The 72,089-nt window shown below is 35.9% G+C and overlaps 2 protein-coding genes across 5 annotated transcripts in view; one reads left to right on the top strand and one right to left on the bottom strand.

Moving 5' to 3' along the window:
• The window catches only part of LOC145294012 (DNA-directed RNA polymerases I, II, and III subunit RPABC4-like), a 47,651-nt gene extending 14,049 nt beyond the window's left edge, over positions 1 to 33,602 (top strand). The window contains exons 1-5 of one of the 4 annotated variants that reach the window (XM_080140971.1): positions 11,533 to 11,623; positions 14,939 to 14,957; positions 26,066 to 26,173; positions 27,291 to 27,383; positions 33,411 to 33,602. In XM_080140971.1, the coding sequence (XP_079997097.1) occupies positions 26,104 to 26,173; positions 27,291 to 27,383; positions 33,411 to 33,433 (186 nt within the window). In that variant the 5' untranslated portion in view covers positions 11,533 to 11,623; positions 14,939 to 14,957; positions 26,066 to 26,103 and the 3' untranslated portion in view covers positions 33,434 to 33,602. Of the gene's footprint in view, positions 1 to 11,468; positions 11,624 to 14,938; positions 14,958 to 22,601; positions 22,727 to 26,065; positions 26,174 to 27,290; positions 27,384 to 33,410 lie in introns of those variants that run through there. The other 3 variants (XM_080140970.1, XM_080140973.1, XM_080140972.1) reach the window with 3 other exon arrangements.
• Positions 33,603 to 48,555: 14,953 nt separating this feature from the next.
• Positions 48,556 to 64,131, bottom strand: LOC145294010 (uncharacterized). Its single transcript, XM_080140966.1, has 5 exons — positions 63,966 to 64,131; positions 60,292 to 60,355; positions 55,676 to 55,957; positions 52,129 to 52,246; positions 48,556 to 48,610 (listed from the first exon to the last, which is right to left on the bottom strand). The coding sequence occupies exons 1-4, from the start codon at positions 63,998 to 64,000 to the stop codon at positions 52,130 to 52,132; spliced, it is 498 nt and encodes a 165-aa protein (XP_079997092.1). The 5' UTR covers positions 64,001 to 64,131; the 3' UTR covers positions 48,556 to 48,610; position 52,129.
• Positions 64,132 to 72,089: the final 7,958 nt, after the last annotated feature.

Here is a 72,089-nt window from a genome sequence, read left to right as displayed (position 1 = left end):
TTCTTCATGTAGTATTTGGTAAACACAGTTTCAGGGTCTCTTCTGCTGTGTTGCCAAACCAGTTAATTTATTGTAAATTATAAATCGATAACAATAAGCTACCCCTTTTCTTTCTTTGTTCGTTTGGCTTACTCTTCTTTTTTTCTTTCCTCTTCACTTCTTTTATTATCAGATTTTACATCGAGAAGCAATTTGGATGAATACAAAAACGCAAGTGACTTTAATTGCTATCCTTTCTCTTTCTCCGCTTCATTAGGATGCACTTTCTCCGTCATTCCCAAAAGCAAAAAGTTTTCACAGCAACATGTGAACTGAAAATATTTACATATTTTTTAAATATGATTATTTATAAAAACATTTCCACAGAAATAATTAGATTTTGAATGTAATACTCGACTAACTACAACTACTATCAACAATTTTTCCTACTCTCTATCTGTGCCTAATTCTAAACACAGATTCCATGAACAAAGCTTCTTTCTTATAACTACCCACCAAGCTGATTACAATATAGTAGCCTCCAAGTCAAACGTAAACAAGTTCTTGCTGAGCCGTCTCCTTAAATAATTCAAATTCTGCCCAATCTACACCATTAACGATTACACACTACCACCTCACACTCATCAACCCTTACCCTCGAGTGGCCTTTGGGCTTTGATGTGGTAACTCCTTTGTGAAAAAAAGATTAATTCAGCCAAAATATTGTGAGAATAACACTCAAGATGAGAACACTGGTTTAATAATTCAAATAATACAAATTTTTCATCTTTCATTTTCAAAAAAAAAATCTGAAAGTGTTTTTTTGTTTTTTCAATTTCCAAATTTTTATAAAACTTTTATAGAACATATTTACCATTCTCTCATCGTTAGCTTAAATGATCTCCACTGTGATTTGCTCAGCAACGGGTGTTTTGTTTTGTTTTTTGCTTCATCTTTCGAATTGCAGATATGACTTCATCGAAGCAAAATTAACCCATGTTTGAGCAAACAAACTGCAGCTCAGGCCAGTCGAAAACCGTACTGACTTTCACGTCATTTACAGTTCAACAAGATACACCTGAAGACGGTTGGAGGTTATATCGGCCAAAACGTTGGAATTTTGTTGATGTTCAAAGGTTTTTCTGACTTAGCTTTATAATGGTTGACAAACGGACAGAGTCTCGGAGGAAATATTTACTTAGATTTCTATATTGTTGAGAACGCCTTATCTGTCCGCTTCCCCAACTTGAACTGTCTAGTAACTCTATCCTGTTCCCCGAACACGTGATGTAGTTTCTCTGTAATATCTGACTTCTAGTGGGTTTCGTCTAGGAAGCTAATCCTTGACCACACCCTTTTTTCACTCGTGCTAAGTGCACTGAGTCTATTTCTGCTTGCCATCAGTTTATCTTGACATGTACTTGATGTATCCCTCACTAAAATTCATATTAGTTAACACAATTTCTACTTACTGGCATAGGGTCCCAATTGATTCCTGTAGATCTCATCCGCCCCCCCCCTTCTTAATAAACCGCAGTTGCACTTCAGAAGAGAAAATTTTTATTTTAAAATACTAGATCTTTTTATTACATGAAAAATAAAAAATATTCAAAGCCTAAAGATATCAAAAATGAAAGGGAGTTGACAATATGGGATAAATTAGAACAAATAGGGGAAACAAACAAAAACTAAGAAAACGAAAAATGTGTCTAGCAGTCAAACATATCCTTTGAAAATATTGAATATATCTGTTTACAAACTCAACAGACCCTAGCCTAAATTGTTTTTAAATTAATATTTAGAGCGGTTCATTTATAATCTTAATTTAAATGAGCAATTTAAATTATATGATTTATAATTTTTCTTTGTCAAGATTTCCATTCAGTCTGGAAAGATAATGTACATCCCCTGCAAGAGTGACTACTCATATAATTGTGAAGCAAGAGTTACACAGTTTCTAAAAACACCTGTCCTAAATCGGCACTGCTTGATTTGAATGCCAAGAAGTTTAGGACAACTAGAAACAATTCTGAGATAAGAGGAGACCGCATACAGCGCTTGATATGACACTAAACCATGAAGTATGCATGAGAATGGCTAAAGAATGGGCTTATTTCCATTCATTAAATTGGTATGTAATTAGTATGCAACTTATTACTGAAAATGCAACACAATTTTGTGTTCAAGAATTGTTCATCCAATTTTCATTACCGACACTAATTCTGATTCAAACCATTTTTTACCAAACTTTCTGACACTGGCAAAAGAATTGTGGCAAAAGAGAAACAGTTTCCTTAAGAACAGCTTCCAATTTTGAATTTGAAAATTGACAAGTGGTATTTTTCAGAAAACTATCTCACATCATTTTCGTCCACTTAGACTTTGGCTAATTTTTTTTTTTTAAATTGTCAAATAAAATACAATTTTTTCAAGAATATTTTGTATTGGATACATTATTACTATGACATTTAATTTCTTTAACGTTTGTAATAATTCATATTTATAAAAAAACAGCTATTAAACTATTTAAGATATAAGATAAAGTATTTAAATTATATTTTAAAACAAATAAACATTCCAATTATAAAGAGCAAATAAACTATTCGGACTAAAAAATATTTTTATTATAAAACAGTTTGATTTGATCATTTGTAATAAAGGAAACAAAAATCATTAATACAAAGCAGGTTTAAATTAAATGTTGGCACGCTTAATTGGTTATACCCAAAGATACTATGATCATCCAAAATGGCCTCCACCAAGGCCAAGGACCTGCGCGAGCCTTTTCAAGTCTCACACAAAAACACGCGTTCACATTTCAAGCTATATTACTTGTCGCATACATACGCGCACACAAACATACGCGCCCACGTCCACACACGTACATATATTCACGTTCGCGTACATACACTCACATTCGCGTGTACATACACACACGCTAACGTGCACACAAGGACAATGTCACTTCCCCTTTCAAAGGAAATCCACACATGCGCAAAAGACCGGCGGAAACACCTATAAAAGAAAGAGCAATAAGCGGCTTCTCCCTTTTTAGGCCCAGCTTTCAAGCTGGTCAGTCTACGGACTGACCGCGTGCCTCACATCATTTACTACTATGTGGGGCAAAAAGCTAACAGACCGTACGTACACATTCTCATTCTTTCTCTCTCTACATATACAACTTGTCCTTGAGAATACCTTCGCGTAGCTGACTGCTAACATGGCATACAGCTTAACCGCTATCCTTTTCTTTGTCTACACGCTGGACTGCCATTTCTCGTTCCATTACATTACTCACTTCTCTTCCCACGCGCGAACAAACGATAGTGATCCGAACTTGAGATGAACACACATTTCCTTTTCTTTCTACAACACCAGTCTCGCAATGAGCGATGGTTACACCCGCACGGACATTAACACATGTTATATCTAAAACATTCATTCTTTCAACAGTAAATAAACGACACGTTTATCTTATCCATCAATTGAGTTTTTGTTTCCTTCAATTCCATTCGTTTCATTATTTTCTTGTAGCGAGTTAGGGTATTATTATATCCTGGTCCGCAACAGACCACACTATAGATTGATATAATTATACTGAACAAATAATACAATAAAAATTTTTTTAAAGAATAATAGAACATAGTTATTTGTTTAAATCGATTTTAATTATATGTTATGCGAATTAGATGTACAATCAATTTGCAAAAGCTTTGTAAGAATAGCATTTAAGTGAAATTAAGCTTAGTATAATTATGATTTCAGAATAAGTACCTATTTTGTTTCAAACGTTCCAACATTTTTTACATTTATTCATCTATATCCTATCAAAAAGTTTTGTTTTTTAGTGTGTCTGTTTCCATACAAGTAGAAACATATATTAGTTGGCAAAAAAAAGGCAACGTACACATTAATAAGACGGTAGTCTTTACAATGTCAATACCTGAGCTCAACTCTTTGGTAAATTTAAATGATTTTTTTAACTGAATACGTGTTTTATAACTTAAAAAAAAATTAAATAGCATAAAACATTAGATAAATAATTTTTAAACTAAGTAAACTAGTTTTTTTGTTTGTTTTATCCATTTATTTATTTATTTTCATAATCAGTAAAAAAAAAAATAAGCATAAAGGTATTCAGCATAAGTTTATAACGAATTGTTTTTGTTTAAAACATCATTTCTAATGTTTTTGTAAAAAAAAAAAAAAAAAAAACGATGCATAAGTACATTCATCGTAGTTACTTATGCAAATAGTAAATAATGTATTTTCCCCCACAAAATTTTACAAATATTTTTCTTCATACTTTGTAGCAACCGACACGCACTAAAAGCAGGCAGGAGCTAGTTCTAATGAGTCGAGATTTGAAATCCATTTTCTCCCTGGCTTGTCCAATCACAAGCCAGCTCTCTATCACGTGACAGAGTATATAAAAGGCGAAATCCAAAACTCTCAACCCTCTTTCTCGCTGCTTTGCCCAAAAGCACACATCGCCTGGGGCCTAGGCGTGAGTATAACAAGCTAACATGGTGGCTTTGTAAGCTCACATTTATTTCCATGTGTGATGCCCTAATTCTTTTTCATGCTAAAGAACATACACCGACACACACACACACACACACACATACACATACACATACACACACACACGCACCTACTCTTTCTTACCACGAGGCACTAACCCTTTGCCCTGTCTCTACTATCGGACGCACGTTCCTACATACATAAACACACTGAAGTCTTTGCCCTTTCTTTCTCTTTGAACCGATTTCCTTCATACCAACGGCTACTAGCTATAAACACGTGTAAACGAAACTGAACTATTCTCTCCTTCAACCTGCCGGCATGATATCAAATCTATCTGTAAACACATTGAACCCGCTTCTCTCTTCTACTAACGCTACTAACGAAAATAACATCTCTATAACTTGCTCTAAGGCAATAGAATCTTGTTAAACACTGAAATTGGCATATCCAGGCAATGTACCAACACAAGTGAAAGCATATCACGTGACACATGTTTTTAATTCGTCTGGGGGCTGGGTCTTGTAAGAAAACCATACTTTCTTATTTAGATGTTACTTTTGGGGCATGGCTTATTTTTGATTTTTGTTTCTGCTTTAGTTTTTTCAACTTATACTATTGGTCAATTAATATTAAAGGATTACAATACATGTTCATCCTATACAACTAAACTTTAATTATCATGGAAATGAATATCCCTTTATCCCATTTACCATTTCCATTATAAAATAGTGACTTGTCAACGTCATTTATTGTTTTATAAATATTTAAGGAGAATAAAAAAGTAGACGTTGGGTTTACTTTCGACAGCCTCATAACTTCTGCTTTCCTTATTTTATCCTTTAGTACTCACATTCCATGAGTGATGTTTCTGACAAAGGGGGAAGAATTGCTGTTTTATGAGTCAGAATCTATTCATCTAACATTTATTGTTGACTAGTTTTTGATCTTGAAGTATATATTTAGCTCCTTACATAAAGTGGTTTCATCTCTTGTCTGAAGCAATTTTCATTAAAAAAATGTACAAAGAAATACGCATTGGTCTTTATTGGTGGCTTGCAACTATTAAGTTTCATGATGGTTTTCAAAGCCTCACCCTTCAGTAGATTTTGGAGTTTACGTTTTTTTGGGGGGGGTGGGGTTCTAATAATTATAGTTTAAACAGTTGTTTTATCAATATATAATTATTACTTTATTCATCTTTATTCAGTGACAAGTTTCCAATTCTACACAGAGAAGTCAATATGTTTTAATAAATCTGAAAGAGTGACTAAGTAACAACTTGAAAAAAAAATTTAATATTTGTACAATTCAAATCTTTCAAGGCTACATCAAAAGATAAAGATTAAATCATCGAATAAAAAAGCAATTGAGTTATATACTTTCTATTCTCTTGAAATGTTTAAAACAAATCAGAAAAACAAAAAATTAGGCACAAGGCCACTCAAAAATTGGGGAGGGGTGTCTATGGACATCCTCGTCACTATACCTTTTCTAGTCTATGCTGATCCTAGCTAAAGTTCTCATTCACCACAATCCCTCAAATACACCGGTGGGGGTCGTTCTACTTAAGACTTTCGAATCATTGTGTGTGTATTTTTTTTCTTCTTTTTTAACAAAAGGCAATTGATAAAATAAAAATGATACATTTTGGTGTTAATATGATGAAACCGTGAATCAAATGATGACATTGTTGGGCCGATTAATTGGGATCAGAATTGGGAATTGGAAAAAGCGGAACTTTTGAGGATGTTGCGGGGCCGGTCGTCTGGGGACAATCGACCCGACAACTAACTAGGTAGACACGGACAAAAAAGTAAACAGCAAAAAGGCGAAGAAGAATGACAGACACAGTTTGTTTGGTTAATAATAGATATATGTCTTGTATTGTGTCTCGGCAGGGTTGGTTAAAAATGATTGGTGAGTGCAAGTGTGTCTTCACAATTGTTCATCAGTCTGCAAGTGCGTCTGCAGGGTTTGTAGTGTGATTGAAAGTGCTGTGTGAGTGCAAGTGAGTCTGCACGTTCTTAGTCTGCAAGTACGTCTGCAGAGTCTAAGGGATGAGGTTGAATGTGCTGAGTGATGTGCAAGTGGGTCTGCATGTTCTTAGTCTGCAAGTGTGTCTGCAGAGTCTAAGCAAAGTATGGTGGAAGTCAGATGCTTGCAAGCGAGTCTGCAGTGCCAAGTACAAGCGAGTCTGTACTGAGGTCAGTGTGCATCGTTCATGTTGATTGGATACCCATGCGTCAATTGAATCAACAAACAACCAGTCATTGAGTTTTTCAATGTGCGTGGGGCAACTAACTCGTTTTTGAACTGGTGACTTCTTCCATAATGTCCAGTCGTTGAGTTTTTCCATGTGCACATCGCAGCTAACTCAAATTGGTGTGAGTTCAATGTCAGTTGTTATTGCTATCCACGGATTTTGTGTGTGTGGCGAAAATCCATGAGGGTTCGGGTTATGATGAATTAAGTTGTTGGAGAGAGTTGGTAGGCCTTAAAGGGTGTTGTCGATGTTCACAGAGCTTAACTTTTTACATCTTGTATGAAGTCAAGAGCTCGGTGTTGGTATTGTGCTCAGTTAATTGAACTGTTTGGCCGTGGTTGGTTGGCCAAGTCTGGGTGAAATGTCATCTTCTTCGAACAGCTACAGTCTGCATTCAAGGATGATGTGGGCTTTATTGTCATCCTCCTTGCTTACTGCTACTTTCTGCATGTGGCTTAGGTCACATCGGGATCACCATTTTTTGTGAGGCTAGTCGTCGGGGGACAATCGACCCAACAACTAACAAGGTAGACATGGGCAAAAAGTAAACAGAAAAATGGCAAAGAAGAACGACAGACACAAGTTGACTGGTTAAAGATGAGGGTTCGCCTTTTATTTGCAAAGGAAGCAAAAATATTGTATGATCTGGATGCTGGTTGTCCGGAAGGTTGCACGTCACTGGAGGCTAAAGTCTGGAGGGGTGGAACAGGTACTCTAGATGTAGCGTGGTTTAGGGTTGCTTGCTGGGTCTGGAATGATTGGATGGACATCAGGCCAATTAAGAACGGACGGTGAACACTGAGAATGAGGTGGTCAGTGTTAAGGAACAAACAACACTGAGAATGTAGGATCAGTGTTTAGGAACGAATGACACTTAGAATGTAGGGTTAGTGTGAAGGAACAGACGACACTGAGAACGTAGGGTCAGTGTTAAGGAACGGATGGTCAGTCGGTAGGGAGCCAGGTGCAGGCAAGGTTGCAGGTTGGAGGAGCGAGGTTGCTGCAAGCGAGGCTGCAGGAAAGCTGCAGGAGGAGCTGGAAAACTGCAGGAGTGAGCTGGAGGAACCAAGGGCTGGAAGGCTGCAGGAGCGAGCTGGAGGCGCTGGAGTGAGCTGGAAGCACTGGAGACTGGGAGTGAAGTTTGCTGCTGGTGGGTCTCAGGCAGCAAGCAGTAGTGAATCGCATTAGTAGAAAAACTTATTAGCCTTGGGGCTGGTTGTTTAGCCCGGATAAGAGTTGTTTGAACTGCTGCTGAGACGGCTGGTGTCGCTGGAAATCCTTCGGCTGGTGGGTTCGGCCGACGTGACTGGTAGCGTCAGTCATCACTTCGGGAGCCTCCTACTGGTGCCTGGCCGAAACTGTCTGGTTGGGCCAAGGCTGGCTGTATTCATTTGGCCAGCGTGATGTTAGAGGCATCGCTCCCAATAAGGCAAACAAATGACTAATTAATTCTAGAATTAAATTTATGCGATCAAAAGTAGCTTGGGAGTTTGTTAATTCCATTTAAATTAATTTTGTCTAAAAAGTAAAAAGTCAATTGCCTGAATTATTGGCGTTTTGTTTGATATATTTGAATTCCGACGTGTGTAGCGAAGTTGATGATGAAAAGAAAGGTAAGGTGAATGTGTTCATATGTTAGTTCGTGTTAGCCTATAGCGTCCTTTGTTTAAGAGTGAAGAGAAACAGCAGGGGTGGAGAGAGAAAGAAAAATGGAGGCGGTGATTTTGAAACCATGACAAGGGTATCTAAATCAGAAGAATCTGTGCCTATTTCCTGTTGCCAAAAACATTTCTTTTAATTGTTGTTTTTTTATTTCTTTTGTATTAGTTGTTTTTTATTGTTTGCTGATGCTAATGATAAAATAATAAATATTTATTGATTTTAAACTACCTGTGAAACAAAAATTTATAGATGACCTCCAACTCTCACAAGTGTGTTTTACTTTTGTGAAAATATTTGCACATATCACATAGGCTTTTGGAGTAATCTGGAAATTTAAAAAAATTATAATAATAGCTAAATATTTAGAGATTTTAAAAGAATTAGAATCGGGAATGGTATTAGAATCAGAAAAATCATTGGAATAGTCCTATCACTACAAGAAACCAATAGAAAATTAAGGTATTTACTCTTTAGTATTATAAGTTTCAATGTTTTGCTAGAAAATCTATTTATCAATCCATGGATGTATCTTCTACTGTTTGCCAAGATACTTGTGACCTAGCAGTCAAAGCTAAATTTAATTTGCCTGCAAGGAATCTGTATAGCAGTGCTGTGATTGAAAATGATTCTTTTGGTAAGTTGTGCCTATGACTGTGTGTAAGTTGTCACTTAAATAGTTAATGCTAATGAGTGCTAGGCTCCCAAAGCAACTCTTTCTGATTGGCGGAAGTCTGATGTCGGTAATCAATCAAGATTCAGTATGTTGATAGAATTGACCAATCAGTATTAAGTATTTTAACCAAGAAACATTGAATATTTTACACACTTTTTTTTTTTTTTTTACTACTTTTGTTGTTATTACTGCTGGAACAAGGGTTTCAGAGTTGTCTTGATTGTGTCATGTTCCTTTGACTTTTATAGTACAAAGAGATGAAAGCTTCAAGTAATTTTATATATTTCAATTCTGTGTGAAACTTTATTCACTTATTTCAAGGGGGCAAATGAAGATATTAGAAATGCTTGGTGGAGCATGGTTCAAAAGGATTGGGAAATAATGTATAATGCTACAGTTAGATAGAAATGGGCAAGGTTTCAGTAGTTTGGGTTTACTATACTTAACAATCTCGGATGGTTTTTCTATTTGTTGCATGATCTGTTCTTTTCTATACACTTATACATATATTAACTAAAGGCATTTCAGACCTGAATTATTTCCCCTTTTGCAGTGGTAGAAGGTGTGACAATCTGTGATTTGAAAAAGGTTGCAAAAAAGAATCCCCCCCCCAGTCAGGCCTCTGATAAAAACACTCATAAACATATGTGTACTATGTACACACATTTCGTGGTATGTAAGACATTTCCCTAACATACATATACAAATCCTTTTCAGACTTTATTGTACACTTTTTTATGGACACAATCTCAAGGCAAACCCTGTCGGGTATGCGAGGAATAAATGTTTTTTTGTTTTTGTTTTTTTTTTTTGCATATTTGTTGTTTCTTTGTTTTTTTTTGGAAATGCTTGCTTTAGAACATGTATAGGGAAGAGACGTTGCCAAAAACGGTTAACTCCCTCAAGGTTTTGACTGAGGCAGTCCATTTTCAAGTATGGAACATAACTATATACTCTAGTCAGAATTTAATTAAAATGTATCTATTTGAGAAATACTTTTCATTACCTTGGAAAACATTATCAGTTTGCACACTGTTTAAAAATACTGAAGATTGTTTTTTTTACATCGCAGTAACAACCAATTAGTTTCCTATGAGTAAGTTGTTTGAATTTGTGATAAATCAAGAAGTTATCAACCAATCTACTCAGTGACAAGCAATATGGATTTCGTCCTTCAAGATCAACAGCTTGACTCTTATTATCAAGGTAGTTAGACACAAGGTCAGTTTTTATAAGAGCAAAATCAGTTCCTTACAAAGCTACACTCAGGATTGAGACAAAAATTTAAATTGACTCAGTCTAGAAGGATGTCTCCTTCACTGACTGAGAACAGATGCTACACTTTGAATTATTTATTTGCAAAAATATGAAATTTTCAAAAATTATGCAAAAGTGTGGGGATTCGGTGGTGTTTATCTTTTGTTTATCGAACTCTTTACCACACTTACTAGAACTCACCACAATACCACATTTACTCTAAGGGTCAAACACACTTTGAAATATTTATTTGCAGAAAATATTTTTAAATTTGCATTTTAAATAAATTAGGTACATGACCATCAAGGGTATAGGTAAAAAGGGATACTTGGTCATCCTTGGTCTAAAATGATTAAACTGTCTATTCTAATCTTAACTAGAATCATCTCAGCCACCACAATACCACATTTACTCTAGGGGACCGGCCTACTTAAAACATCCCTGCATTTGTTGGAAATTTTATATTTCAAAATTATATTTATGTTCAAAAAGCCGGAAAGGGAGAAATGTTTAATTAAAAATGATTGTCGTATGTGTTGGGCTCTACTAATAAAAAAAAAGACCTAATTGTAAATTGTTAATAACTGATAGGAAAGCGGGCCTTTAAACTGCCGAATATAGAAAAGTAATTTTTGTCTTAAATAAAAGTTTTGGGGCAAAAGTCAAGTATTAGTGTTTAGTGCTTGTTTATATTGGTGGTCTTTTAAACCAACGCATTTCAGGTTAAAACATTATCACGTACTTACATGTCATGGCGAAATTAATATAAATTCCCAAAATTACAAAAAATGATCCAGTAGAAAAGTAACGACAAGTAAAAAAAAAAAAATAGAATTTATCGAATTATTGAGTTTTATTGTATCTTTTAATATGGAAGCGCTGTGCAATCAATTCAGTATGATAAACAAGGGAGATAACCCTTAAATTAAGGATCCGTCATTTCTAAACATTAAACACAGTATCTGGGAACGTTATTTGTGGATGATGATGATGATGATGATGATTAATAATAATAATAATAATAATAATAATAATAATAATAATAATACTTTTAGCACATCATTTACTCGATCATTTTTCGTAATATGTTACTAATTTCGCCATGACAAGTACGTACGTAATAATGCTTTCACCTGAAAAGACCACCAATCAATATCACAATTCTCAAAACGAACTTCAAATCTCGCGAGATCTTATCAATCGGACGTGACTTCCGCTTACAGTCACATTTTTGTTTTGAAGATTTTCTTTTTACTTGCCCGGTAAATAATTTTATTATTTATTTGATTTGTATTCTTATTCTAAAACATTATTTTACAGTGGTTATTTATTTATCTTCCATATACATTCTTTGTTTATATCATCGAAAATACTCCATCTTCTCGACTATTTGTATTTTGAGTCAACTTTTGCCTAAACACGTGTGTCTTACGTATTTACGGAACTGTTACTGTTGTTTATTTAGCGCTGGTTGGTATAATTAAAGGAAGATGTTTGAATTTGATTTCTTTTTTAATCTTAAAAACGTAAAATTTAGTTGAAAATGAGTGTTATAGTAATAATTTTCGAAAGTAAATTTGGGTTTGTTTAACAATCCACAGAGATTTGAAAAGGTGGTCAAAAAAATCAGACATGTAACAAATGTTGCCTTTGGTAACATTTGTTATATGTCTGATGATACTCTTCTACCTAGGTGAATAAGTTTTTAGTGTTTTTATTTAAAATGTTTATTCGGCTTGAAAAACAAATAATGTCAACCCTTACAAGGAAAAATGGCCGCAATGTGTTTGTTATGCGACCATTTTTTTGGTAAATATCCAGATACGCTACTACAGAACACCGACCACTCTAATTTGTTTGTTTATAGGTAATTGAGGTCGCTGACAACGAATTTGATAGTCAAACTTGGGGCAAATTTACCGTTTGCATGGTATTAACCCCCGAACCCACGAATAACTTTCCACCATTTTGCAGCTTCCATTTACGCTACGCGCGTGCGCTGCAGCATGAACGATGGCTTTATTCACCTAGCAAACTGCCTTCTCACATGGCGTACCAATCAAAAAATTACGGACTGACATTTTTTTAATGACTTACAGTTAAAGAAAAGTACAACAAATTGGACTTTTTTTTTTTTTTGTCTCGCGTAGTTTTTAATGTGGTTTACAAAAACATAAGCACCAAACATCTTTGTTTTTCATTCTTTTTTGCGGGAGGGGGATTCAATTATAGAACTTATGTGGCTTAATAGATGCTTTTGCAGTTTAGTTAAACATTTTTCAACGCACCGACATTTACCAATTAGAACACCATTTAACATTTTCCGAAGATTTTACTGTGTACATTGGGGGCACGAGCGGGGGGGGGCGGATGTGATGTTGGGGCGCGTGCCCCAACATCACATCCGCCCCCCCCCCCCCGCTCGTGCCCCCAATGTACACAGTAAAATCTTCGGAAAATGTTAAATGGTGTTCTAATTGGTAAATGTCGGTGCATTACTTTTTGAAAATTTGAAAATTCTATGTTCCAGGTAAAAAAAAAAAAAAAACACAGATAAATTAACCCCCCCCCCCTCCTACTCCAACTTGGAGTGCTTTCCTTTTCTTGTTTTATTTCTTTTTCAGCTAATTTTAAATTTTCCACCCAAAAAGTGCTATAATGTATTTTTGAAAATTAGAAAATTCTATGTCCTGGAAAAAAAAAATCCCCCCCCCCCCCAACGTAGTTTGCTTGGTGAAGCCGTCGTTTATGCTACAGCGTGCATGCGCGTAGCATAAACGGAAGCTGCAAAATGGTGGACAGTAGTTCGTGGGTTCAGGGGTTAATACTATGCAAACGGTAAATTTGCCCCAAGTTTAACTATCAGATTCGTTGTCAGCGACCTCAATTACCTATAAAAAACATATTAGAGTGGTCGGCGTTTTGTAGATACGCCGTATCTGGATATTTACCATTTTTTTTTCTTGTGCTTGTTTGTGTAAAAGTTTACATTACTTTCTTTTTTTCTTTTTTTTTTTTTTTTTCGAGCCGAATAAACATTAAAAGCATTAAAAACCTATCCACCTAGATAGAAGAGTAACTTATCTTGCCTTTGGTAACATTTGTGGGTTTGTATTACTGTACACATAGATTCGAAAAAGTTGTCAAAAAACAAATATATAACAAATAAATGTTATCAAAGGCAAGATAAGTTACTTTTCTACCAAACTGGATATATTTTTTGTATTTTTATTCAATGTAACATATTTATTCAGCTCGAAAAACATAGTGTTTACCGATGTATTGGACAATTCAAAATGGCGGCCGACTCTCTCTTAAACACGGTAAGTTCGAGAAAAGGTGATATAAATAATAAACTAGACAAAATACTATTTAAAAAAACACCGAATATATGTCAACCTATGTCACGGTAATATATATTGAGCGAATTTCTAACAGTATTTTGTCTAGTTTATTATTTATAACACCTTTTCTCGAACTTACCGTGTTTAAGAGAGAGTCGGCCGCCATTTTGAATTTTCCAATACATCGATAAACACTGCATGTTTTTCGAGATGAATAAATATGTTACATTGAATAAAAACACAAAAAATATATCCAGTTTGGCAGAAAAGTAACTTTTCTTGTCTTTGATAACATTTATTTGTTATATATTTGTTTTTTGACAACTTTTTCGAATCTATGTGTACAGTAATACAAACCCAAAAAATGAAAATAGCGAAGAAAAAAAAAAAAAAAAGTTATATTGCACGTATTCGTTATGGAACGAAGTTCTCCGAGAAAAATAAATTCCACTTCATTTCATCAAATAGTTTTTTTTTTTTTTTTTTTTTTTTTTTTGTAAATGTTTACTTTAACTACAACAGAACAATAACCAATAAAAATTGGTTTATATAGGTTTTCGGGGTCGCTGACAACGAAGCTGATATTCAAACCCGTCGCAAATTTACCATTCGTATGGTATTAACCCCTCCCTGAACCCTCGCACTATTTTGTGCCAACTCACCACACCACCACCACCCACCATCGTTTATGCTATTCTTACATGATGCGTTCGTGCATGGACGCGCGTAGTAAGGTGACTTGTCACATCGCGGAAGAATTTTTAAGCAGACATTTGAAATAACAAGAAAGTTTTCAAAAACAACAAAATGTGGTTCATTTTTCCTGTGTTCTGTTACGTAGTAAAAAAAAAAAAAAAAAAAAAAAAAAAAAGTTTTCACGAGTGATTTACAAAAACATTTTTATTTTTCGTTTTTTTATTTATTTATTTTTGCAGGGGAGGGGGTTATTCAATTATAAAACTTGTACAACATTTAAGTGCTTCTGCAGTTTAATTTACCATTTTACCGTAAGTAACGCGCCGACACACCGAGCAGAAGAACTGTTTAATTTTTCACAAAAATTCTGTTTACATTGGGGGGCAGGGCGGTGGAGGGGCAGGAGGACGCGTGGTGTCGGTAAATTAAACTGCAGAAGCACCTCTTAAATGTTGTACAAGTTCTATAATTGAACAACTCCCTCAAAAAAAAATAAAAAATACTACTTGATCAAATTGAATGAAATTTTTTTTTCAGAGATTTTTAGTCCAAAACGGATATGTACAATATAACCTTTTTTTTTTTTTTTTTTTTTTTTTTTTTTTTCGATATTTTCATTTTTGAATGTCTTGATTAAACTGTATAAGTACCAAGTGACTTACATTCCCTGTAAACGTTAGACCGAGAAGTTTAGATGAAGTACTTTCAGGTAATGTGTTTTTGGCCATTGCTATTGGTGGTAGAGAAGGTTTCTTGTAATTATTGAAGGGAACAAGCTTAGTCTTGGCAGCACTGAATGTGAACATCCATTTTTATCCCCATTCCACTGTAGATTGGAGGTCTTCCTCAAGTGTTTCTGCCCTTTCCTTAGATATGTGTTAATTTGTTTTCCCTTCGTGCCTGTTATAGAGCATGGTGTCATCAGCAAATATACCCATCTCGGAGACAATTTTATCAGGGAGGTCATTTATGAATATTAGGAATAATAACGGTCCAAGGATAGACCCTTGAGGTACTTTCACATTTATATCATCTTGTTTAGATGTACGACCGTCGAGGACAACCTGGATTCTTCTCTTACTTAAAAAGGATTTAATTACATTATGTATTCTTCCGGTGATACTGTATGATCTGATTTTTCCTGAGAAGATCTTCATGCCATACCCTGATCGGTCAGAAGTTTAGGAGCTGTAAGGTGGACTAAAGCTTGATTATGGACTCAAATATTTTGTCAAAAAGCGAGAGGAGGCTAATGGGGGCGATAATTTTATGGGTCAGTTCTTTTGCTAGAATTCTTGAAAACTGGTACCACAGAAGCAGTTTTCCAGCAGGCAGGAAAGCAAAATTCATTTAGGCATTTGTTATAAAGTTTGGAGAGAACTGGAGCATTTTTTAATAGCACAGCTGAGATAAGATCAGGTCCACATGGTTTTGAGGTGTCTAGGTTTTTTATGATTACCATGCACCTGAGAAGGGATGATTTTCAGATCATCTAGCGTGGCGTCTGTCTGCAAAGGAAATTCAGGGAGGGATTGGTTAGCTGGATCCAATGTAGAGTTTGAGGTAAACCGACTGGCAAGCATGTTAGTCTTCTCAGTTGCCATGCAAGCAACTTCATGATTGTTTGATAGTGGGGGAATTGTTGATTGCCCATTATTTACTATACTGTTGTAGATTTCCCAAAAATTACAGGTTTCTAATTTCTGTTCTTCGATGCGTTTTCTGGTGGTTTCAGTATAATCTCTCTTTGTCGCTATTTCTCTCTTACAATTACTTCTAGCTTCTATAAACTTCTGTCTGTTTGAACTGGACTTATGTCGGTTAAATCTGCAGTACGTATGATGTCTTTGAGCATAATGGCAGCTGCACAAGTAGAAGTGAACCATTGGGGAGAGTGGGGCTTGCTATTATAAGAAAATCTTTCCTACCTTCAATGACCTCGGGTTTTGAGAGATGGATGCGAAAGCGTCTTTCCCTTTGTGATTGTTTTTTATACTAATGGATAAATCATGTGACCCTAGACCTTCTATAAAATTGTATGGGTTGACTAGCTTGTATATTATTTTTTACCCCCACTCCTGAGTCTACGCTGCGATTATTTTGTAAGTCTGTTATCTCCTCTCTGTCTTTTTCCTCTTCTTCCTCTTCACTGAGCCGGATTTTTTTCTACACAATTTTTTTCCCCCCTCCTACTGTTTTTACTGTTATTTATAACAGTTTTGTGAACTTTTTTAACCGTTTTTTAAACGGTTCGGCTATGGCCGCTTCTGCGAGCCAGATGCCTGTTATCGTCAATATGGAGACGGAGAACGGCGCAGCTGCAAACCCGTGGACCAAACCCCCGAAAGTCGACATTGACATAGACCAGTTCATAGAGAAGGCAAAACAATGCCTAGACAAAGTCACCAACACCGGACTTATAGTCGACATACCGAAACTCGAAGAGATCAACAAGAGATGCCTTACACTATTCGTCGTGGATAGAAAGTCCAAAAAAGTAATACGAGCCTCAGTCGGCATCATCCTAAACCTGCTAGCTAACGCAGGATTGAGACCCTTACGCGTCATCAAATGTAAGGGGTACAACACGTGGAGCGCTCTCTTCAACACCGCGCAGGAGTGCCTCACTATTTCCCAAAAGGGAATCATCACCCAACAACATATCCTCAGAACAGAGTACATGGGCAAGAGACGCACCACAGTCTCAGTTTTCCACGTCCCGCACCACATTGACGGCGAACAACTTGGTGCCTTCTTCTTAAAATTCGGGGAGATGGTCCACGTGGAAGTGGATGAGTTCCACGGAGTATGGAGCTTTGACATACTCCTCAATAAAGAGGATTTTATGAGTATACCATTCTTTTTAGAGGTTGGCGAAGAAAGACTACCGATAATAGTGGCCGGCAGACGTCCCACATGTTGGAACTGCGGGGAAATCGGACACCTAACATCCGAGTGTCCACTTAAAAAACCCCCACCAAACCAAAAGAAAACTACAGGCCAGCACTTAGGAACCAGCATGCCAAGTATTCCCAAACAGCCAGCTGATGAAGCGACCAACGACATCCTGAAAGGAGAACCCTGGCAGATCGCTCCCGGCAAAAAAACCCCTGGACGCATCTCCCTCGACCAGATGAGGGAGGAAGCCATGCTGCAGAAAGACCCTGGTAGGGAAAAGTACCTCGAAATCATAAACTTAAAAAAAAAACTGGACCTTCAAAAAAAACAAATACCTCAATCCCCATGTAAATCACCTCCACCCAAAAACTTGAAGCTAATCACTAGTTCCCCCTCTACATCCAAAACTCCTTCCCCGTTCAAAACGCCTCCTCCAGTCACATCTCCCGTCCCTCCAAAAACACCCAAACTAATACCACTAAGCCCCATTAAGAAAAACAAATCCTCCATTCCTGTCCTAGCTACCTCTAAGTCCCCTCACAATACCCCTTCCACTTCACCTGATAAAACCTCGACTAACCCTATTAACATGGACACCACCCCCGCAATTGATATAAAGAAAAAAACCCTCTACCTCCCTGGAAAAGATATCTGTATATTAAATGCTGCTGCATTGAACAACAACAAAAATTTTAAAGGTGCTGACCTCAGCAAGTTAATCGATTTCAGGGAGATAGGGGGAAAGCTAATAGACACCCCCACCAATTTCCCCAATGCAAAACAGATTTTGACCGTTATTAGGAAGAAAGAAGAAGCCAAGGACCTATGGCAAATGCTGGAGGAGGCAAACAAGACCTTCAATCTTTCCCCTCCCATAGTAATATTCAAAGACTCTGACATAAAAAGCCTAAAAAAATGTTGTGTTGGGAGGGTCCCGGTAAAAATTCACCCCTCCCTGTATAGGATAGCAAAATTAACCTATCCTTTGCATGTCGGTGGTATCTCTCGTGACGGCCTCATCGATACTACGATGGGTACTTATTCCCTCACGAGAGCCGTCGGCATGCTCACGACCGCGATGTTCGTTCCTGGTTCCCAACCCTAAGGCACCACCATGGATCTCAAGCTTGCTAGTTTAAATGTCCGAGGGCTAAGGGCCGACTCGCGCAAATGGCGCTTGAGTTTGGACCTGCAGCACCTCGGAGTGGATATCTGTTGTGTGCAGGAAACCCACCTTATTCCTGGTGACCATTTGGGTGCACTGTCTAAGACATTTGAGGCTTACTCAGCGCACTATAATTCTCGCTCGAGAGGGGTTTCCTGGCTAGTTAAAAGGTCTCTAGATGCGTCGTGTGACCCGTGTTACTTGGATCCGGAGGGAAGACTGTGTTTTGGATGCTACCATAAAGGGTAGGGCATTACGTCTTATTGGGGTTTATGCGCCCAATAGCCATTCTGAGCTGGCTGGTTTTTTTCGGCGGATCGAGCAGTTCATAGATGTTTCCAGAACGGTTATCTTAGCGGGAGACTGGAACGCCGTCCTGGATCCCGAGTTAGATCGATTTGGGTTAACATCTAGGGGAACTAACAGAGATCGAGATGCTGTTTTATTTTGTGAATTTGTGGATAAGTTTGATCTTATCGACAAATTCCGAAATGAAAAGCCCCGTGACTTAGTGTGGACTTGGACAGGTAGAGGCGGCTCCGATTCGATACAGCTCTCGAGCTATATCGACCGGTTCTTAGTTAGGCGAGTCGACGTAGGAGTATTGAATTGTCCAAGTTTCCACAATATAGTTTACTCGGATCACAGACTTGTTCGTGTACGGGTAAACTTAGATAGACCTAAGCCTAGATTAGCCGGTTACTGGAAGCTCAACACGTCGTTGTTCGATGTGAAGGGCTTCCGTGACGGGCTATTACTAACCCTACAGCGGGAATTGACGGGGGCAATTATTGGGAATAGGTGGTGGGTAAAAGTTAAGGAAGCCATTAGGTCCTTTGCTGCTGACTTTAGCAAAAGACTCAAACTAGATTCTAGGGCAGCTAAAGTGACACTAGAGTCTAGACTAGATCGGGCGGTGGAGGAGGGGGATAGTGCTAGCGTTAATATAATTAGGGCTCGGCTTGCCTCCCTTGCTGAAAAGGAGCACCAAGCCTTAGCGATTAGGGCTAGGTTAAAAAGAATGCCCCAGGAAGCAACAAACATGGCCGCTGAACTGCGTGCAGAGGAGCTTAGGCAAGCGGCTGATAGGCACATCGCTCGTGTCACATTGCCGGACGGGCGTACCGTGACCACAAACCAGGGTGTGCTGGAGGCGTTTAGATCCCATTTCCAGGAGCTTTTTTCCATGGAACCCGGTCTGTCATTAGAACAGTTTGACACCTATTTGGCTGACTTTTCTCGTCTTTCGACGACCGAAGCGGCTAGGTGCGAAGGTGGCATAACGGAGGATGAAGTCATTGAAGCCTTAAAGCGGGTCGGCCTTAATAAGTCACCGGGGATCGATGGTCTTCTCTACGAAGTGTATTTGAGGTTGTCGCACATCTTCGTCCCCTTACTGACAGTTTTGTTTAACTCATGGTTTAGGAACGGCTCAATCCCCAAGTACTTTACCATGGGTGTGATAAAGCTTGTTCGTAAAAGCAAAGATGGAGGGGATGGGTTAGGTAATTTCAGGCCCTTAACGATGCTTAACGCTGAGTTAAAGATTTTGGCCAAGATTCTCGCAAATCGTCTGCAGCTTGTCCTGGCTCGTCTTATTAGCCCCGAGCAAACGTGTGCCGTGAAGGGCAGGACAATCCAGGATAACTTGCACTCGATACGCCTGATGATAGAAAAAGTCGACACTGAGGCCGCGCTGATCAATTTAGATCAGTCCAAAGCCTTCGATAGGGTTGACCATCGGTACTTGGGGGCTGTTTTATCGGTGGCCGGTTTTGGCCCGCAATTTCGCTCTTGGGTTCATCTTCTCTATGCTAACCCCGCGGTGATGGTAGAAGTAAATGGGAAGAGGTCGAGACCCTTCAGTTTGTCACGTTCCATTCGTCAAGGGTGCCCGTTATCACCCATGCTATATGTGCTTGCGATCGAGCCATTTTTGCGCAGGCTAAGGGTGAATCCGGTCCTACGCGGAATCACTTTGCCAGGTGTGGATGCCCAGGCGAAGTACTCCGCCTATGCCGACGACGTAACTGTGCTTGTAACGAGCAGTGCTGAGATTAGTGTCGTCGGTGTAGAAATCAGATTGTATGAAACGGTAACAGGGGCCAAAATTAACTGCGACAAGTCTTCGGGTTTGCGCATTGGTGCCTGGAGGGGTATGCCCCTTCAGGGGCCCTTTAGTTGGAGCGATGGGCCTTGCAAGATACTCGGCGTCTGGTTTGGTCCTGACCTCCAGCTGGAGAAAAATTGGTCGGAGGTTCTGAAAGCGGTACGGTCTGCAGCTTCACGGTGGATCAGTAGAAACCTTTCATTAAAGGGGCGAGCGGAGGTGTGTAATACCCACATCTATCCAATCGCTATTTATCGTCTATCAGTGCTTCTTATGGCTTGGAAGGGCCCCTAAGGTCTGTCGCGATGTCTGCTACCTACATCCTTCTGAAGGCGGTCTAGGTATGCCAAACGTGGAGATTCAGCTATACACGCTACGGCTCTACTACTTAGATCGAATGTGCACACAAGATAGGGAAAACGGTGGCCTCTGGATGGAGGACACTAAGAAAGCCTTCCCGGCTTTGAGAGGGGTGCACTACTCCGAGGGGGAGGCACACAGGTTGCCCCGAGGTGAATGCCCCTTCTATCGCGAGTGCCGGCGCGCACTGAAGTCCCTCTTAAGAGTGAAGGAAAGCCTCTCTAACACTCTGCTGTTGTCCCGAAAGGCATTATATCGGGTTTTAGTGAGGGGATCCGTAAGGGATGTCATCGGTGGGAGGCTCCCTTTGACGAAGGAGCAGCTCCGCTCAATCTGGCCTTGGGCGCCTGGGTCAGGATGCCTCACTAACGACGAGGCTTCCTTGACCTGGCTGGTAATTCGGGATGCTCTCTGGGTCGGTAAGAGACTCCACTCAGCTGGCTTGGTGGACTCGCCTATTTGTAAACGGTGCGGCGATGAGGACGAGACTTTATGTCACGCCTTCGTTTATTGTCGCATCGTGACGCCGCTGATTGAGTTTGTTACAGGTCTCATGGTCCGCATACTGAACGCATCCTCATTAACTTTGGCTCCTATTAATGTCTGTAGCAATTGGGCTCCGACAACGGATAGGCTCAGAAAAGATTTGTGTTTGACCTTGCTAGCTGTGATGAGAGGTGTTATCTGGAACACACGTATGAAAGTGGTCTATGGATCTGAGGACTTTGCTCCCCTCGACCTTATACGACTCTTCCGTCATTATTTGAAGGATCGTATCAAGGCCGAGAGAGTTAGACTCTCTCCGTCAGACTTTGTTGAAAGGTGGGTGTCAGTTGCGCGTGTGTGTCGGGTGAGAGAAGCAAGTCTTGACTGGTTCTTGGATGTTCCTTAGGAAAAAGAATTTTGGGTGACAGGAACGAACGTCAGCCCTGACTCGTTTTTAGTCCAGAGTAGGTCACGATATAGGCAAGAGTAGGACCATTATTTAGGCTTCTTTGTTCATAACCTAGCTAGTGTGTGATAGCGATCATTAGGCCCCTTTTAAGTTTGTCCCTTTTTTTTTTTTTTTTTTTTTTTTTTTTAACCCCACTCCCCTCCCCAATTAGGTGACAGGTCGCTTGATTCGCCAGAGATGCGGGTTCCCTTTCGAAGTTTTCGTAAGAGGTGTTTTTAAATAAAGCGTTCGGACCCGCATCACCCTTTCGACTGGCGAATCGGTGTATCTGCCATAGTTTAACAACGGGGGGGGGTCTTTTGTTACTAACATTGTAAATATTTCATTTATATTTTGTATATAAAATTTTTATCTTCCCAAACCCCCCTTTCTTAAGGGTTTTAATTAGGTTATCATGGTATGATGTTCTTATGGTGATTGATGAAGGATGTATACGCTGATGGATGTATAGTATGAATGTGGTATTATGGTGTAAGTAGAGTGAAAGTAGGAACTAGTTAGGTTAGATTAGTTAGCACTAGTCAGAGAAGACCGTCCTTTCCCCTCCCCCATCTTCGGCCTTGTGCCAAATTTTTCTGAATTTTTATTTGTAAATTTTCTGAAAATAAATACCTATTTTTTACCCCCATCTTTACAATCGGTTCACACCGTGTCTGTAGTTGTTCCTTTTCTTCTTTTTCTTTTTTTTTTTCTTCTTCTCTTATTTACAATTGGGACACCGTCTTGGTAGTTCCTTTGATTTTTCTTTTCTCAATCAATTATTGTATTGATAAGAATTATTACGGGACCACAAGGACTAATACCTGAGGTCGCAACCGACGGCATTTGTTACAAGAGGTAAGACGTTCTTTTTCTCTTTCTCTCTCAGCCAGTTGTCATTGATGTATTAGGATAAATTTCTTAGCCTCAGACCTTGGTCCTTGATTATACCTTTTTTATAGCATCCTATTAAGAAGTCGCTATACTATAGAATTTCTACGTGGGAACCTGTGCTTCAATTGCCGTTTTGAACCTTTTAGTAGCCTCATTTGCGCACTGTTCTGTGGGAAGAGAAAAGATATTTCTCCATACGGCATCTAGTAGCCTCATTTGCGCACTGTTCTGTGGGAAGAGAAAAGATATTTCTCCATACGGCATCTCTGATGAGATCCCTGCTGGCTTCCCAGTCAGCCTTTTTATAATACCTTGGTGTTTATTAATAAGAATACCATCACCAGCTTGCTACGTGTCTCCAGCAACGTTCAGCTAAATCCAAAATATTGAATTTCAAGTAAAACAAATGGTATCTACTTGTCTTGTCACAGTAATGAACATATCCAAAAATTATGAAAAACAATAAGGTAGAAAATTATTTATTAATAAAAATAGTTTTCGAAGACAATTAGAGAAAATTGAGCTTTGTGAAAAAAGAAACCAAAGAGTTCCAGTTGTAACAAAAGGGAGGCAATTTTTTTCTGAAAATGAAAATTTGTTTGCTAATTGTTTTAAAAATATTTTCATTAATAATTAATGGATATATCAAGTGCTACTGCCCCAGTTTCACCTGCCTTATTCAGTGTATGGTATTTGCATTTAGAGTTGACATTATATCCACAATTGAATGGGATTACCTAAATACTAAAAGTCAGATAGTAGACGGATCAATAATTGAAAGTTTTTGTGAAAAGAAGACTCATTGGGTGATAATTTTGCGGATCTTAATAGGACAGGGCTAATTTTCAATTTATCAAGAAAGCGATATTCAGCAAGGCATTTGTTATTGTTTGGAAAAGACAGGAGCCAACTTAACAGAGCATTTCTTTATTACTATAGCAAGGACAAGATCTGGTTCATGTATTTTGAAGGCGTCATGTTTTTGGGTTTTTTTTATGATGTTCTGGATATGCGAAGAGGTAATGATTAAATCCTCTAATGTGGTTTCCATCTTTAGTATGAAATTAAGGAGGGAGTGATTTATGGAGTTTAAGGTGAACTACTGGGCAACCAGTTCAGTCTTACCTATTGTCATACAAACCACATCATGGTAATTGCTCATTATTCACCACTTTATTATAGACTTTCCAGAAATTACAAGTTCTTAATTTCTGTGACTCAATATGTTTTCTGGTCATCTCAGTATACTTACTCTTAAGCCACAACAATTACACTCTTACAGTGATTTCCTGATGCTATGACGTTTTGTCTTTGTAACTAACTTATGGTAGCTGAAACGGCTGAACGCTTGCTGTCTATATGCAATAGTAGTTACACAGGTCGAAGTGAACTATTGGGGAGAGTGAAGCTTAGAGAATATCTGCATCAGGATAAATGCTTCTTCACTCATTCAGTTATCTCCTTTGCACAAGTTTTAATCCAACGTGCATCTCTGAGATATTTGACTAATTTCCATTTAGGGTATTAGTAATATTTGGTTTTGAGTAACAGCATTTCGGTTTGAAGTTGGAAGTTTAGGGTGATATCAATCATTATTACCAGGTGATCAGCATTCTCAGTGGTCTATGGGCATCCATCGTGCAAGCAATGGATGGTGTTGTTAAGAATGCTAGAAGTTTTTCTATGCATAAATGAGATAAAATGGTTTCTCCACATGCTCGAAAAAATGTGAAATTTTAAAAAATCATAAACAAAAGCAAACTATTTTTTTATGTTTATTAAAATTTTATAACCTTTTCTGCACAATAACAAGTCTGCATAATAAAATTAGAAGTGAATTTGTGAGGGTTTCTGTTTTAGGAGGGGATTGTCACTCAAATAGGGTTAATGGTAGAGTTAAGGGAGTTTTTTTTTTTATTTCTGGAGGTGTACTTGCTCTTCAGATTTAGCATTAGAAGTGTTTTTGTCATGGGAGGAGATTGTCTTTGTCACTCTGACAAAGAGTTAGTGGTAGATTTGAAGGAGAGAGGGTTTCCACTCAAACTAGGGTTACTGGTAAGTTAAGTAATTATATTTTTACTAACTTGTCATGATGATGTGTTTTATAATACATCATCATAGAAGCCCCCACCTTACAAAACCATTATAACCCTGTTTTATAACAAGGCACATAAACATCCCTGAGAACAGGGGAAAAAAAATGAACTGCTGCAGTAATCAATGACACTTCTTCATTTTCTTGTGCCAGATATAGATAGATGTGAATCTGCAGTAAGATCACAAAATAAAACAGCTGTTCCTGGAGTTATCTTTGATCCATGTTTTTATGTTTTCTATTTTGGTGAAATATAATCTTTAAGCATTTTGTCAAGCACATTTCGAAAGAACGTCTTGCACTGGCAGAAAACATAAAATATGTTAGAGTTGTATTAAACATATTATAGTTCAGTTTTAAGGGGTCAAACAAATCAGGGTTGATTAGTTAAAAGCAGCAAAATGCAGGTTGAGATCAGATTATCATAATAGCCTCCAATGTCAAAATAACCCTAGTTGACAGTAATTAAATGTTCCTTGAACTCCAGGCTGGTGAGTAGATGCAGAAATGACAGTTCTTAATAGAAGGTAATTTCTGTCTTGAATTAAAATTTAGCAATAAAAATCCAAGTATTATGGCTATTTTGTGCTTGTAAATTAAATAAAAATTTTCTCTTGTGCCCCTGGAGTAAAAAAAAAAAATCGCAATCTTATAATCAATTAAATTGCATTCAACAATAATAATTATATTTGGTTTAATGTCTGTTTTACAAATTTTTTAGATAATATCTCAAAATGTGTAAAATATATAAATTATAACAGATATGGCCCTAAGCACTCAAGAATTGTGTGTCAGTGTCTTCGTTGGGTCCACGTACAGCAAAAATAAGTTCGTCCAAAGGCTACAAAAAAAAAGTCAGTTGTTCAGCAAGTTGCTCTGGTAGTGTGTCCGGTTGTATCGACAGAGTTATTCAGTATTGTATCAACAGAATTGTTCAACAGCATGTCAGGTCATGTTGACGGAATTGTTTGATACTGGGTCTGGTCGCATTAATGGTCTTGTTCTGTGTTGAATTGTGTAACCGGAAGTGTTCAGTTTACATTTGTTGTGCAGTTGACTTGCTTGTTGTTGCAGTCATACTGCCACATATGATTACAAAATATATATTTTTTTTAATTGGGTCGATCTTTTTTCCTCTGTGAAACTATATAAATATATTTACTTTTCTAAATAAAAGTTTCTTATTATAGTAATCCTTTTTCTTTCAGCTTCTGTTTCCAGAAATTTTGTTTTTTTGTTTTGAAAAATGGAACAGACCAATAAGGAAAATCCTCAAGCTCCTGTAAAGAAAAGCACAATGATCTATATTTGTGGTGGTAAGTTTATCAATTACTTTTTTGAGCATCTTTTCTTTTTTCTTTTTTTTTTTGTTAAAAAAAATTAAATAGATAAATACAAACAAAACAAAAAACCTGTTCAGATCATGTTGACGGAATTGTTTGGTACTGGGTCTGGTCGCATCAATGGTATTGTTCGTGTTGAGTTGTGTTAAAATTTTTTACTTTTTTCGAGTGAAGTAGAAAATAATGGTAGGAATAATTGAGTTAAGAGTGAATTAATATTTAAATTAACACAAAACTCCTGTTATTTTCTGTTTGGCAGCTGACCTGATTCCATTTCCATTTTCATGTTCCAATCTTTTGTCACTTTTCTTTTTTGGTGGGGTGGGGTGGGGGGGGTCTTTTACGCCGTTCTTTTCTATGCAAATGATTTTGTAAAATAGATATATGAAGATCTATGATCTTAAGACCTTCATTTATTTTCTGTTTTTGTTCATACGTCAGTTCAACACCCCGGTATTCTACATTGCTGACAGTCTTCTTATACACTTACATTTTTTTAAACAAAACAAAGATTTCATATTTTTCTTTAAAAACAAACGGATGATAAATTGTCACTTTGGAAGAATATAAAAAACTATTAAGCCATCCATTTGTACGGCAGCATCACTGTTTTTTAAAAGAAAATTTAAAAAAATGTTTTTATATATTTTGTAATGCCTTTCTTCCCTATTTTGATCCGGAAGGGCTTTTTAGCTAGCCAGTTTAGAGATGAGGGGATTAAATGCTGGTGATGGCGCCTCTTTTAGGCTTGGTTTGATCCTTGGTCATAATGCTTTTTTGGTCGGCACTTTCCTGGCTGATAATACAGGAAACCAAACTCAGGAGAAGCTCCTTGAGCGGTTTCTCCATCAGCACTGGCTAAATGTCTGAATATTCTCAAGTGCCATATTGTGCATGGATGAGTGTCCCTTGAGGTATTTTGGTCATGGATGAGTGTCCCTTGAGGTATTTTGGTCATGGATGAGTGTCCCTTGAGGTATTTTGGTCATGGATGATTGAGTCCGTCACTATCATACTAATGTTTAGGTTGGATTATTTTGCCTCTGAATCTACCACTGTCAGTTTTTATTATTATTTTTTATTTTTTCAGAATGTCACCAAGAGAATGAAATCAAAGCTCGTGATCCAATCCGATGTCGAGAATGTGGTTACAGAATTATGTATAAAAAACGAACCACAAGAAGTATCCTTTATTTTTTCATGTACAAGAAAATTCTTAAAAAAGTAGAATTTCCAACTCTTTTACTTTTTTACATCTTTCTCTTTATTCTTTCTATTTCTCCTTTTTTCTTTCTTGTTTCTTTTTCTCTTGCGCCTGTTTGTTTTTTTTTGTCTTCCCTACACTTTTTAACCTTTCTCGCTCTCATTTCTTTCATCTCCTATATAATAAAATGACTGCAGAAATTCCCCTCTTGATCAAAATATCGTAGGTTTGCAACAGCAGAGGCCACATACAAATTCAATACATCTAAGCTAATAGCCATTATTTTGTGTAATTTTCGAACACTATTTTAGACACATTCAGTCGTGATACTAAAATGCTACCACTGCTATTCTACATTTTCCACAGAATCTGTAATTACACCGATCATAACTGGCTCCTAGATACATAGACCTAGAAAAAATTTTCCAATTTTTGATTCATAAATAATAAAAGCTCTCTTGCCAAAGTCTGTCCATTCTGATTGGCTGAGACATGAAAATTTGCATAGTCCAGTATCCAGTTATTGGTTTTAAAAGTGAACGCTTCTGAACATTAAAATATGGTGTCACTAAGAGACATTATTTCCCACACAGTCAAGTTCATTTTATGCATAGGTCATTTCAGAGTTCCCAAATATTTGCATCTTTTATATTAAGATTTATCTCTCCCCCCCCCCATTTAAAAAACAAAAACAATTTACAAAATATGTAAGTGTATTAGTTAATTGTTTTATCACGATAACAATGACGACGACTTTGTCATCAAAACATAAACAAACTTACAGTTTCTCGAGTTTATTTAACATGAAACATGTATATTTGTGATGTTTCAAACCATCTCCCAAATATTTACGTCTTTCGTATTAAGATTTATCCTAAAAGAATACAAAATTAAATTAAACACACTACCTATCCATTGGTGATTTTTCAAACAGTCGCATTGCATATCTATTCATATATTGATGAGTTTAGTTCCCAAATAGTTGCATTTTCTTTTAATTATTATGCCGAAAAAAAACCCCCAAAAAACGGAAGTTTATTGAACAAAATAAAACAAATTTATTTTTTTCTCAACAATCTAATTTCCTTTTTATAAATGATATTAAAAAAGACGCTATTATTTCGAAACTGTATATTTCAGTATATAAATATTTATTAAATGCATCAATACTTTGCCATGGTACATTCATTTTGGCCACGAGCACCAGTGCCCACTATTTTACTGAGTTGGTAGTGGCTCCCACTAAAACCTGTAGTTAAATTGTTTGTTTTTTTTTATATACAGGTGGGGTGGGGAGCATACTTCCACCGGGCAATGTCGGTACACAGCACCTACTAGTTTTTAAATATAGTTCAGTTCTCTAAGTTGATAGTAAATTACTCATCGACATAGAAGTGGTGTAATAGTTACCATCATAGCCTTGGCATCTTATGTTCAAATACAACCGTGGCTGTAAAGTCTTAGAAAAAGGGTACTTTTGCACTTTCCACGTTGGATTTTCGTGGTGTTAGCTTGAGCTCGACCGACAGCTGATATAAACTGCCGAAATATGTTGAGTGCCGATCAAATTTAAAAATAAGGAAACAAAAAATAACATTACATGAATAACAATAAAATAAAATATAACAACCTACTGTAAGTTTCATGAATTTATTTTTTTATAAATAAATAGAAACATTGTTTGTTTTTTTTTTTTCTTTTCAAGAGAATTTTTAGGAAAAAATTTGACTTTTTCTTGTAAGATTTTAATGTTTATTGTTAGGAAACCTTTTGAATTTTTTTGTTTTTTTTCAAGAAAAGTTGTAAAAATATTTTTAGAAAAACTGATTTTGTTAGGGTTAGACTGATTAAATTTGTGCATGATTAAAAACTAAATTATTTTTCTTCCACTTTATTAAAAGTTTTATTGGCTAAGCACGTTTGTTATCGTTTTTTCATTGGCTGAGCAACAAATCAGGGTTCGGCATATTCCAGTGGTTTACATCAAGCCCGAGCCAACATTTGTGAAAATTTGGTGCGCAAACTGCACAGTACCGGGAAAAGTATGACTCCATCTTTACTTATCCTATAGTTAAATAATAGGGTAGACTCTTGCATCTTGGTAGGACAACTAGTCTAGAAGAAAAACTCCAAAATAGCATGTCCTTTTTAGTTTATCATAGCCCAACAGGGTTTGTGGTCATTTTTGATTTTGATTTATTTATTTTATTTTTTTTCCTTTCACTATAAACTTGAGCAGTATCAGGTTGTAAAATGTGGGTGAGGATTACACAACCCTTGCTTAAGTATATACTCCTTATCACACAAGCACCCTTTCAGTGGGTGTTCTTTGTTTCAGAGAAAAGAGGATTCACATTCCATCCATTTAATATTTGTCCTCCAGACATAGTTGACATAAAAATAAAAAATTTGTCATTATTATTCTGCTGGAATGGATTGGCTTCAAGCATTCCCGTCATTAATCCACTTTGGGTTAATATGAATCTATCCATCATCTCTTCAGCGATGCATTAAATAGTAGAGTAGACTCTGTCATGACGTACATATTATGCTCCTAAACAGTTAACTTTGATGCTACTAGATCAGGCTGTCTGAAGATTCCAGCTTCCTGATCTAAAATGCACCAAACATTGATCTTTTTTTTTTCCCCCTTTCCTTTTGGCAAAATTTAATCATGTTCTCCAAAGGCAAAAACAACAATTTTTCTCTACAAAAAAAACAAACCAAATACTGTGAATAAATATTTGAAGCATAATTTTTTCCAAGATTACTGAATTCGGCATTAAATAGCCCGAAAAGGGTTGATAAGCCATAATGCAAAATAACTTAACCTAAAGTTAACTTGACGGAGAAAGTGGGTTGTGTCCTCTACAATCCACTTAAAATAAATTTCTGTGTTGCGGTTGCTTGATAATTTTGAACTTGCATCCTTGTGATAGAGGGTCTACTATCTTAATATCTGGTGCGGCATTTTGGTGGGTTGAGACAACTTCCTTAAAAGGACGAAGTTTCTAGGGAATATTAATTTCACAAGTATTTGCATGTCACATATGTATTCCATATTAGGGAAGATGACAACATTAGGTTTTGCAGGTAGGTGTCACTGTCCATCCATAGAGAACCTGGTATTTCCCGATGGTTACTCATCTGGTACTGATTGGGCTTAACATCACTTTGGTTGTCTAATGAGAATCTGTGTGTCAGTGATATTATGAATCTACCATCCATGTACAGTAGACACTAAAGTTCACTGAAGAAATTAAATATTTCTAAATGAGTATTTTTTCCCCCCCAACTACCACAAAAACTGATAAAAAGAAAGAGTTGAAATTTGTTTAATAAAAAGAATAGTTTATATGAGTTATCTTTCCTTTGATTAACTGTAGCAAATACGCTAAATGAATTTAATTCCCCTCAGTCTAAAATAAAAACCATTTATTTGTGTATGCGCGCACACACACACATAAATATATATGTGTGTGTGTGTGTGTGTGTGTTTCATTGAACAGCAGGGATAATTCTTGTTTGTTTCTCTTATGCGTTTTTTTCCATTTGGCGGGTCAATGTTTGAACGTTCTGTTCAAGTGTAAAAAGAAATTTGCCATGGTCACGAATGTTTTTGACTTCCATGAATCATTTTAGAGAAAAAATACTGCCTAAATATACTAATATGTGTTATATATATATATATGAGCAAAAATTACCACTGCTCACCCCCCCTACCCTCTGAGCAGCAATTAATGAAGCTGTCATCTTCTAAAGACAAAAAAAAACAAAAAAAAAAAACAAAGAGATAATTTTCATTTGATATCCTAATAATTTAGAGAACAACAACAAAAAGATGACTGCCATGGTGTTATTTGATATATTCCAATGTTGAAGAAATTTACTGAGAATGAACATAGTCGAATTTTATTAATTAGGGAAAAATAGAAATAAATGTTTTTTTTTATGTGGCATTTTTATATTCAAAATTAAAAGATTTGACTTCGTATATGCATAAAAATGCAAATGAATTCCCCCATTAAAAACTGATTATATAATGAAATGAATAAACAAAAAAATGGAATGTCCATTGATCAAATAAAACAATTTTATATTACTGAGTAAGTTGCAATGATTACTTTTTAACAGAAAAATAGACTTAATGGAGTTATAAAAAGAAAACAAAAAATCTATATAAATTGTTGTAATTTGGAAAGATGAGGGGTGGACTTTTCTTCTCTGTCTAACTAGCAGGCTGCTCGGCATTGCCTAGTTATAAAATATGCTTAAATATATTTTAATTTATACAGATTTTGTACATATTATTATAGAGCCAATCCTTTATTGATTATTATATTGTACACACTAGTGATTTAAAAAGTTTAAAAGAAAAGCAAAATATGACTTGGGTGCCATGGGCTAGAATCAAAACCAGATTTAGCTCTTCAGAGTTATTCAATACTATCTGAGATAAAACGACATGCATATTGAAATTTATCAAATTAACTAACTTAAATGTATATTTGTGCATGCTGGTTTTGGATATGACCTTAAACTATATCCTTTGGGGAGTGTGGAGCCACCCTTTAATTGCCATTGCTCCCAGGTCCACTCTGACCCGGAGTGGTAGTACCTGTTAGAGTCCCAACTATGGGTTAAATAGAAACCAACTTGAAAACAACAAATATATACTATTAAAAAAGTTTTCTTCAAAATAACTAGATTCGGCATTAAATAATCTGAAAAGGGTTGATATGCCGTAAAACAACCAACCAAGCTTGTGCATGCATGGAAGATACAGGTTTATCAACTTACGTCTGCCAAATTCCAAATTTTCAATTTGATTCTTTAGCAGCTATTTTTACCAGTTAAAAAACAAATTGAATTTGTTCCACAGGTTCAAATTCCCTATATATCAAGTTTCAAGTCTATAAACCAAAAATTGACAGTAATTTGGTAGAGAGCATTTCACATACAGACGGACAGGTTATTTTTATATAGATATAGATTAAAGTTATCATTAATAGCAACAATAAAACAACGAATATAGTTTTTAAAATAAGTTTAATATTTAATTATCAGCAGAAAATTCTTGTTTATGCAGAGTTTTTTTGGGTTTTTTTTTTTTTACATCATTCTTCCAAAGTATTCCAAGTTTTTGCTATGTGTAAATGTGTGTGTGTGTGTGTGCAAAATATAATAAAAAAAAAATCAGATGAAAATTAATATTTTGAATCTTTTTTTTTTTTTTTTTTTTTTCATTACATTGCTTTAATTAATTTTAAATATCAAGAAAATATATTTAATATCAAGAAAACTATTACATATATATATAATGAAAAAGGAGAATCAGAATTTATCAGATACTGTTAAAAAAAAATGCATATGCAAATGAATTATAACATTGATTGCATTTTGCAAAGTTTCCTGTCAGTGTGTGTGTGTATATATATATATATATATATATATATATATATATATATACATAGTGAATGTGAAAATATTTTTGTACCATTGACTTAAGTAAAACTAAGCTATAAATATTGTTTGGATAAATGAAAAAAAAAGAGAATGTACTTTGATCCCATCATGCAAAAATTAGCAAGTTAAACATGTTTTTCTTTACTTCCTGACGAAACTATTTTTAGTGATGAGGGGAAGCAAAAAACTAAGTCTGACAACTTCAGCGGTTTGAAATGAATTAGGAAAGAAATTATCTACCTCTAAATCTAAAGTAAAGAGCGAGGTGGGGTAGGGGTTACTAACTTTTCTGTTCAGGAACAGATATTTATTTATTTATTTATTCATTGTTGTTGGTACCATCTGTCCCAGAAGACAATAGAGTTCTGCACCTCAAATTCGTCTGTTAGCAAATTGCAGCATTTACTATGAGTAAACGAAGGAGACTTGTGATGAAATTTCATTCTTAAATGATATTTTATGTTGGTTGACACTTTGTGAAAAAATCTAATTCTTGACAATTTTTATGTTTTACCTTTTTTCCTTAACGTTTTTTTCCAGTGATTGTCTTTGATGCTCGGTAACACATGATATAAGATTTTAGTGACGAGCAATGGAAGACCTTCTTCAATTCAGCATCTGTACATAAGCATTGGCAATAAAAAATAATTTTAAAAACTTGAAGAAAAAATGTGTGAATATTTTTTTTATTTTTTGTCTCTTAATAAATTTGTATTAACCAGAAAAGGAAAATTTGTTTATTTTTTGTTTGTTGTAACCTTAACGTTTGAAGTAAACAAACATATTTTTCAGATTTTTTTTTTTTTTTTAATTTAATTCTATTCAGATTTTCCCAAGATATCTTAGAAAAGACTTACCACATTAACAGTTTTTTTAAAAAAATTTTTCCTATCATTCTGACACTAGCTAGTTTGAAAATCTAATATCTTTGATAAGAAAGGGTAAGAGAATTTTGTTTTTTTTGTTATCACTCAAAGATTTTACTTTGTTTTTTTTAATTGATTAAAACTAAAATTTTCCCATGGCTAATTCACCTTTTAAAAGTTCAGAAGAAAAATGTACCTACATGCATAGTATTTATTTATTTATTTTTTTAATTTTTTTTTTTTTTTTTGAAGACGTTAGAAGTTTATACAAAGTATTTCAGGTGTCTTGAAAAATAAGTGCATATGCAGAAATAAGCATTTCTATTAACTAATACTTCTTGCGTAACAATCTTTCAATTATAATTGTCATAATTAACCGTAATTTATAATTAACTGAACAAAGTCTCTTTTATAACAATTAAAGAAACCTTTTCAATTACTAATTGTCATAACAAACATGATTTTGCTAGTTTGTTTTTTTATATATACTATTATGGCACGTGTTCTTCAGAATTATCTGATCTATACTCTGCTTATTTTTCTCCAATTCGTTTGAATCGTTGGTGTAGTGGTTTCCATCAATTCGCTGTTTTAATTCCATTAATTTTCTATTCCAGTAGTTTCTTTCCAAGAACTGCAAGTTTGTGAAACTCTCTTCCTGCTAACTGTTTTCCTTCTACTTACAAACTTGGTCTTTTCAAGACCAAGGTCAGTAGGCGTCTCTTGTTTTTGCGATACTCCTTTTTCATTCTTGTTAGCTCCTTACATCAAGAGGCTTCATAGCGATATCTATTCAAAAAAGATGCGTAGAAATACTGCTAAGTCTGTTGCAAAGAAAGTGGGCTGCCTCTAAAGTGCTAAAATATTTCCATCACTTGCCACTATCCTTTATCTCTACAAAATCAGCTAATATAACATACAGATATATTTTTCTTGCTAGCTTCATTCTTACTATATATATAGTGTTAGAGTGCATTGAAAAGCAATCAATAGAGTACCCGGTCACAAATATGAGAACTAAAATACAAATTATTTATATAAAAACAGTTACATATTTCCCTTAAATGAAATGTTACTTTCTTCAAAAGGTACACCCAAACACATTTCACTGGTTCCTTACCGGTGAAATGCATTTTGAATGTTATTCTTTGATTTGTTTTCATTTTCAGAATCGCTGATTTGTTTGTATTTTTAAAAACCTCTAAGAGGAATTATTGAATTAATTTGGAATTATTTTGGAGATGACTTTTCTAAAATCTTGCAAAAGTTTGAATTAATTGAAGTTATCTCCCTTGTTCCTTCAGATTTTTCAAGATGTCATATCGTCGGTTGTGCTTTAGCTATTAAATTTAATTTTCTTGTTTAAAAATAAAATAACTTAATCATTTTGAGATTTTTGATGTACGAGGGGCGTGCAAGAAGTAATGTCCCTGACCCACTTCCCATAGCAGTAGAGCAACGAAACTTGGCACAGTTATTATTCTTTCTCTACATAGGAACCACCCAGAGTTATGCATTTCTCCCATCGTTTGCTGCAGCTCTGGAGACCATTTTTGTAGAACACCCCAGGTTGGTCCTCCAACCACGACGTGACTTCAGAAATCAAGGCTGCATCATCTGGGAAACGCTTTCCTTTCAAAAACAACTTCATGGCTGGGAAAAGGAGGATGGGGAGGATTTCATAACCACACGCACATGCTTCTGATCTGGTAACATGCGAGTTGTGGACCGGAGCATTGTCCTGCAGGAGGAGGGTACCTTTGCTGATCTTGCCCCGCCTCTTGATTTTGATAGCTTCCCTTAATTTCCTCAAAAGTGAAGCATAATAGGCTCCTGTAATTGTGATACCCTTTGCCAGGAAATCTGTCATCACTACTTCATCCTGGTCCCAGAAGACTGTGAGCATGACCTTACACGCGGAGGGCTGCACCCTTGCCTTTGGAGTTGGTGAGTCTAAGTGCTTCCACTGCATTGACTGGGCTTTGGTCTCTGGATCATAGTGATAGACCCAGGTTTCATCGTGTGCAATCAGTCTTTTGAAAAACTTTGACTCATCTTCTTGGCACATCCTTGAGCACTCGACGTGTTCTCGCTTCTGGAATGGTGTGAGCATCCTGGGAATCCATCTGGCAGACACCTTATGCATATGGAAATGGCTATGAATGATAGTTTCCACAGACCCTTTACTAATCTTGACATCTTGGGCTATTTGGCAAATAGTAATGTGCCGATCTTCCAAAATGGCAGCCTCAACTTGACGGACAGGTGCCTCATCAATGGCAGAAGAGGGTAGGGGGGAGCCGACCAGGTCTGGGAGCTGTTTCCACAGACTTCCAGCCATGTTTGAATTCACAATGCCAGCGTTTTACAAGGTCATATGATGGGGCATTATCACCATAAGTTTCTTTCATTTCATCAAAAGTCTCCTGTGGTGTGCGTCCTTTCAAATACAAAAACCGGATCACTGCTCGACATTCAACAGGCTCCATTTCACACCTGACGTTCAAACATCTGTAAAACAGAAACCACAATTAGTTCAGAGCTGTAATTTGCCATATAACCCGTAGAGATAGAAATCATTGTACATGCAAAATTTCAGCTAGATGAGACAACTGGAAGTGGGTCAGAGGCATTATTTATTGCACGCCCCTCGTATGATATTTTCTTTCTGTCATGAGTACATATATGATAAAGATTTTTACTTATTTTTGTTTTTCCATATGGGACAGGAGTTCTGGACAAGTACCAAATTTTATTTTGTTTGTGCATTTTATCTGAGAGGAAATGATCATCTATAATATAAATCTCACCTGTCTGTTTGAATGTATGCATGTATGTATGTTTGCCTAAAACTTTTAACAGAGGAAATGGATTTTCACAAGATCGGTATTGTTTTGAAGCTCGATCCTTTGAACAGCATATCAAAAAATTGGCTAAAAACATTAATTCCCTCACCCTCAACTGGGCACATTCTACAGGGAGGGGTCGCTTTTTTTGACAATATTTTCGAAAGTCAACCCCTTTTTTCAATTGACTAGCCTTAATTTAAACATTTGTCATTTCCAGTTTGGTGATGGATGCAACAGCAAAGACGTCACTTTTTTTTTTTTTTTGTTAACATTCTTTTCCTCCTTCGTGGTACGGTTTCGAACCTGCCTGCCTACTACCACTTTTTTTTCTTTTTGCTCAACACACACCTCCAAATACCCGGGAAATGCCAGACACCCAGGCTAGTAAAATAAAACAAATATAACAAAAAAGGTTGTTCGATTAATAAATACATTGTTCTTGAGAGCTCAAAAACAAAACTTTTAACATGCAACAATGAAACCATTGTCCTTTGTTGTTTACAAATTAATGCCCGTTATTAAATACTAGTTAATTTGATAATCAATCCAATCTTGGTTACAAACGTATCTATTTCTTTTAGTTTAAATTACATGAAAAACGTGAAATTTTGTGATTTAAGGGAGATAATTCTACTTTATAACTAATATTTAATTATGTCCCTTTTTATGCTCTTTTTATTTTTAATTTTTTTTTTTTTTTTTTACATGGGGGTCACCACTTAACAAGGCCCGGAGGCCACTCAGGGATAAGGGTTATTGCGTGTACAGTAATCAATGAATGTATTGTAGTAATCATTAGTATTGGAGATTTGATAGTAGCTTACTTAAGGGGACGGTTTGTCAGGAATTTGTTTATGTTGTATTTGGAGATATCCAAGTTGTAGTCAGGTGGGAAACAGGCGAACGGAAGAGAGTTCCACAATCGTGCACTTCTGAGAAAGAAGCTCTGCTCATGGAATCTACGTTTGGATTTAGGCACAGATAAAGAGTGGGGAAAATTATTGACAGTAGTAATAAGTCATGATTTTTAAAAATCATATCTATACTGAAAAAAACTAGAAATGGGTGATGAAGGAAAAAAGGTTCAGGACTATTAATTTAAAAGGAATTTTTCTTTTCACGTCTTTGAAGCATGTGGTTATACAAGTATCCCACTTATATAGTCGTTTGCATTATTGTTTTTTTTTTTTTTTTACATGGGGGTCACCACTTATCAAGGCCTGAAGGCCACTCAGGGATAAGGGTTATTGCATGTACAGTAATCAATGAGATAGTATTGTAGTAATCATTAGTATTGGGGGTTTTGATAGTGTCTTATTTAAGGGGGCGGTTTGTCAAGAGTTTGTTTATGTTGGACTTGAAGATGTCCAAGTTGTAGTCAGGTGGGAAACAGGCAAGCGGCAGAGAGTTCCACTGGCATGCAGTTCTAAAAAAGAATCTATGTTTGGATTTAGGCACAGATAGAGAGTGGGGAAAATTATTGACAGTAGTTTTAGCCAGACGGGTGTTTCTCGTGAAAGATTGGCGAGGGGGGGGGGTATTTGATCTCAGACGAGCACCTGCCATGGAAATAATGATAAAACAAAAACAGGCTTGCAACGTCTCTTCTGTGGGAAAGAGGTTGCAGGGAAGAGAAAAGGGTATCCCCCACTAAGCCACGAAGTCTATTTTGTACTCTGTCAAGGCAGGATAGACTGTTTTTAGCAGCTCTTGCCCAGATGTGGCAGCAGTACTCCATCCTTGAACGTACTTGGCTTTTATACTGATAGAGAATTGCATCAGTAGTGAGATATCTTCTGGAGCAGTAGAAGGATCCCACCATTTTCCCAGCGTCCCTGGCAATAGATTTGATGTATGTGTTCCATTTCAGATCAGGAGTAAAGGTCAAACCCAGAAGCTTGTCAAAACATGGAGCCTCTCCAAGACGAGAGCCATCCATTTCAATTGATGCCAGATGGGGATCAGAGCGTTGATGATGTAATGATAGAAGCTTGGTTTTGGATGCATTAAAAGTGACCAGCCACCTCTTCCCCCACTGTACCACATGCTCAAGATCAGAGGAGAGAGAATTAGAGAGAACTTTGTCATTTACGGCCTTTGATGTGTTGCCATAGATGGTCGTGTCATCAGCATAGATGTCAACGAATGATTTAAGTATGTGTTTAGGGAGGTCATTGATGTAGATCAGGAAGAGAGTTGGGCCCAGGATAGACCCCTGGGGGACTACAGCATTAATACTGTGGGCCTCTGATTTCTGCCCATCAACCACTACTCTTATGAACCTATCAGAGAGAAATGATTTAATGATTGAGAAAACATTTGCAGTAATACCGTAGCTGGAAATCTTGTGAAGTAGGCCCTTATGCCATACCTTATCGAAGGCCTTTGATATGTCAAGAGCAATTTCCGTAGAAAGGAAGAGAGATTCACTAATCCTATGAGATATAACATTTGCTGTAGATCTTGCAGAGCAGAAACCATATTGCATGTCGCTAAGAAGGTTGTTTCTGTTGAGGTGGTTGACTACTACTTTATTTAATATGGATTCCAACAACTTACTCATGACACACAGGAGACTTATTGGTCTGTACTGAGAGGGAGATGACTTTTCACCTGAATTCTTAAATACAGGGCATACTGATGAGGTTTTCCAGGGTGTTGGAAAGCACTTCTCCTTAAGGCAACGCTTAAACAGTTTTGTAAGTATGGGGGCAAGTTCTGGTTGGAGCTTTTTCAGCACTATAACTGGAATGCCGTCAGGGCCAGTTGCTTTAGTGGAATTAAGGCTCTTGATTAGCTTGGTGACCTCACGCACAGATATTTGTATGTTGCATAGCGTGTTGTCTGTTATAGGAGGAAATACAGGGAGTTGTTTTAGTCTGTAAGATCTTTCAAGCTGCGTAAGTTGGCCACTAAAGGACAGATAGGGCAGTATTGCATCATGTGACGTCTCTGTCCACAAACCCCCATCTAATAGAAACTTGTAATCGCTCTATTTTCGTTTTCAGGCAGTGGAGTGTTTCCCCATTAGATTCAGGGTGTATGTGAATTGAGAGGGATGAGTTCAGTAGGAGGAGGGTGCATTCTATAGCCATCTGGTTTCTTCCTGAGATGTTATTAGAGGTTCCACATGACTGAGGAAGCTTCTTTGACTTCAGAAGTTGGACTGTTGGCTCACGTCCATGAAGATGGCATTCATCACCAATAGATTTTGTGATCTCTTCTCGGCTGGCAACTTTTTGTCTCACATCTGCAGGATAATTGTCAACAAGGAGATGCAAGTTGTTCAGGCTGATAGATTTCAAGCAGCTAGTGATCAATCGACAGATGTTGTCTAAGGTGGAGTGTAATTTTTTGGCAAACAGAATTGCATTAATATCATGTTATTTGGATGTACGGCTGTTGAGAACAATTTGGATTTTTCTCTTGTGTTCAAAAAAAGTAATGAATTACATTAAATATTCATCCAATTATACTGTAATTTTCATAAGACTTTCTTGTCAAATGCTTGGGATATAACGAGGGTTACCACCCTAGCTTCTCTCACCTTGTCCGGTGCATGGAATATGCATTCAGAGATACAGCTGAAAAAGATCAGATGTTGCATAGGTTGTAACACGAGAATAATACTCAAGATGAGGACAGTAGTCTGAATAACCCAAGACATTTTAGGTAGAACAAGTGAGGCACGCATGGTCCCATGAGTGCACTGAACGAGGCATAAAAAAAAAAAAAATGACTAAGTTCAGCACTCCCCTCCTCCCCATTTAGCCCCAAAAGTCCCCAGGGGACTGAACAAACGGTGTAGTTAAAACTAAAGGCCTTAACATCCAGCTCGTAATAGCAAAAAAAAACAAAAAAAAAACAAAAAAAAACAAAAACTAATTTTAATAGGGAAATAGTTTTTCAAAATAAAAATGTTATACTCTACAGAATTTTAAGGTTCAAAAGAATGTTTAGTGAGATTCCTTTGAAAAAAAAAAGTTTTATTTAGGAAGATATCTTACTGAAGGATCAGAATTTGAAATTTTATTTTAATTAAATCCCATAAAAAGTTTCTATATTTATAGAATTCTTAACGCCAATCTATATTCTTGCAATAATTGTAGTTAAGTTCTTCAACCTTTGATCTTGTACAAATGTGATGCTATCAACGTCCTCTCTCCTGTCCCAAGTGTTAAAAAGAAAAAAATACAAGAGGAAATGAGTTTATCAGCAGAACAATAGATGGGAAGTTGTTCAAAAAGGAGCACAAAAAAGCTAACAATTGTTAATCAAGGTGTGATAGTAAATGGAAACAATGAACCAAAACAAAAGATTGGTCAATATATTTTAGAGTTAATTGAAGGTGTGACGGTGAGTTTTTCGATAGTTGTACACACCTTTACGTTTGTGATGGCTGATAACAGTTTTCAGCTGACTGCGTTTAACTGCATGTTGTGGTTTAGATCAGATCGAAAGCTTTGAAGGATCAAGATGAGCTGACATCAACCGATGAATGCTGCCCTCAACAGAACATAGATGTGGACGTAGAAGGTTGATGGCGTCACACACGCAGAGTGCAACGGATATTTGCAGAAAATGTTGGAGTTTGTGTTTTATTTTAATTTTATACTTGTGAACCCATGCGCCCCCCTCCCACCACTCTAGAGCCACCAATGTGAGAATTAACACAGCCAGAACAAGAAGAGATTATCAAAACAGGGACGAGCGAGGTAGCATGTGGTATTACATAAATATATTAGAAAGCTAAGTGTCAGAACTTGTCTGATTTTTCTATTAAAAAAAAAAAAAAAAAAAAAAAAGAAAATTAAGTAGTATATTTTTTATAATACTAAAAACAAATTCAAAACAATAACATTTTATTTATTTCATGTAAAAATAATGAAATATATCTTAAATTTTTTTTTTTTCCCCCGATACATCACTTAGTCACCTGGTCTTCATCATGAAAAATTGGCAATAGTCTTTACAAAAAAAAAAAAAAAAAAAGTTAACATCCCTGCAGCACGAGCTGATGTATTAAAGTTAGTCTTAGAACTTTTTGGGCGGAAAGACAATACGGCAATTGGAAAAAAAAATGACAAACACAGGAATTTAATTGAATCAATGTTCATTTTCAAGGACTTTTTAAAGTTTTTCAAGGCCTTCTCCAGACAAAATTCAAGTTTCTGTAACAAAATTTGATATATAAACAATATCATAAACCAAAAAAACTTAATTGACAACAGGAAGTCATTTTCATTCATCTGTTTATTTCATGAAGTAGTTTTAAAGACCACACAGTACATGAAGTTCTCTAACGTGCAACAAAATTGGTCAACTATTTAGTTTTTGTTCGATTTTTGTTTAGTGCCAGTCATGTGTGATTTCAAAACATCAATTTTTTTTTTTTTTTTTGACATACAACAATACCCTATTGACACTAATATTTACATTCCCTGTCCAAATTATATTTGGCCAACAAAGAGTGATTCAATATTATTTTCCCCATTGTAGATTGGTCTATGTTGTGTTTTTAATTCCCGATATTGTAGATACAAAAGTTACATCCCTTTATTAAACAACCCAATGTAGGTTGTTCCCTGATAAAGGGACATAACTCTTGTATCACAATAATACGATGCAATTTTAGAACATTGTATTTAAATTATATTTTCAATATTTAAAAATTAGATTGACAAGAAGGTTCTTGCAGAATTTTTAATTTTGATTTCAAATAAGTTTTCGTTAAGGCATGCATTAGTTTAACCTAGATATATACTCTATAGATTATATATCTATTAGCCACAGTTTGTAGCTGACTATAAGTGATCTATATTAACTAGCAAACTACATTTCCTTCACTTAGATGGGAAACGTACTGGTGATCATCTTTACATAAAAACTAACACCTAACCGCATCTCAAGACACGCCCTAACCCTTATACTATAATTTTCCAATTAGGCATTAATCCAAAAAACCATATTCTATCTTTTTTTTTCCTAGTAAAAATTACAACCTACAACCCATACTCATACATAATTCCTTTCCAAACGTAACCACATTTTCCAATTCTGAGGAGTGTAACTTCAAAGCAGATACTAATTCTTTGATACTAACTGTAGTAATCCTAACTATCCGTGTGGGGGCATAGAAATACCTAGCCTTGAAACCAGTGCTGATGGACCCGTAGATCTGATCAGGTCATCCATCTAGAAGGAAAACTCAAATTTGTAAACCTGTGCCACTGACCTCATACGTCTTTGCGCAAAACAGGGGAGCGAGGCCTCCTCAGTTCTGGACAACAACCTCCTTAGAGTTGGTGACTTAATCAAATCACCGGTTTGCAAACCTAAACTGCTTAAGGAGTAGATAGGCTCTACCTATCGCCCAGCTTCCATACTCCTTCTTTGCCTATTAGCCAGGAGCAGAGGTGCAGTTGCAGGGACTCATTAGATACGCCCAGTGCTTAGCCTTGTTTCCTGACTAGGTCAATGAATGCCATCCCCAACATTTGCCTCATTCCCTTCCCCTACATCTGAGCATCTTAGAGGTGCTTGTTCACCATACATGCAACATGATTGGACTGGGTCACTCCTGACTGACAGGTTTGAGAGTTGCTGGTTGCTGTTTCTAACTAACAGTACAGGAGCCCTAACTCTTTGGCAGCGCTTAGAGCAGCTGCTCTATCATCAGTTGTATAATATCAGGTTTGTAGTGCCATGCCGCGCATGGAAAGGGACCCTGCACTCAACTCTGATGGGCATTCCCAAGGCCACATTCCTGTGGATGAGGAGTCGGCTGATGGTCTACTCATGTTGCATGATGGTGGCTATGCACATACGTTTTGCCTAACACCTCACTCTAGATCTGAAAAACTATGAAATAAAATGAAATGACAGCTCAATTTAAAAAAACAAACGTTCAAACCAGACACACACTCAAACAATTCGCCTCCTCCCTTGAGGCTTGCATTTACAAATATCTGATGACTTAGAACTAACTTAGATGATGTAGAATCATTTCCCCTAGAAAACTCCCCAGATATATTAGCACTAACATTTTTAACAGGTCTGGTTATCTTCCACTTTGTTGTAAGGACTCTGACAGACACACGCACGGACTTGGAGTCTATATTCGTAATATCCTCCCCATGTCTAAGGAATCTAAACTAGAGTCAGGTGACCAACCCTTTATGTACTTTAAACTAACTTTACAACATAGCGTTAACTACCTGTATTTTCTTTATCACTCTCCATCAACCCAGGACTGTACTATAATCAATCATGTGTCTGACAGCATAGATGTAGCACTCTCCCTTGACACTAGCGTCCAAATACATGTATTTAGTGACTACTGCTCACCACAGAAATTGGCTTGGCTTCTCTAACTACACTGACACAGCTGTAGCGTCATCCATAACTGTGACGGGACACCGGACGATGCCGGGTGTCCCGTTCAGCTAGGTGAAGATAAGAATGCTTATGGCCGGGGGGGGGGGGCGTGTTGATACTGTGTCAAAGATTAAGACAAGCGTTTATGAGATCTTCGGGAGACAGGATATCTGTTTTAATGGCGAAAAAAAAAGAGATTATTTTTCTAGTTGGATCTGGTGAGAATGAGTTTTAACTAACGTAATTGATTCGGACAGTTTCGAGAATTGGGTTCCAAAATGTCTGCTCGGAGTCGGGGACCCGTGGTGTTTTAACTCAGAGACCACCAAGCTAGTTTGACAGATATGTTCACAAAACAATAGAGAAAGGGAAAAGAATAAGAAAATAGAGGGATAGAAAAAGAAATTCACAAGAGAAGAAAGAGGGGGGAATAGAAGATAATGGAGAAAAGGAAGGAAGATGCTTTTGATATAAACAATGATCGCCTACTCGAAAAAGGGATAGAAGGGTTTTGGAAGTCTTTGGCTAGCGAGCGAAGCGTACACATCGGCTCTCGCCCCGCCTGGGGTGAGAGGCAGGGGCAGAAATCTCAGTAAGGACTAACTTAAAAAGATCTTGTTCTTAGCTAGAGAATTAACCTGAAATCTCAAGTATACAACCTGCATCACGAAGCGCGGATAACGAAAACATGACTTTAAACAGATGTAGAATGATTGCAAATAATTATTTTATTTGGTTTAAACGAAAATGACCTCAGAGTTTTCTCTTTGTTTTTCGATTGCCGGCATAAGTGAAGATGCAGTTTATTTCAGGTATGCCCCGACGCCAGACGACGAAGACACAGACACAAAATCAGAGTGACGGCCGAAGAAGACAATGTTGCCACACGGACTTGGGGTCATGCACGTTTAACGTGCCTGGAGCAGCGGAGGTATGTTTTCCAGGGACCAGTATGAGTCTGGTCACGCTGGAGGGGTCCACCACTAGACGACGCATGCCCGGGACATCGTTCCCGTTACATAACATTGCTATATCCTATTCCCTGACACAGACAATAACATTCCTGACCTGTCTCCCAGATCGCCAGGACCAGCAAGCCTCACTTTTAGATCTATTTCTGACAACTGTTCCTGATGATTGTGTAACAAATGCTCAGTGCCCACTCGGGAATGCTGATCATGCTGTAATAATGATAGACATTAATCTAAACTCTGGATCCCAAGTTGAAGAGCCATTGCTCAAAACAACAAGGTATTACAATAAGGCTAACTGGGAAGCCATTAGAGATCACATCAGAGATGCCATGGGGAAATCTTTTCTCTTCCAGTAGAACAGTGCACAAATGAGATTACTGAATGGTTCAAAGCAGCAATTGAAGCACGTGTTCCTACACGGGAGTTCTATAGTAAACCCCACTCTCCCCAATAGTTTACTTCTACATGCGCAGTTGCCATTGCTCAGAGCCAACATGCATACTGTAGATTTATCCGGCATAAGTCCTGTACAGACAAAAACATATAGAAGCTAGAAATAATTGTAAGAAAGAAGTAGCAACAGCTAAGAGTAAATATACTGAAACCACCCGGAAATGCATTGAAGCGCAAAAATGAGGAACTCGTGATTTCTGGAAAATCTGCAACAGTGTAGTAAATAATGGACAATCGACAATACCCTCCACTATCAAACAATCATGAGGTTGTTTGCACAGCAACTGAGAAAGCTAACATGCTTGCCTGTCAGTTTGCCTCAAACTCTACCAGCAAGCCATTCCCTCCTTGATTTTCCTCTGCAGACAGAAACCACTCTAGATGATCTAAAGATCACACCCTCCCAAGTACATGATATTATAAAAAAAACTAGACATCTCAAAAGCATGTGGACGTGACCTCATCCCAGCTGTGCTATTAAAAAAATGCTCCACTAAAACTCCTTAACGAATCTTGCTTTCCTGGCTGCTGGAAAACTGCTTCTGTGGTAGGAGTTTACAAAAACTCTGGTAAAAGAACTGACCCATTAAATTATCGCTCAATTAGCCTCCTCCCTCTTTTCACCAAAATATTTGAGTCCTTAATTAATCAAGTTCTAGTCCAACACCTTACAGCTGCTAAACTTCTGTCAGATCACCAATATGGATTTAGGCAAACCTGTTCTACTGCAGATATTCTAACTGTAATCTCTGAACGTTTATACCAAGCACTGGATAAGGCAAGGGAGGGGAGAGCAGTAGCCCTAGATATATCTAAGGCTTTTGACAGGGTCTTCTCATGAAAATAAAATCCTATGGTATTACTGGACGAATGCTTAGCATTAGATCTTTCTTAAATGAGAGAAGAATCCAGGTTGTCCTCGATGGGCGTATGTCCAAAGAATTTTATATAAATGCGGGTGTACCTCAGAGATCGATCCTTGGACCTTTATTATTTCTGATATTCATAAATGACTTATCTGATAAAATTGTCTGAGATGGGTATATTTGCTGACAACACCATGCTCTATAGCAGGCACGTGGAGAAAACTAATGCGCACATATCTAAGGTAATGGCCAAAAACCTAGAGGAAGATATTCAGTCTGTAGTGGAATGGGGCCATAAATGGATGGTAATGTTCAACGTGCCCAAAGCTAGTTTCCTTTAATAATTACATGAAACCTTACCAACCATCAATAGCTATGGCTAGAGATATTTTACCCGAGAGCACTTCATTCAAGCACCTTGGCATAACGTTCACAGGAAAGATACATTGAGATCATTGCTAAGGCTGCTGCAAAGAAGGTTGGCTCTCTCTATCGTGCTAGAAAGTTACTTACGCCTAAAAGTATCCTGTACTTCTACAAAGCCACCATTCGCCCATGTATGGAGTACTGCTGTCACATTTGGGCTGCTGCATCTGCTACTAGTCTCACTCCTAGACAGGGCCCAAAAGAGAGTTGCCAACCTAATAGGTCCTGAACTGTCATCTAAGCTTCAGCCCCTGTCCCACCGGACATAATGTTACATCCCTCTGTTTGTTTTACAAGTATTTTAATGGTGGATGCTCTCATAAACTACAAGCACTTGTACCACCTCAACGAAAATACCCGACAAGCAGCAAAGTCCCACCCCTTCAGTCGAGATGTAAGAAAGCCTTTTACTCTAATAGCTTCTTCCCCAGAACTTTTTTTTTTTTACAGTGATCACCACTTATCTAAGCCCGGAAGCCACTCAGGGATAAGGGTTATTGCAAATACATTACGTTAGTGTGTAGATTTGATGAAATGTTTACTTAAGGGGGCGGTTCATTAGGAATTTGTGCTGGTGCATCTGCTACTAGTCTCACTCCTGGTTGAGAAATGGGCCCTTGTGCAGGACTTTGGAATTCTCTTCCAGTTTCCTGCTTCCAACTGTACTGACATGCAGAAATTCAAGTGTAATGTGAACAGACATCTTGCTGCTAAACTCCCTACATCAAAGTGGCAATATGCCTTGTTTGGGGTGAAAATGTAATAAAAAAAAAAACAAAAAAACTCCTTTACTTCGTATATCATTTTAAAGAGTGTTTTTCGCTCAGTCATAAATTACAATCATTTTGAAACTTTCAGAACATTGAATATAAGATGGAAAAGCACAATTTTCTTATTTCAATTCAAGCTAGGCTGAAAAGCTGCTGTCAAAGCTCATGATAAAGCGTTTGGCCCAGGAAGCGCTACTGAATGCACAGCACAATAGTAATTTAAGAAATTTCATGGCAGCGTCAAGTCTGGAAAATGATGACAATGATCAATTAAAAGCCTTAGTTAAAGCCAATCTGCAGTTTGAGAACTTGCTTTTGAATTAGACGTAATACGATTTTTAACTAGTTTAGAGAGATTGAAGGACAAAAGAAAAAACTTGATAAATGTGTCTCACAAATTGAAAGACAGCCAAAAGAAACGCTGTTATTAAGTCTCATCTTTTACACAAGGGCCCGTTTCTCAACCAGGTTGTGACTTGCAATGAAAAGTAAGTTCTTTACAACAACCGGTGATACTCAGCACTAGTTAGAAATGGACGAAGCTTCATGACACTTCACGAAGCTAGATTGCACTAAAAAATCATGCTGATTGGTAATCTGCAACTGGTCTCATCCATTACAATTTTTTTGAATGCAGGCGGAATCATTATGGCAGGGAAGTACTGTCAACAAATGGATAAAATGCATCACAAACTTTGACAATACCCAGCATTAGTCAACATAAAAGGCCCAATTCTCCGCCACAGCAATGCCAGACTGCACACATTGCTAAACCAACCCTGCACTTTGAAATATTATTTGCAAGTAAAAATTTTATTTACAAATTAGGCACAAGGCCATCAAAAGTGTAGTCATTTTCTGCAACTACTTCAGTTATCTGGAGAAATTTTTTTTACTATTTTGTAATATAATTTTTAAATAAATTAAAGTCGCATTCTTTAGAAATCATTTATGCCCATTTTTAAGAAGTAAACTTGTTCAAAATAAATCATTGTATTCAAAAGCTGATAGGTCAAGTTAACCACTTTATTATTGAAATGTTGGTATATTTGGAATAACTATTATACAGGAGAAAATAAAAAATAAAAACAAACAAGAGAGCAATTCAATTTACATCCTTTATTTTTTCATCCAACTCCACAGCCCAGCAGATTAAAACCTAAAACAAAAAGAGAAAAATATTTTAACAGAATGAAATATTTTAAAAATTTTTATAGAAAATTTAGATATCGGATAGTTTGATAGTCATGCCAACAAACTCAATGGTTACGTCAATGTAGATCAATAATAAAAATAAAATATTTTGTTTGGTAGAAAGATCAGATATTAGAATTTTGTCAGCACAATTCATTAGTAGAAAGCAGGATATTTTTAAACAATCTTACTTCAGAAAAAAAAAAAAAAAAAAAAAGAAAAAAAGTAATTTTTAAAAATTTAAATCAAATATTTTACCAAAACTTTAAAATAATTGGGTTGATTAGAAACATTTCAAAGAAAACATTATGCAAAACTAATAAAACACATCAGCAGAAAAACATTGAAACTAAAATTAAAGATTATATATATAAAAAAAAAAAGCAAAATGACATTGCAATTGAAACAAGAGTTGCATCTTTCAAATTGGTATGGAAACTTTTTTCAACATGTTTCCATCTGGTTTTTATATTTAAGTTAAGTACTGTGAGTTCTCCAGGCTCCTAAGTGGGAAACCAAGCAACGTCTCACACATGCAGTTAAATTACTTGTGCTCTCAAGCTAACCCTAGGTCTACCACACTTATTAGTGTCTGGAATATCCAGGTGAGTTATGTTTATGCAATGTTTGTATATGACCAAACTACTTGCAACGCCAATTGTGCAACACATCCAAAATTTCAAGTGTCTGGTTGAAGGGATATTTGCTCCAGTTTGCTGCGCATATAAACTTAATCATGGTAGAGTCATTATGTCAAAATCTAGTAGATCAGTAGCATTTGAGACTCCTGTCTCTCTACGTAAGATGACAGAGCAAATACTAGCTGAAAAGACCGCGCCAAGCCTTTAAGTGTGCCTAAATGTAAAAGATTAGTAATTTCTCGAGTTTTCCCCAAGTAACACAAAACATAAAAAAGTGACAGCACAATCATAATCACCATCACCATTCAACATGTTATCTAGGTAGTAAAAGGGAGTTTTAACATTAAATAGAACGCTATCTGCCACAGTTCAACTAGCAATTTTTTTAAAAAAGAAATCACCACTAATCAAGGCCCAGAGGCCACTCGAGGATAAGGGTTAAAGAGTGTACAGTGGTCAAAAGGACAATATAGTAATCATTAGAAGTGTAAATTTCGTAAATTAGATTACTTAAGGGGAACGATTCATCAAGAACTTGTTTACATTGAACTTGAAGACAGCCATATTGTAGTCAGCTGGAAAGCAGGTAAACGGAAGAGATTTTCACAGGTGTGCAGTTCTAAGAAGATTTTTTCATGGAATCTACGTTTGGGTTTAGGCACAGATAAAGAGTGGTAGAAACTATTGATAGTATTTAAAGCCAAACGAGTGTTCCTCGCGAATGTTTGGCGATTGGAGCTCAGACGAGCACTTGCCATAAAAATAACAATAAAACAAAGACAGACTTGCAACGTCTGTTCTGTGAGAAAGAGGTTGCAGAGAAGAGAAAAGGGCATCTCCCACTAGACTACAAAGTCTATTCTGAACTTTGTCAAGGCAGGATAAACATAATTTGGATCAAATATCAGCCTCACAGCAATACCACTATACTCTCTGTGGAAACCTCTGCAACAGACAGTGCAAGCAAACATGCTACAATCTTGCAGTATGAAGACGAAAAGCCAAGATAAAATACTGTTTTCATGCTAGTCTTCCATAAGATTAGTCATTTACTTTCAAAAACCACAACAAAGAAGTGGGCCAAGTACCAAACTTCTTACTGTTTGGTGTAGAGAAATGCAAACATTTGAGCATATGCTCAGGACAACATGGACACCTACACGAAAACTTCTCACTGCCTGTCAGAGTACATTACTAGACCCAGTCAAATGCTATCTCGAGATCACTGAATGCGAAGTAGAGTTGGTAATACAAAACGGTATCAGGGATGCTTCTTTGTGGGCCTAAACTCAACAGCATTTTGTAGAGGCTCACAGACGTGAGTGCCCAAGATATGCTCATACAGTCTCATTACTTGGTCAGTAAGCTTATGGTCAAGATAGTTGCCATGTTTATTCCACCACGTCCCAGGTCTCTGAGGATGTTTAGAGATATTGCATACTCAAGTCTTGTATTTCTTAGTGGACCGTTCAATGTAAACCTTTTTCAGTATTTCCAGAATTGTTTTCTGCATCAGCAACAGCCATCTTGCCCATGAAAATGTCATAACAGCAGCTGGGTTTGTCACAGTTTCTAGGTACAGATACAAAGTGTAAACTTTCTTTTCTGGGTCACAAGTTAGTCCTATTGGTAGGATTAACATTGTTGCATCTCTGAAATTTCAGATGTAATATTTAAGAGAATTTAATCTGTATAGTTATATATATATATATATATAGAGAGAGAGAGAGAGAGAAATTGGAGTATATACAGCACTCACCTATCACCATTAATGTGTTTCAGTCAGACCAATCTATGATGATTGGTGAAAATTTAAAGTCAGAACTTTTTAAACATATACAGCATTCACACAATTTTTAAAATTTGGAATTGTGATTTCATTGAGGTGGAAGAAAGCTACACATTTGTTTATTTTATGTTATTAAAATACATAATTTTTTCAAATATATAAAATAAAATAGCATATACTCTGTATTATATACTTCCTTTGATGTGAAAATAGGTTGATAACTGGAGTGATTTCCTCCTCCAACCATGCAAACTGAAAGTATCCTGTACCCCTATAAGGCCACCATTATACGCAGTACTGTTGTCACAGTTGGGCTGCTGCATCTGTTTCTAGTCTAACTCTTTGACAGGGTTCAAAAGAGTCGCCAACCTGATAGGTCCTGATCTAAGCTCCAGCCTGTCCCATCGACGAGATGTTGCATCTCTGCCGGTTTTACAAATATTTTAATGGTGAATGCTCTGACAAACTACAAGCATTTGTACCCTCTCGACGTAAATACAGACAAGCAGCTAAATCCCACCCCTACACAGAGATCCCTACTGTAATAAAGCTTTCTTCCCCAGAACTGTAAGATTTTGGAATTCCCTTCCGGGATTCTGCTTCTTCTGACAAGTGTAATGCGAACAGTAATCTTGCTGCCTACCTCCCTTCAAAATATCCCAGATAGTAGCCCCCTACTTCAAAGTGGCACTGTGCCTTGTTTGAGGTGAAAATGTAATGTAATAATAAAACTCTGGTAGAAGAATAAAAAAAAAAAAAGAAAAATCACTGAACTAAAAGCGCCCACACAATTGCCCCCCCCTCCCATTTACAATAGATGGAGCGGGTATACTAAATAGATACAGTTGCAGGACACAAATTATAAAGACTGACTGTTTGCCGTTTAAATTTAAATTTCTTTTCCAGCACAGACCAATAAAAAGATATAATTTAAAACTCACCTTTGGAGTCATTACGCCTAATCATTACATTTAATTATATTGAAAAACATCACTAAAGTTCCATTAAAAAAAAAAAAAAAAAAGGGGGGGGAATAATATGGAGGCTACTTACTTTAAAGAGTCGACACAGTGAAAGGCTCATTTGCTTTATCGGTAACTGTGTTGAATGGTGGGGCTTCACCTTGATTATACTTGGCACAGATGACGTTCCAGATAGATTTCAGAGAAATCTGAAATAAAAAAAAATTTTTTAAAGATCAAGAAAAAAAATAAAATGTCAACAGATTCAAATTTGTAACTTTACTGTATTGCATGTTAGAAAACATTTGTGCAGAGGATATTGTAATTGCTTGTTCACATGCTTGGATGAATTTTGACAACTTATAAAAAGATTCACTATATTAAAGTTAAAATATTTATAGAGTGCAATCACAGTTTTTTTTTTTTTTAAGTAAACTTTTTTTTTCTAAAATTAAAATCTTCAATTTTTAAGAAGAAAAAAAAAAAAAAAAAAAAAAAAAAGTAATTTTTACATTGTAAATAAGAAAAAAATTCCTAATCTAATAAAATTTGATTAAATACTGTAGGAATTTACCTCTCCAGGAAATAACAGGTTTTGAAAATATACCTTAGAAAACCTTTGCATTTACAGTAAAGGTGCCCCAAATAATTAGCAAACGAAACCCTTCTCACATAACACATTTAAGGTCATCATCTACCTAAAACGGACAGATTGGTATAACACCTACTCAGCACCATGCCTGATACAGTGTTACTACTTTAAGAATGATACGTTCTTTGTTGGTCAAAAATGAAGCGCATATTAGGAAAAAAATGTTTATAAAAAAATAAAGATAAAAAGATTTAATGGTTTGAAACTATGAAAACTCCAAACAGTTTTAAGAAAGTCGTTAGAAAATGATTTTAATTTAAAAAATTTACTCTTCCAATCAGAAAAAAGTTACACACAAAAAGGTAAACCATAAATTCTGAAAAAGAAATTTACTTTTTTCTTCTGAAATCATATATATACAAAATTATAAAACTCTGTGGGTCTTGCTTGCTTTCGATGATCAGGTGATTCCATCGTTTAAAAAAAAAAAAAAAAAAAATGGGATTACAGGTGTGCGGGCATGGCTCAGAGGCTAAAAAAAAAAAAAAAAAAAAAAAAAAGGGGTGGGAGGCCTCAAGTTTTGACAAGCTTCTGGGCTTTACCATTACTCCTGATCTTAAATGGAACACATACATCAAATGTTGCCAAAGCAGCTAGAAAAATGGTGGGATCTTTCTAGTGATCCAGTAGATATCTCACTGCTGATCCAATTCTCTATCTATATAAGAGCCAGATACGTCCAAGGATGGAGTACTGTTGCCACATCTGGGTAGGAGCTGCTAGAAAGGACTTGTCCTGCCTTGATAGAGTTTAAAATAGACTTCATAGCCTCATAGGAGATGTCCTTTTCTCTTCCCTGCAACCTCTATCTCACAGAAGAGATGTTGCGAGTTTGTCTCTGATGTATTGTTATTTTCATGGAAAGTGTTCGACTATGGTCCCCCCCCTCACCAAACTTTCACAAGAAACACTCGTCTAGCTGAAAACACTCAATAATTCCCCCCACTCTTTATCTGTGTCTAAACCTAAACGTAGATTCCATGAACAAAGCTTCTTTCTTAGAACTGCATGCCTGTGGAATTGTCTTCAGTTTTCTGGCTGACTACAATATGGTTGTCTTCAAGTCTAACGTAAATAAGTTCTTGAGCCGTTCCATATAAGTTAACAAATTTACTGAATTTTCATTAATGATTACTATATTGTCCAATTTCTACTCTACACTCTTTAATCCTTATCCTTGAGTGGCCTCTTGGCCTTGATAATGTGTTGATGCCGGTGTAAAAAAAAAAAGAAAAAAGAAAAAGTTATGTTTTGGTTGATGGCACCCAAAGTTTATATAAGAATTACAATTAAGTTTACCAAGATAATCCAAGATGGCAAATCTAAAGTATATTATAAACATTAAAGAATTAATATTTATAAAGTAATCTCAACCAGATGTAAAAGCTTGATAAAACTAAATAAGAACAAGTAGTTAATAAAACATGTGAAAAAACACTTTGAAAAAGAGTTAAAAACATATTTAATTTTAAAAAGGAAGCACAAAATAAGTGGATAGTCTTTAATCCAGAGTTTCTAAGAAATACTTTCCTTCTCATCAGAGAGTAGGGGTTAGCAAAATGCGAGATCGGATTTTGTACCATCTTCCATTAATGAGATTCCTTTGGATTTTACTTGTGGAAATGGAAATTTAATTAACTTTCTTTTAATTTTACCGTCATAGGGTATTTTACTTTTCACCAGACCATCCATTCACGTGAAATCACTCTTTTCTTCCCTCTGCTTCACTATTTTTTACCAAGTAAGATCTAGGACTTACTTGTAGTTTCATTAAATACTTTTGCAAACAAAATCTGATCTCATATTTTGTTAACCCCTACCCTTTGATAAGGAAAGTACTCCTTCAAAACTCTGCTGATCAAGGACTATCCACTTATTTTGTGCTTCCTTTTTAAAATTAAATGTTTGTAACTCTTTTTCGAAGTGTTTTTTAACATGTTTTATTAACTAATTGTTAATATATACTAGCAAAAGTACTCGTTGACTGGGTTCAAAAACAGCCTACAGAAAATGGACTCGGATTTACTAAAGTATGATAGGTTACGAAAAAGAAGGGTTGTAAAAAGATAGCTTATCAAAACCAAAACAAAATATGAGGAAAGTAAAAATAAAATAGATAAACCCCATAATTTATTATACCATACCAGTTAATGTTAAAAAAACCTTGTTAAACTTTGTGACATATTTCCATTCTATCGAGGTCAGGCGCGAACGAACACCACAATTTTATTATACCATATTTCTTCAAACTGAAACATAATTATCAAAGTATACTTATGCAGATAGATATGAAAAGTCTTTATTAAAGTTTGTGCCTATTTCCATTCTATGGAGGCCAGGCGGGAACGCAGACCCCACAATTTTATCATACCATCTCTATTTACGTTAAAACATACTTATCAAAATATTATTATGTACATCTATATCAAGCTAATATATATATATATATATATATATATATATATATATATATATAAGTATTGGCTGAAGAGAGCTGGATATGGGTATCTAAAACGGTCCCTGATCATTGGGTTTGAAACCAACGGTACCAATGACTTACCTAAAACTTTCTCCAAACAAAATATATATATATATATATATATATATATATATATAAATTTTGATCTCATAACCATATATTAGTTTCAATATAATAACCAATAGATAATTTTCTCTAATTGTCTTTATATTATATGCGATCTGCAAGAATATACTATCATATTTAAGCATATCTTATAGCTAGGCGACCTGCTAGTATGTTAAATACTAAACTCATAATCAATTGCTTATTAGAACTTTATGTAGAAATATAAAGTTATGGTTCTGTGTGTTAGGGAAGCTCATACCTTAAGAGCAAAGCAACTGTTAGCATTCAACGTAAAGTATTGCAAAGAGTATTAAGCTAACTTGTATATGTAGCCACACTATGCCGCCCCCTATTTCCATCCTCTTAACTGTAAAAACCCAAAAGAAACGATGCTTTTACCTCCTCATCTGGATATGGAATCCATTTAACAGCAATGATCTTCTTTTTATCAGTTTTAGAAACTGAGGTGACATATTTGCTGATGGCAGTTTTGGGTTTCAATTGGCAGAAGATATTGTTTAGTTTCTCTCTGATGTTGCCGTGATCAAAATACAGACTGACCCATTGTTGGTCAGCATTGTACCAGCGTAAGATGACAAAGTAACCCTCCAAGTTCATAGGCCGAGAAGTGTGCTTTTGCCATGATGCAGAATATAAACTGTCAATCAAGGTTTCTGCTTTCTGCAAACAAAAAATTTTAAACACATTTTAAACAGACTTTTAAAAAGGTAATCCTTCGTTTTTTTAACATTTGCAACGATAATCATTATTATTGCAGACAAATCATTTTAAAGGAAATACCGTTGGGAAATTAGTTCATTTATTTGGCTTTGTCTGCTCGTTTGTGACCTATCTGCATAAATAATTTTTAATTAATATAAGCATTTTAAGCTGTCATGAATATCAGTTCTGAGCAATATAGCCATTCTGTTTAACCAGTTGTCTATGCACATGGCTAAAGAGTGACTACTTTGCTCTGATTTATTTATAACTACTTAAGATGCTTATTCATATATATTTTTTTTTTTGCAAACAGGTGACAAGAGTAGATAACATCTCAACTGTATTTCTTTGAAAATAATTAGTCATCAACAATTATACATCATTTCCTATGAGTATAAAATTCCTACAGCTACATACCAAGAAAATGGGGCTATTAAACTTGACAGTGACACGAGACAAGAAATAACCTGTTAATGTCCCTAATACTGGGTTAAACAGTTGAAAGGGAAAAGATAATGAAATACAAAAGGTCTTGTAAAAGAAACTGGAATCTTAGGAAGATCTCCATCATTGCACTAATTATAGCAACAACCAATTCAAAGAACTTCAAAAACTACTTGGCAAATATACCTGGGGAACCAAGTGCAAGAGAGATTCAAATAAACTTAAAGGAATGGTTAGAATCTTAAAAAGATCTCTCGATTGAAATATACGAGACAGCAGGTGAATGTCTGGCATCTAGTAGGATGTCCCATCTCTGGATTACCAAAATAAGAATGACGTTTGTTTTATAATACACACTGGTACGAAAAGTAGTGAAACAAAAGGTTTCCAAAGGCAAGTTACTCTTCTACTTCGTTGAATAAGTTTAGTATTTTTACTTACTTGAAGACGTTTATTTGCTTCAATAAACAAATAGTGTTAAGCATTACTTGAGAATAAGAAAAATGCTGCAAATTGACACAAATGACTTCAAATAAAATAGTAAATAAAAACAAAATACTGTTAGAGACCCACTCAATAAATGTCAGTTACATTTATTGGGTGGGTCTCTAACAGTATTGTTTTATTTATTTATTAAAGTCTTTATCAAGACTTCAAATATTTAGGTGTCAATTCGGTCATTTTTCTTGTTCTCCTATAATGCTAGACAAACAGAATAAACATTTAAATTTGGTGGAATGTGTAGTTTTCATTTTCCAACACCATGAATTGAATCAATCACCATTTATCTATAATATAAAAGCGAAAAGGTGTGCACTTTTTTGTATGTCCGGCAAACTTTTTTTTGGGGGGGGGGGGGGGGGGCTCAGAGGGGTTACTAAATCCTACAACTTTTTATATACAGTCTAAATTATAATATGTCTAATTTATGAAACAAGGTCGTCCAAATCTTTTATTATGTTACAAAATTCGAGCTGTGATTCCATTTTCTCTATAACTATGGCGTGATGTTTGACCTAGAAAAATCACACATTCATGTTCGTTTAACCATCTGCTTTTTTAAACGTTTAATTTCACCCTGCCTTACTTCTCTGCCTGCGTAGCGTCGTGGTAAGTCATCAGGCTATTCACCTCAAGCCTACCTCCCTCCCAATACTTTTTTTTTTTTTTCTTTTACACCCGGGCACTCCCACTAATGTATATAAAAGGCAAAATGTGTGTTAGTGTGTGTGCATTTTTTGTGTATGTCCAGCAAAGGCTTTTTTACGGAGCGTGCTCGGTGGGGTCACTCATTCTAAAAACATTTTATATACCGTCTAAATTATAAATATCTACAAGTTACAAAGGGAGGTCGTGTATCTTTAATTTGGCCGACTTTTACACGCTATTTTTAAGATTTTTTTCACTCGCATCTGTTTTGCTTTTCAGTATAAAAAAGCAAAATTGAATCCATAGCATCAGTTCCCTGGCACTCGTGGCAGGAGGGTCCAGAAAAGCAATAAATTTTGATCAATGTGGGGAAAACCACTTATATCAGACAATTGCTATTCATTGGGATATTAGGAAGCTGCCCCCCCCCCCTCACCCAACATCTTGGGGAAAGAAACAGGTTATGTTGGGAAAAGAAAACAACTGCCTCGCAGCAAAAGTTAACTGCGGGATATGTTTGACCTCATTATCATTAAATTTGCACACCTGTCAATTAAAACTTAATTGTTAAATTAAAACACTTTTCTGTTACTCTGCCGTCATGGGCGAGCGGGTAACATGTCAAGATTTTTTCCACCTTTCGCCTCAAGGTTCCGGGTTCGATCCTACCTACCTACCTACCAAAACTTTTTTCAGGCAGTTTGTTTTTTTGTTTATCCAGTTTTTTTAAAGTTTAATATCGTTTTTATTTTTTAATTTTTATCTATCTAAAGGCTTTTTTCGCCGGGCTTCTCGGTCGGTTCACTCCTTAAAACTTTTTATATGCTGTCTAAATCATAATATCTACGACTTAAGAACGGGAGTCGCGGCTATCTTTAATTTGCCCGACCTTTACGCGCTATTTGAGATATTTTTTGATCGCAGCGAAGTCTTCATTACGCTTTTCAGTATAAAAAAAGCGAATGGTGGAGCGAGGGAAACAGAAACTGGCTTGCAGCGCAATTTCATTTATAATCGTTAACTTGAGACGCTAATCACTTCTCCCCTCGTAGTCAAAATGGTTAGGTGTCTGGGTTTTTTTCTCCCCTTTCGTTTCCACCTTCGAATCAAGGCTTAGAGTTCGAGCCTACCTTCCTCCTAAAACCTTTTTTTCTTTTACACCTCCAAACACCCAACCAACTTTTTTTTTTTTTTTAAAACAAGGTTGTTTTGATCACGCATTCATAGCACAATGGTTCAAGTGACATCGCTATCTTTAGATTGAAGGTTTGATCTGAGAAAAAAGGGATAAAAACGCAAAAAAATTATCCAAGTAGGGAGAAGAGTAACTTAGTTAACCTTTGGTAACATTTATATTTATTTTTTCACACCTTGTTTTCTTGGTAGGTTATTCGAGAAAAAGAAAAAAAAAAGGGGGTCACACCTGAACAAGAATCAACCTACGAGGGGTGTGCAATAAGTAATGCCTCTGACTCACTTCCAGTTGTCTGATCTAGCTGAAATTTTGCATGTGCAATGATTTATATCTCTACAGGTTATGTGGCAAATTACAGCTCTGAACTAATTGCGGTTTCTGTTTTACAGGTGTTTGAACTGAGTCAGGTGTGAAATGAAGCCTGTTGAATGCCGAGCAGTGATCCGGTTTTTGTATTTGAAAGGATGCACACCACAGGAGACTTTTGATGAAATGAAAGAAACTTATGGTGATAATGCCCCATCACATGACCTTGTAAAATGCTGGCATCATGAATTCAAACATGGCTGGAAGTCTATGGAAACAGCTCCGAGACTTGGTTGCCCCCCCCACCCCTTCTGCCATTGATAAGGTATCTGTCCATCAATTTGAAGCTGCCATTTTGGAAGATCGGCACATTACTATTTGCCAAATAGCCCAAGATGTCAAGATTAGTACAGGGTCTGTGGAAACTATCATTCATGACCATTTGCATAAGGTGTCTGCCAGATGGATTCCCAGGTTGCTCACACCATTCCAGAAGCAAGAATGCGTCGAGTGCTCAAGGATGAATTTGGAGATGTGCCAAGAAGAGGAGTCAAAGTTTTTCAAAAGACTGATTACACACGATGAAACCTGGGTCCATCACTATGATCCAGAGACCCAAAGCCCAGTCAATGCAGTGGAAGCACTTGGACTCACCACCTCCAAAGAAGGCAAGGTGCAGCCCTCCGCTGGCAAGGTCATGCTCAATCTTCTGGGACCAGGACGGAGTAGTGATGACAGATTTCCTGGCAAAGGATACCACAATTACAGGAACCTATTATGCTTCACTTTTAAGGAAATTATGGGAAGCTATCAAAATCAAGAGGCGGGGCAAGATCAGCAAAGGTACCTTCCTCCTGCAGGACAATGCTCCAGTCCACAACTCGCATGTCGCGGGCATGTGGTTATGAAATCCTCCCCCATCCTCCTGACCTTCACCTCTTGCCAGCCATGAAGTTATTTATGAAAGGAAAGCGTTTCTCAGTTGATGCAGCCTTGATTTCTGAAGTCACGTCGTGGTTGGAGGATCAACCTGGGGTGTTCTACAAAAACGGTCTCCAGAGCTGCATCAAACGAGGAGAGAACCTTCCCATTTGAAGAACAACTTTCGATTTTTTTACAATTTTTTCAGTAGATTGATTGGACACTAATATATAGAGGGGGGGGGGGGGTAGAAATATTTGAAAACAAAAAAACTTACTGAATCCAAAGGTACTTTTGCTTTGTTTAGTTGTGCAGCTTTCACATTTGTTGCACCTTTTGTGCTAGAAAAAGAAAATATACAAACATTTTATTTTGAATCGAACAAACAACAGATTGGTTTCAACATTTCGGTTCTTTGATAGGGCAAGGTAGGTTTTACTTTGCTTCAAACTAATTCACGCCAAATTTTACAGTTTAAAGACTTAAAAATTACTTTCATATTTCATATGACTGATGTAAATAGACGGTCAGCCTGCTCTACAGTTTAAAAACAAGGTGTATTTGTGTGCACACATACACATTTTGTCACAGGAAAGTTTTTGATACTAGTGCACTTATTGATCCGTGCTGAAATATATTTAAAAAGCCATTCTTAACATGGGGTGAGGAGGGTGTTTTGAACCTATTCTATACTTTAACCTTACAATTGAATAAAAAATACAAAACTTTAATTAAACTTGCAAATACAATTAAAAAAAATAGCGCGGATCAGTAAGTGCACTAGCACCAAGTTTTAAAATTGGATAAATTTGTTTCTAGTCTGGGGAAAATCGGTGCAAGAGTGAAAATTAAAAATAGGGTACTCATGCAGAGAGTGATCTGTGCTGAAATAACGTTTAAAAAGCCATTGTTAACATGGGAAGGGGTATGTGTGCCAAAACTTCATGAAAAATATTGAATAATTCGACCCCCTGTCTTTCCAAGCTTATAACTATTCGAAAAATGTAATTCAAACCCTATTTTTTTTTTTTTTTTTTTTTCAATTAAAAGGAGCAAGGATCAAGGTTTCATAAAAAAGAAAAGAAAAAAGGTTTTAAACTTTGGACTTTCCAAAAAACTATCTTTTTTGTTTTTCTTTTAAATTAGAATATATTTATTGATCGTTTATCTTCAATTTGTGATATATAAAACTTTGGTATATAAATTAATTATTTACTTTTTAATAAACATTTCAAAATAGGGGGGGGGTGAATTTAAACGTTCGTCTAAAATATTAGATCCGGTTTATTGGAAAGAACTTAAAATTTCACATTGACCCTGAAAATATCCTAGAAATAGAACTTGTAAAATTCAATTAATTTTATTACTGTTTTTTTTTTTTTAATAAAAAAATAATATTTCTATTACTTTTTATACAACTTTAATAGTTTATTTTGGAAGTATAATCGGGTTTGTATTACTGTACACAGATTCGAAAAAATTGTCAAAAAACAAATATATAACAAATAAATGTTATCAAAGGCAAGATAAGTTACTTTTCTACCAAACTGGATATATTTTTCGCGTTTTTATTCAACGTAACATGTTTATTCAGCTCGAAAACCATAGTGTTTACCGATGTATTGGAACATTCAAGATGGCGTATTATTCTCTCTTTAACACGGTAAGTGTGGGAAAAGATGTTATAAATAAAAACCGGATAAAATACTGTTAAAAACTCGCTCAATATATGTTACCGTGACATAGGTTGACATATATTCGGCGGGTTTTTAATAGTATTTTGTATAGTTTTTATTTATAACACCTTTTTCCATACTTAGGGTGTTAAAGAGGGTGTGAGACGCCATCTTGAATTTTCGAATACATCGGTAAACACTGTTTTTCGAGCTGAATAAATATGTTACATTGAATAAAAACAAAAAAATATATCCAGTTTGGCAGAAAAGTAACTTATATTGCCTTTGATAACATTTATTTGTTATATATTTATTTTTTGACAACTTTTTCGGATCTATGTGTACAGTAATACAAACCCGTATAATCCATAAAGAAAATAAACCTACTTTTAAAAGAGAAATTACGAGTTTTTCATATTTTATTCGCAGTTTCGTGTTAGGGGTGTCAAAAATTCCTACAAAAATTCTGATACACCTGGGGGGGGGGGTTGTCTTCATAGCTCAGGTATTAACGTCAAAAGAAAAAGTAAAATCGTTTTGGTTTCGATTCTCGGTGGTGGCGCACGACGCACGAGTCTTTTTTAACCTTTCAAGTCATTACTATATATTGGGTCCAATATAATACGAAATCTGCATTAATCAAAATATATTTAAACGTATTTTATGCCCGGCGGCCTGCGAATGATAAAACACATGTTACCAAGTTACTCTTCTACCTACTTGGATAAGTTTGTGTTCTAACATTTTAAAGCGTTTATTTAGTTTGAAACAAGTAGTACAGTCTTAAAATTTGAAGAAAAAAAATGTCTTAATAGTCAGGAAGTCTTGATAATCGCTTAAAATCGAACAAAATATTGGTAGAAACCCACCCAATAAATGTCAGTGACATTTATTTGGGTGGGTTTTGCTCATACTTTGATTAGTAAGCAGTTATGTTACCGTGTTAAAATTACGTTATTATTTAGGAAAATATTAAGATGGGAAGATGAGGGAGTTTTGTAACTATTAATACAATTATGTACTTTCAACAATTTAAGAGAAGACTCGAATTTAACTTGAAAATATGATTTAAAAACTAGCACGGTAACATAAGTGCATAAAGCATTTTAATTTTTGAGCGATCAGGTATTCCCCCTGCGAGGTTTAGAGCAGCCATGATTATTTTCCGTTCTCATGGAACAGAAAAACGCTTTAAAATGTGTTAAAATACACACAAAAATAAACTTATCCGGGTAGGTAGAAAGAGTAAGTTATCTTTCCTTCGGTAACATTTCCATGCTTATGCACTTATGTTACCGTGCTATTTTTAAAAAAATAGTATTTAAGTTAAATTAAAGTTTTATGGTATCTTTTATTAAATTATTAGGTGAAAGTACAGAAATAATTACATTACATCCTCGCTCCCCAAGTTAAGAATGGCTTTCTAAATAACATTTCAGCACGGTAACATAAGTGCATAAGCACCTAAACTTCTGTATTTCTAACAATTTAACAGATATTGTAAAATACACATTCAACTTTAAAATACTACCTAAAAAAATAGTATAATTTGTAAACTGCAGAAGTACTATACATTTTTCAGTGTTCACAGTAAATCGGCTAAAAAATCTGATTGGGGGGGGGGATCTAAGCGGAAGGTGTTAATGTACAAATTTACCGCCCCCCCCCTCACACACAAACACTTTCCTTTAAAATCGAAGAAATTCACTGTATTCTCAGAATTTTGTATTCGCATTTATAATTATTAATCACTAAAATTATATTCTTTAAATCTGATCCTATTTAAATGGATGTCTATTCTATCGTCTAAAATGTACAAATTTATTTCTGTAAGAATAAAAATTCGTGAATTAAAACAAAACGTAAATATTTTTTACACAAATAATTATTCTTAAAATAATAATCATAATGGGTTCCTTTCAGGGGATTTGATAATTTATCATCAAAAATTGATGGTTTTAAAAAGTAAAATTTAGTTTCTTCGATACCCTTCTCACAAAAAAAAAAAAGAAAGAAAAAAGAACTAAAGCTGTTAAAACAAAGAAACTTGAATCAATTTTTTTAACATACAGCAGCAGAAAACTTTGAACGGAATTTAATGTAAAACCGACGTTTTATTTTATTACAAAACTAAAGAAAAAGTAACCAAGGAAAAAAAGATAAAACTTTCCATTTTGTTAACATGTGGAGTGGAATCCATTGCAGTCAGCGGAGACAAACGTGTTAAAGGCAAGACACGAGGAAACAAAAATATTACCAATTTGTAGCAACTTACGGCTTGTATAAGTTCCTGTTCTTTTTCAGCGTCATTTTAAAATATCTGTGGCAAACGGAGTCGGTCTCCCTTGCGAAGATTAGAATAGAAACTTTTAATAAAAGTTTAACGGATTCGTGCACCAAGTGTACGTCTTCGTAGGTTCGTCGTAAAAGGAAGCTCTATGCTAAACTTGCGCGCATGCGCTGATTAAAAACTATGGAAGACCAATATTGAAATAATGAACTTCCTGAATTCTATTAGATTTTAGAACTTCTGGACTGAAGCAATTTGGTTTTCGTTAATATATTTTGTTGTATTGTTTATTACTACAATGTTACATTATTTTCTTTACCTTATAAAAATAAGATTGCAACAAGAAAGATGTTTTCTAAAATATTAACACTTTCCACTGCCCACCCCCACCAAATAAGATTCAGTAAGTAGAAAAAAATATGTTGAATTTAGAGTTGGAGATCAGTTTCATATATAAATTTAACATCAAATGATAATCTATTTCAGGGCATTCTAGCATCTTAGGAGACTTATAAAAATTTTCTACGATTAACCATGTCCAAGTGGCTACCAGTTAGGGCTAAGGTAGTTTTAGGATTAAGTTATAAAATAGTGAATAATGTTTTGAAAAACCATTTATTGGAGAAGAAATATCTTATAAAAAAGATTATTCGGGAGGGTGAAATGCAGTTATATTACTGAAAATTTGATCAAAGTGCTTTCTTTTTCTTTTAGTTTTTACAAAGGAATCACCACTTATCAAGGCCCAGTGGCCACTCGAGGATAAGAGTTAAAGAGTGTACAGTAGTGAGTGACAATATAGTAATTGTTAGAAGTGTAATTTTGGTAAATTGGATTACTTAAGGGGAGCGGCTCATCAAGAACTTGTTTACGTTGGACTTGAAGACGACCATATTGCAGTCAGCTGGAAAGCAGGCAAACGGAAGAGAGTTCCACAGGTGTGCAGTTCTAAGAAAGAAACTTTTTTCATGAAATCTATGTTTCGGTTTAGGCACAGATAAAGAGTGGAGAAAATTATTGATAGTATTTTCAGCTAGACGAGTGTTTCTCATGAAAGTTTCGCAAGGGGGGGGACCATAGATTGGAGCTCAGACGAGCACTTGCCAGGAAAATAATGATAAAGCAAAGACAAGCTCGCAACGTCTCTTCTGTGAGAAAGAGGTTACAGGGAAGAGAAAAGGTCATCCCCCACTAGGCTACGAAGTCTATTTTGAACTCTGTCAAGGCAGGATAAGGCTTTCTAGCAGCTCCTGCCCAGATGTGGCAACAATACTCCATTCTTGAATGTACCTGGCTCTTATATAGGTAGAGAATTGCATTAGCAAGTAGATATCTACTGGATCGATAGAAGGATCCCACCATTTTTCCAGCGACCTTGGCAACAGATTTAATTATTATTATTTCAGATCAGAAGTAAAGGTCAAGCCTAGAAGCTTGTCAAAACATGGAGCTGCCCAAGACAAGAGCCATTTATTTCAATTATTGCCAGATGGGGATCAGAACGTTGAGAGATTCGTTAATCCTATGAGATATAGGTGTAAGCACATCTGCTGTAAATCTAGCAGAACGGAAACCATAGTGCATGTCACTAAGAAGGTTATTTTTGCTGAGATGATTGACAACTTCTCTATTTAACACAGATTCTACTAACTTACTCATGACGTACAGGAGAATTATTGGTCTGTACTGAGAGGGAGATGACAAATCACCTGAATTCTTAAATACAGGGCATACTGATAAGATTTTCCAGGGTGTTGGGAAGCAATTCTCCTTAAAACAACACTTAAACAGCTTTGTAAGTATAGGAGCTAGTTCTGGTTGAAGCTTTTTAATTGGAATGCTGTCAGCGTCAGTTGCTTTACTGGAATCAAGGTTTTTGATTAGCTTGGCAACATCACGTACAGATATTTGTATGTCGCATAGCATATTTTCTGATATAGGAGGAAATATTGGGGGTGGGGTGCAGCCTTAGTCGCATAGGGTAGAATTAGCTACAAAGTTCTTGGCAAAAAGTTTGACTTTGTCTGATACTGATGAAATTACTTCAGGTCCATTGATGATGGTTGGGATAGAGCACATGCTTCTGTTCAGGATCCCGTTTGCTATTTACCAAAACTGGTAGGCACCAAGTCACTGCTCAGTAGGGCAGGTCGATTTGCAACTTTTTTCAGAAAATCAACATGGCACTGGTGATGATAGTTGGGATTTGATGTGATAAGAACATATACCAAAAATTAGATTCCTATCTTGAACAGAAAATTGAGCATTTAATTTTAAAAATCGTGTAGAAAAATGCTGAAAAATTCTTCATTTTCATAGCATTTTTCACAACACTGACTTTGAAATTTCACTATTTTTATCAAATATTCAATTAAAATTGATATATTTATATGAAATACATTGAAAGAAAAGTATATACATGAATTATAATTTTAATTATGAATCACACCTAACAAAATATCTCAACTTTTACTGCATTGATTAAACAAAAATTGTAAAAAAAGCTAATTAGCAACTAAGTCTTTTAAATTTCACAACTCAAAAAGATCTGTGGAGATGTATTACACAGTATAACAACTTGATACAAGTTATAGAATCATGTATTTTAATTTTTTTATTAAACGCAACAATATAAACTGTTATAATAGAACTAAATTTTTTTGTATACTTTCCTTTCAAGTAAAATGAAGGTCTAATTTGCTGGCACTATGACTTTGTAATAATGTGTCTGTGTTGCTTTCTGCCCATATACAACTTTTTGAGAAAAACCAATCAAATTTGACCAGTGTGTGGCTGCAAAATTGATAGCAGTAATCTTTTCATTCGTTTTTTTTTTTTTTTGAGTTGTTCACTATTTCTGGAAAAAACAACACAAAAAAAAAACAAAATTATTTGAAAACACTTATTTTTAAAATATTTTTGCAATATAATATGAATAAAACTAACTATTGTTTGTGTAAATTAAGAAAACTAATAAAATTTAATGGATAAATATTTATTTACCTAATGGACAAAATCGTTTGAATGCCCACCTCTCACATCTAGTTCGTCTGAGTTTATCATCGATATATTTTCCGGAAGTAGTGCAAAAGCACTATATTTTTAACTGTTTAAAACAGTAATTTGGATTTCAGTTAACTGTTTCGTTCTCTCAATCATATTAAAATATACTGTTGTTGGTTAAAAAAAAATATTGTCGGTTTTGATCTCAAACCAACTAACTGCATACATACACTTGGATGATAAATTTGACCAAAATGTTTAATTTATCATAGTGTTTGAGGATAGACAACTCTAGTCCATAAACACATTAATTTTGTGACTTATGTTAGCCATCTTCCTTGATTCAAGGGCCCAATTTTCTAAGTTAACTTCACCACAAGAAATGCCAACAGCAAACTCAAAAAGTAGCCTCTGGTCTTCATACTTAAATTATTTGTTTCTTCTGCTGTCAGATAATGATGATCGGGAGAGACACTAATTTTTTAGAATTCTACTTGAGGCAAATCTTGATAATTATTGATACAAAGTTTCCCCAAAGGACCAGTAAATGTTGTTAGGCTTTTTGTCGTTCCATCAATTAATTTAAAAATTGCTGTAAATGGCAGTTCTTCTTGTGGAACCTGAAAATTGGAAAATTTGCATGTTTAATAATAGAGCCACATTACATAATAAATACCAATATATTATTTTATTTTCCACAAAAAAGGAACATAATTGCAGGTGAATCTATAGAATTAATTTTACCTCCTTATTAGAAGGACAAGTGCAGATTATGTGCCTTGTTTGACAATTTTCTGTCTTGCACTTTACTGCAAAGTCATCACATTTCAAGACAAAAAGTTTACAGCTACAAGAAGATATATCAAACAGTCTGTCTAGCTGTTCCTTCATTCTTTTCACTTTGATTGCTGCAAGAGATTTCCTGTCAATCTGTTTGGCCCTCTTATAGCAAAATATATTGACCTTCTCTCCTATATAATGTTAACTTAGCAAGGGCAATTGTGGATTGACTGCTTGCCGAATACTAATTATTTCCTTGGCAATTAACTTGGAAATCTCACTATTTTTTAAGTGGGGATAACTGTTTTCGAGGAAATAGCTAAACTGAGTGACTTGTCGTGAAGTTGAGGGTGCTGTTTCATCCAAATGACAAGGTGGACCAGCAAATTTTGTGGACCACGGGTTAAAACTGAACGTCGTGCTTTTACTGACATTCTAATCTGAAAAGTAAAATAAATAAATGGATTATAACCGAAGGAAACTGTATTAGGCTATCTTCCAGTTTCATACGTAAAAAATAAGTGCTAGTTATAAGAAATAATGAAAAACTTTGTAAAGTTGAATTAGATGTATTGAAGAGAGGATCAACCAAACTCAGAGGTATAATAGTGTTTAGTTTAGCGTTTTTTAGCAGATTTTAGCTACGCCTTCGATAACATAGAGATTCATTCTTGCTGTAGCTGTGCCATTTTAAACGAGTGTTTAGTGTTTAGAGTTTGAAAAACCAGTGCTTGTGCATCTATGTTACTATGCTATTTTTAATAGTATTTTCAAGTTAAATTTAATTTTTATGAAATTTTTGTTTATTAAATTTTTAGGTGAAAGTACAGAATAGTTACAATTACAACCTCCTTCCCATATTAATAATGGCTTTCTAAATAAAGTTATTTTAGCACAATATGCACACATAACGAAAACCTTTAAAGGAGTTTCCTTATTTACTTGTATTAATCTTTGTGGGTTATCTGATTTTAAAACTATAATTTTAGAAGAAAAACACTGCTTCAAAACAATTACTCCGTAAAAATAAAAGAAATTAAAATTTGACACTAATTTTCTGCAAAGTATTTTTATTAAGTAGAAAAACGTGAAAATTTACGTGGTTATGTTTCCTAAAGAATGTGTAGAATAAAATTGTATGGACTATATTTGTGTTGTTGTTTTAATATAAAACTGGAGTATTACCATATTTTAATAAAAATTTCAAATAGAATTTGATGTGAAATATTAGGTTGGTGAAAAAATAATGCTTTTGACGTTCATTTGAACGTAAAAAAATGACATAGTTTTTGTGTCAACCTAATAGAAAAACAAATTAAAAAAGATAAAACACATATGTTTAAATTCACTGCAGACACTTGAAATATAATAATATATATTTTAAACAAGTCTTTTTGCTTTTTCCTTTCTAAATAATTAAAACTACGTAATGTTTTCAAATTAAATAATAAACAAACGTTAATTTTCATTATCGATGATCGAACGTGTTTTGCGACGGTGAAATCTAAAATGTTTCCATCCAAAATAAGTTCCTGAAATAAAAAAGCGAACTTTGGTTGTTATTATTTAAAAAACATAATTTTGCTTTTACACTTAATATTTATTTTATTAATTCATTATCCTCACTCATTTTATTTAAAAATGTAGTTTACAAATTATTCTAAATAATGATTCTAACAGTATGGATTGTTTTGACGATGGAGCGTTCTTGACAATTCACCAAAAAACTTTTAATCACTTCAATTTTTCAACTTTTAAAGTTATTTCCTCAAGCAAAGATAACGATTTTGAGAAAAATATTTCGTGTAGGTCTTTTCTATGTCAAATCCCAACTATCATCACCATTGCCTCACCAGGGTTCCAAAATCGACCTGCCCTACTGCTCAGCCATTTTGGACTTGACGGACTGAGCATACAACTCTCTTGCGTTCTTTATTACTTTTTTACAGTGGTTGCTGGTAGTCCTGAAAGCGGCTTTAGTCTCAGTACATCTATTACGTTGGAATTAATGGAAAAAGTGATTTCTGTGCACAATGGCAGCAGCACATTCCAGAGAGAACCACGGCTGGCTGTTAGGTTTTTGCTGAAATTTTTTCGAGGGTATGAAATGGTCTATACCTACAATTAGCCATTCCATCAGGTCTGATGCTATAGTGGACACATCCTTTTTAAACATGGAACACAGAGGTAGATCTGATATAAATGTATGGAAGCTATCTCAGTCAGCCATAGAGTATTGATATACTGTACGATGGAGAGGTACGTCTGACGATTTATTAAATTTCATTTTTATTTTAACTGATACAACAGAGTGATTGGAAGATCCCAGTGGAGATAGAACAGAAGATGAACATAGCTCAGAGCAAGTTGTGAGGAAAAGATCTAAGAGACTTGCATACTGACCGTCAGTATTAAGTACACGGATGAGTTCGCGAACAATCTGAGTGAGGTCATAAGCAATGGAGAAATCATGACAGAACCTCCACTCATCATCTGTCTTGTTTGAGTGGGTTCCACATTGTGAACATTGAAGTCTCCACAGATGTAAATGTTAGTCGTAGGATGAGCAGATAGGATGTAGTCAATTTTCTCAGATATGCTCTTAAAGATAGTGACTCTGCAGTTGTGGGTGTGATAGAGGGCAAATATAAACACAGTCGTGTGAGCAAGTGCAACCCAAAAGCACATATAAGGTAATTTACAATCTTCTCTGGAGATGTCCCTACCACATGGAAAGCCATCTTTAATGTAGACACATATTCCATGCCCATTGCGATTTTGGGGGTCAGATTTGGATGTTAAGTTAGAGTATCCTTTAATTTCAAACTCTTCTAGGGAAATAGTTGGTCTAATGCCAGTTTTGCTTAGGAATAATAGGTCTGGTTTAGTCTCCTGTAATTGAATTTCAATCTCTGGAAGGTTGAACATAGACCCCTGATGTTGGAGAAGGAAACATGGTAGTCGGAGTCTACATTGGAAGTTGAAGATCTGGGTTTAATCATGTGTTTTTTCTGGAAACTTTTCATGATGAAGTTTTGGGATTTGTGGAATAGGTCGGCAGACTTGCTTAAAGCAGGATAGAGAGGGAAAGTAAGAGAGAAAAAGAAACAAAGAAATATATTTTTTGTAACACATGATAAGGTAAAGCCGTAACAATTACCTACTAACATGGCATCAAGAAACCCCACCAGAAGCTACTGCATGGTCCAGAATCCTTCACCAAATCGCAATACAACAGCCCCAGTACTTTGCACTTGCTGATAGGACAGGCTCTTTAGTGATTAAATGAAGATTCGGGTCCCTGACTATCAGATAATGTCAGCCCAGATAAAACGTTTACCTCCAGCACCCTTATTAGTGACATGGCCACAAGGATAGACATAGAAATAGAAAATTTCCAACATCTGTGGCAACTGTTCATGCAAAATACTGCCACCCTAGAATACAGCTTTTTCTTCTCCCTTTGTCAGAAGAAATTGATGGAATGGTATGATCAAGGAGAATTGTCCATAGGCATAATAATATCATGTCCTAGTCACAACCGCTTGAGGCAACTTTCTTGAATGTAGATTTCACTGTCTAGATACAATATTCTGCTAAGCCATTTGACTGTGGAAACTTGGGTTCAGGGCCATATTTTTTTTCAAATTGCTTGAAATGGACGGAGTTGAACTATGAACCATTGCTGCTTATCACTTTCTCTTGCGGGTGCTTGAGTACCATTTATGCCAGTGCAATTGGATTGGGTTGATTTTTGTCTGATGGGTTGAGGATACCGGATTGACAGTTTCTGGCTACTGTTTCCGACTGATAGTACAGAAGCCCTAACTCTTTGTTAGCATTTAGAGCGGCTGCTTCATTATAGAGCCATGTCGCATATGGAAACGAACCCTGCACACATCTCTGGTGAGCTCTCCCAAGGTCACAATCCTGTAGATGAGGAGTCGGTTGATAGTCTACTTGTGTTACAGGTTTGGTATTCTGCACAACTAGTTTCCCCTCTCACCCTAAAAATGAAACTTTTAAATACAAGCACCTCTCACCCTAAAAATGAAACTTTTAAATAAAATAACATCTTTACAAATTACGATTAAACCAATAAAACCAATTTGCCTCCTCCCTTGAGGCTTGCATTCACGAGTATACACAGGCTTAGGACTAACTTAGATGATGCTGAATCATTTCTCCTAGCAAACACGCCAGATATCTTAGTACTAAGTGAAACTAACCTACACTCATCCATCCCCTCTAACCACTTTAACATGCCTGGTTATCTCCCACTTTGCCGTGAGGACTCAGACGGGCATAGGCACAAACTTGGAGTCT

This window comes from Euprymna scolopes, chromosome 15 (genome assembly GCF_053919585.1).
Source record: "Euprymna scolopes isolate OS-2025 chromosome 15, ASM5391958v1, whole genome shotgun sequence".
Lineage (NCBI taxonomy): Eukaryota > Metazoa > Mollusca > Cephalopoda > Sepiida > Sepiolidae > Euprymna > Euprymna scolopes.
The sequence above is the reverse complement of the archived record's forward strand: the minus strand, read 5'-3'. Positions and strand labels throughout refer to the sequence as shown.

Bases quoted from the DNA above. Each gene is read 5' to 3' on its own strand.
- LOC145294010 (XM_080140966.1), bottom strand. From the start codon at position 64,000: ATGACGCTGAAAAAGAACAGGAACTTATACAAGCC. The intron at 60,356-63,965 runs GTAAGTTGCTAC...TTCTTTTTCTAG, and splicing joins AACAGGAACTTATACAAGCC to CACAAAAGGTGCAACAAATG. The intron at 52,247-55,675 runs GTAAAAGCATCG...TTTTTATTTCAG, and splicing joins TTCCATATCCAGATGAGGAG to ATTTCTCTGAAATCTATCTG.